Genomic DNA, 71,723 nt, shown 5'->3' on the forward strand with positions numbered 1-71,723 from the left:
ACCTTTGCTTCATATCACTTTTGAAATGTAGTTGATATGAATTAAAGAATACAAATTGAAGTGCCTCTAGGGGCCAGGAAGGTAACTAGGTAATGCGAACAAGCTTTACTTTCTTTAAAGCTGAGTAAGGAAAGTAAAACGGAAACACCTGCCTTTCTAAAGGATTGAAACCACCACTAGGCTATCTCCAGTCAACTGATGCAATGTAGGAATGCAACCCCAGGGTTTACAAAACTCCTGGTTTTTCATGAAAATCTAAAATCTCGATTTTTCCTGTGGAATTTATCGATTTTTAAATATCAGCAGTGATTCAAAAATCATATATCACTGTGTGATACAAACTATGTGCTTGTCAGATTTGATCCTCTTTAGGCCAAATTTTGACATCTGGGATCAATAAATACTTTTTAAAACCCACTAATGTTATTAACTTTGAAAGATTAGACTACCCATTTTTAGTGAATCAAAAGCATTTTTTCATTTTACTGCTTTATAACATTAATAGCTAGCATTTACTGAGAGCCTAGTATATGAAGGGCATCTTGCTAAACACTTTCTACATTTCACAGGTAAGAGAAATAAAGGTAAGGGAGGTTGACCAACTTTGTTTAAGGTCACACACGGTGCTTGTAAGTGGTGGTGCCAATATTTGAAGTAAGGTCTCCTGACTCCAAAGTCCATGCTTCTACAAACACTGCTTTAAACTGCCTAGGAGTATTCATGTCTAGGTAATCAACCAATCTATCCCTTCCCACCATTACAGCTCCCCCATTTTTCACAAACACACACACACACACACTCTCACACACTTTTCTTAGCCCTTTTGCTCATAAGAGTACTGTATACAGCTGACTTCTGTCTGTCTTGATCTCTTTTTCTTTCATCTTCCCCTCGTTTATGCTCATCCTACATCTCCTTTACAACATGTATTTCCTTTTCTCACTTTTATCTTTCATTTTCTTTGCATGGGAATGTTCCCCTTTTAATCACATTGATGAGGGAGGCCTTTAAGCAAGTGGTGTGCTCTTGACAGCAAATTGTGCACATCCCTTCTCAACTCTGCATTAAGTGACATCATGTTTGTAGCTGGAAATCAACTGTAGCAGGAGCATTTACATAGTGGAAATAGGCTAACACTACAAATAATTTAATGGAAACTCAGTTGTTAAACATTTATCAATACACAACTGCCTTTGTCCTTGTTAAGACATCCGATAGAAAGCTTATCTTTATATCTGCCCATCTACCTTTTCCTTTGGTTCTGTAAATACTATCTTTTGGAATTCAAACTCTCACTACCTCCTTCAACTGATTATATTGATTCATAGCTTGTGTGGTAAATTTTATTCCTTTAACATTCATAAGAATTTTATTTTCTAGTTCTGTTGGGACAGTTTACTATAAATTCCCCATGGAATGAAACTACTTTTTATTCTTTAAAAAAATCCATTTTAGTACCTCAAGTATCCATTAGTTAATAGCTGTTCTGATCTGTACAGAATGCATTTTCTTCACGGGCTAGTCGAATATTGCTGGCAGAACCCCCTTCAGCTCATTCTGCATTGTTTTGTGCCCTGTTTTTGCATCTTTCTTTCTTTCTTAAGCTGCCTCTTACCCTACACTTATGCCATCTATTTCATAGTTCCTTTCCTTAAAATCTTCTAAAATTTGTCCTTGGTCTTCAAGTTTTGTTCCAGCCCCAGGCTGTTTAAAGGATCTCCAAGCCTCTGCTCATGAGAGCGTATTATTATTTTTTTTTTCTTCCTGAAGCACTTCCATTGCTCCACCTCCATGGGACTACTTTCAGATGACATTGACTAGATGAACCCAATCTTTTCAGTATCATATTCACAGATATTTTCCTGCTTTATCCACAGAGATGGAAAATCATGTCTGTTGTCTATCAGATTTACTCATTTATAACTCTCACAGGACATCTTTATTTCCAAAATGTGAGGCCCTGAAGACTCACAAGTTATGTCCTCCATGTACAGTCAGTTGTCCCTCAATGTCCATGGGGGACTGGTGTCAGGAACCTCCAGGAATATAAAAATCTGCAGATGCTCAGCTTCTTTAAATAAAATGACATAGAATTTGCCCATAACCTATACACATCCTCCTGTAAACTTTACAGAACATCTAGATTACATTTAATACCTTATACAATGCCTACATATAACTTTGTTAAATGCAGATTCGATGTAGTACTTGGCATATTGCAAATTCAAATTTTTCTTGTTGAAACTTTATAGAATTTGTTTTTCCAAATATTTTTGATCCATGATTGGGTGAATCCATAGATGCGGAACCCACAAATATGAAGGGCCTACTGTATTTATATTAGTCCCCTAAATTTTGTGCGTCTTGAGAAAAAAATGGCTTCTTGGTGACATACTCCATCCCTTCTTCAATCAAACTGGATGATGAAATGGTTTCTTATGCTTGTTTGTTTATCCTGTTGTCTCAGTGCCATGTTTCCTCTAATAGCACTGTAATACAACTTGTCATTGCAGGTATTTACTCAATGGCAACAGTGAATGGTAATCTTGTAATTTATGCCTGCATCTTTCCGACTTTATCAGCCTGCAGCCACTTTTTCTTTTTTTTTCTTTTTGAGACAAAGTCTCGCTCCGTCGCCCAGGCTGGAGTGCAATGGCACAATCTCGGCTCACTGCAACCTCCGCCTCCCGGGTTCAAGCAATTCTCCTGCCTCAGCCTCCCGAGTAGCTGGGATTACAGGCGCCCGCCACCACACCCAGCTAGTTTTCGTATTTTTAGTAGAGATGGGGTTTTGCCATGTTGGCTAGGCTGGTCTCCAACTCCTGACCCATCTCAGCCTCCCAAAGTGCTGGGGTTACAGGCATGAGCCACCATGCAGATATTTTTTTTTCTTCTAGAGTTAAACAAGTTACTTTGACAAATCTGAGTACATGTAACTATTTGACAAGACTTCTGAAAAATGCAGATATCAGAGTATCAAATGACTGTTTGGGGTTACTCAATTGTGTGTCATAACCCTTCCTTATCCTCAGACTGTCTTAAATTTTCATTGCATAAACAGACCAGCTTTTCTGTTATCATTTGCTAGACTTTCAGAGTCTGTGACCCCAGACCTGTGTTGAATCTGAGGCGTTTTTTCAAACACGCATTCTTTTGTCAGCTTCTCAGTAGAAGGCTTTACATTAGGTGTTTCCTGTTATTTGTAACTTGATTAGGCCAATAGTGTTCCTCAAGTACAAATTTATTTTGTGTTAGTTTACATAGTTTGAGGTTAAAAATTATGAGACCTGGGAGGGCACAGTGGTTCACACCTGTAATCCCAACACTTTGGGAGGCCGAGGCAGGCAGATCACCTGAGGTCAGGAGTTCGAGACCAGCCTGGCCAACACGGTGAAACCCCATCTCTACTAAAAATACAAAAATTAGCCAGGCATGGTGGCGGGCACCTGTAATCCCAGCTACTTGGGAGGCTGAGACAGGAGAATCATTTGAACCCGGGAGGCAGAGGTTGTAGTGAGCTGAGACTGTCATTGCACTCCAGCCTAGGCAACAAGAGTAAAACTCCATCTCAAAAAAATATATATATATATATAAAACCACTGAGAATTTGAACACTGACTGGACATTAAGAAATTTTTGTCCATTTTTATGTTTGATAATGGTGCTGTGGTTGTTTTTAAAATATCATTATCCTTTAGAGACTGTATTAGTTATCTATTGTTGTGTAACAAATCACCCCAAAATTTAGCAGCTTACAAGAACGTTCATTTATTATCCCAGAGATTCTGTGAGTCAAAAGTCTGGGTGTGGCTTATCTGGATCCTCCACCTCAGGGTCTTTTAGAAGGCTGCAATCAAGATGTTAGCCTGAGTCACAGTTTTATCTGAAGACTAAGCTGGGCAAGAATCTGCTTCCAAACTCACCTTTGTTGTTTCGGCAGAATTCAATTCCTTGAGGGCTATTAGACTGAGGGCCTGAGTTCCTCACTGGCTGTTGGCTGGCGAGCACTCTCAATTCCTTGCTATATGTGCCTCTCCAACATGGCAGCTTGTTTCATCAAAGCCAGCAAAAGTGGGAGGAAGGAGGAAGGAAGAGAGAGAATTAATCTGCTAGCAAGATGACAATCACAATCTTCTGTAACATAATCACAGAAGTGGCATCCCGTCACTTTTGCTGTATTCTATTGATTAAAAGTAAGATAGTGATTTTACCTACACTCCATAGGAGGGATAATTACACCAAGGCATGAACACTCTATCCAAGGCTAACATGAAATTTACATATCTCAGTTCTGTCAATGGGGATTTTTATGTGCTTCAATTACATTTGTAAGCTCACTGAATAGTTCTTTGGATCTGGATCTGTTGTTAGCTTGTATTTCTTTTTAACATAATCCATGTTAAGAAAAATGCAGTTGAGTACAAAAGAAATCACCTAATATTCCACAAAAGATAATAAAATTCAAATTGTTATGTAATAAATCTAATGCTTTTTTCATGATCTCATCCTTTACATTTTAATGGTTCCCTGAACTGAATTCAGATATTCACCTTTATATTCTGCAAGTTATTACGGCTTTTAAGAATTGATATCAGCCGGGCGCAGTGGCTCATGCCTGTAATCCCAGCACTTTGGGAGGCCGAGGCGGGCAGATCACAAGGTCAGGAGATCCAGGCCATCCTGGCTAACACGGTGAAACACCATCTCTACTAAAAAATACAAAAAATTAGCCGGGCATGGTGGCGGGTGCCTGTAGTCCCAGCTACTCGGGAGGCTGAGGCAGGAGAATGGCGTGAACCCAGGAGGTGGAGGTACAACAGATCGAGATTCTGTCTCAAAAAAAAATAAAAATTGATATCATAGTAAATATTTACATACCAGTAGCCATTTAGACATTAATGTGCATCAGAATCACCAGGAAAGTTTGCTAAAACAAAAGTTCTGAAGCCCCATTCAGGGGATCTAGGTTGGGACCCAAGAACTTTGTATGAATCCACATTTTCAAGAAAGTCCCCTGGTGATTCTCACACAGGTGGCAGATTAGCATAGTTTTAGAAACACTGTGACATTACTAAATGAACCCAGTGTTCCTTTAGGAATGGCAAGTAATCTAAGTTACACATCCAAAGTTATTTACTTGTTTAGAAACTGAAGCGAGACAAAAACTCAGAGCTCCGGACTCAGTCATTATTAATTTTACTTTGGTTAAGTGCCTGCCTTGTCGGGAAGAAATCATAGCATGACCAACAGACATTTTAATCCTGAGAATAGGAGGTATGCTGGACTAGTGAGACCTACCTTTGAGCACTCTGCTAAACATCTGAAGGGAAAATCTGAGGATGGGAGTCTTGCATAATAGGTGTGGATGGGAGAAAAAACAAGTAAACACAGGTCTCACACAAATGACCTCATTCCAGCCATGTGAAGGAAATGCCACCCCCAACTTATACAAATTCCTGGGTTTATTTACCTGGCTAAGAGATCCAAATTTGATTAGCAAGTTTTTTTTTTTCCTTTTTTAAGAAAACTTTTAGGTTCCAGGGTACATGTGAAGGTTTGTTACATAGGTGAACTCGTGTCATGGGCTGGGGGTGTGTGGGGGGGGTGGTTGTTGTACAGATTATTTCATTACCCAGGTATTAAGCCCAGCACCTAATAGTTATCTTTTAGGTTCCTCTTCCTCCTCCCACTCTCCACCCCTACAGATCCCAGTGTGTGTTGTTCCCTTTTTTGTTTTCATGAGTTTTCATTTAGCTCCCACTTATAAATGAGAACATGCAGTATTTGGTTTTCTGTTCCTGCATTAGTTTGCTAAGGATAATAGCCTCCAGCTCTATCCATATTCCCACAAGACATGATTTCTTTATTTTTATGGCTGCACAATATTCCATGATGTATATGTACATTTTCTTTATCCAATCTCTCACTGATGGATATTTATGTTGATTCCATGTCTTTGCTATTGTGAGTAGTGCTGATCAGCAAGTATTTATTAAGTGATTCTACTGCCTTCAAAGGTTATTTAAAAATGTTTCCAATTTTTCTTAAATTACAGAAAATATAAAAAATACATTAACCCATCTCATAGAATGAGTCCCTCTATTAATCCTTTGGTATATTTAATTTCAGTACTTTTCTTTTCATGTCTTAAGTAGATTAATATAAATTTTTAAACAAAAAAAGAATATAGAGATTGCTTTTTAAAAGTGCTTTATTAACTTCACAATATATAATGAGCATCTTTCCATGCAATAGGTAAAATTCTTCGGCTAACAAAAATCTTACAGACTGATTCAAAAACACAATATTCAATTAGAAGCTGGTAATAGGAGACCCACGTAAACAAGTGACAGATAAGGGTTTACAACAAGGGCACATCATGAACATGTAAATTCGAAAGCAGGGGTCTGTCTCCCTAATAACTTTAGGGAAACCATCAGGATTCAGGGCATAAGGCAAAACTCATCGTGATGGTCATGGTGAGGGGGGTCAGTGCTGACTGCCCGCAGACTATGACTCAACTGCTTTTCCCTCAGCTTTTCCATCAGTTGTCTCACCTCCTCCCCAATCCTTTCCATATTCTCTTCTCTCATCCTTGCCTGTGGTTCTCCAAGCCTATGCATCATATCCCATCTATACTGCAAGATGGGCTGCCTAACGCGGAACCGCCTACGATTTCCTCTAGGCACACAGTATTCACCAGCATCCAAAGGGAGGGCCAAGGGCTCCCCTTTATTAGCAACTTGCTCCTTTTCTTCATTTTCTTGGTTGGCATTTTCCATGCTGAGACTGTTCACTGCTCGTTTCTCTTTGGACTCCATTACTCCTAGGAGACAAAAGGAGAGAGAAGGGGCTGAACAGCTGGTGAACGCTTCAGTACCGAGGACAGAGGCACGGCTACTCATTTTTCAGGATTCCGCGTCATGGCTATCAACATGTTTTGTTTTGTTTAATTTCACGTTTCCCACCAGAGACGCTTCGTGCGCCCACTAGGGGGCCCCCATTCGAGCCCCCCCACCTCTCGTGTCTTCCCCTCCCTGCCCCCAAACCCACCATTTTCCCTACAGATCCATCCCTAGATCTCGGCAGGCACCAAAATGGAGGACGGGAGATGGGGGAGCTGGGAGGGGACCTGCGACTGGACTCTGCACCCGCCCCCACCACCGTCCCTCGCACTGACCTGGGCCTATCCTTGCAGTCTCCTCCTTCTCCCGATTCTCGCCGCGAGGTGCGCCGCCGGGACACTTGGCCCCTCAGACCTACAGACGGGCTGGGGTGTGGGGGGGGGCGGGTGCTGCAGCGGAACGCTAGCTCCTTCCCCGCCCAGGGCCCTCCTCACTGCCAGCGCCTCGCGTCTCCCGCCCTCCGCTCCCACCCTTGGCCGCCCCGCCCCCCATGGTGTTCACCGTTTTCCTGCAAGGACTCGGGAATGGTTTTCCATCTCTCTTGGTTGCTCTGCTGCCCCTGGAGCCCCAGTCGCCACTGCTTCCCCACCCCAGGGGACCACTATGTTCCCAAGAATGTTGGGGTGTGGAGAAAGCTGGCGGGGACCCCCTGCGCTGTTCTGCGCGCGTCGGGGGGTTCGGTGAGCCGCTGCTGGCCAAGCCAGGGCGCTCGGGCCCCGGGGCCCTTACCTGCTCCGCTTTCCCCCGGGCCGGATGCCAGCCCGCCGAGCGCAGGGCAGCGGGGAGCTGGTAGCCAGACACGAGTGACGACTGCACAGAAGGCTGCGTAGCTCTGCAGCTCCCGGTCACGTGAGGGCCGTGCGTCACCGCCAAGCTCACCCTCCTTCTCACCAACCCCCACAGGCCGGCGGCCAGTCAACTGGTACTCCCCCCTTGGAACACACAGACACCCCCCTCCTCCCGTCTGTGCGCGGTGCCCCAGTGCGCACAGCCCCGTCACTCATCTCCGTCCTCTCCAATCTGAGGGCCCACAAGTGGCATCATCGCTTTGCGATTGGAGTGTACCCATCTTCGGTTACTCGGGAGGGTCTGTACCCTTCCTTTCCCCCACCCCAAACCCCCTTCCCCTGGCCTTGGCCTTTTCTGCTTTCTCTCCTCCTCTCCCTGGCTGTGTATATGCTTCCTAATAATTTCTCTTTATTTCCTTTTTAAAAATAAGCGTGCCTCACAAAATTGAAAATAATCAAATTTTATTTTTGAAAGAAACACTTCAACCTGGGAAAGTAATATATATATACATAGTTTATGTTCATCTGTGGCACACAGAAAACATTTTCTCTGGGCTCCACACCATCATTTTTAGAGCATTCTCACTTGTTTGAAAATTTTATGGAAAAAAAGGAGAGAAAATTTTCCTGAACACAGTTGGTGTTTTCAAAATAATCTGTGAAGTAAATCTTCAGGAAACAGTTCTGTTGTCAGATCTTGGCCATTTTATGTAAATAATCTACCTTTTTATCCTTCTGGGACAAATTTCAAGTTTTATTAATAAACATTTCTATTTTATTCTATTATAATAAACATTCATTAAATATGAAAAAACATTTGCTGACAACTAATGCCATCTGCTACAATTAGTGGCTATGACTGTTGATGGTTTGAAGACTTAAGCAAAAGGAAGAGCTGTGAGGCCAAGGCAGGTTGAGTGATGCAGAGATAGAGCATCCCTGCCCTGACAAGAGGTTGGGAAGGTGCTAGTCTTCCACTGTTATATTCCAGAGCTTCTTAATTCCTACGTTCAGACTCCTAATTCTGTTGCTTATTCCAAAAATATAGATGGACAGATGACCAAGGTGGTGACCTTAATATATCACTTTGGCTCCTTCCCTCTATTTCTTCCCCAAATTCCCACCTAATGATTCACTTCTCAGCATAGTTGGGAGGTCTCTTCCCATTCTGGAAACCAGAATAGGGCTTTTCTACAGCTCTGTGATGAGAAATTCCAAGAAAAGCCTAAAAGTAATTGAGGAGGTGGGAGGAGTGGGGAGCAGTTCTCAAACCTGCCTGCTCTCTTCTCTTTTTCACCCACCCCAGGGAAAAGCCTCTTGGGGACATTTTTGCTATCTCTCACCTGGCTTTTGTAGTGCAGAATACTGAGACCCTCACCCTGACTGTCTCACCTCCAGGTCACCCAGAAGAGCCTAGTCTTGCTGCAGGGTCACTATCTGCCAGTCCATACCCACTCTGATACCTCTTCATTTATGCTAGGGCCTGAGGAACACTCTCCACTGACTATTCTTACTACACTTGGCTTTCTCAACTCAGAAGCCTGTGGAAGCCCTTAATACTACTATTTCTTCTTTTTCTTCTTCTTTCTTCCTTCTTCCTTCTTCTCTCTTCTTCTTCTTTTCTTCCTCTGTCTCTCTCCCTCTCTCAGTCTCTCTCTCTCATCACTTCTCACCTTAGACATGTTTATTTTCCTTTGTTTTCTACCTTAGTACTCATCCATTGAGCAACCCAGAAATGTGGCTATTTTCCTTGAATCACTCTACATGGTCCCTCATATTCAAATAATAACCAAGTCTGGTTAAGTCTCAATTTATATATATGTATATATACACATATATGTGTATATACGTATATATACACATATACGTGTATATACACATATATGTGTATATATACACATACGTGTATATATACGTATATATACATATGTGTATATATGTATATATGTGTATATATGTATATATGTGTATATATGTGTATATATATGTGTATATATGTATATGTGTATATATGTATATATATGTGTATATATGTATATATATGTGTGTATATATATGTATACATATATATACACACACACACATATATATATATATTTAGATGGAGACTCGCTCTGTCAGCCAGGCTGGAGTGCAGTGGCGCGATCTTGGTTCACTACAACCTCTGCCTCCCAGGTTCAAGGGATACTCCTGCCTCAGCCTCCAGAGTAGCTGGGACTACAGGTGCACGCCACCATGCCCAGCTAATTTTTATTTTTATTTTTAGTAGAGACGGGGTTTCAGCCATGTTAGCCCCGCTGGTCTCAAACTCCTGACATTAGGTGATCCGCCAACCTCGGCCTCCTGAGTGCTGGGATTACAGGTATGAGCTACCGCACCTGGCCTCAATTTATATCTTTTAAAAACAACTTTATGGAGATACAATTTGCAATCCATAAGATTGCCCATTTAAAGTGTAAAATTCAATGGTTTTTAGTATATTCATAGATACATGCAACCATCACCACAGTCAACTTTAGGATATTTTCGTCACCTCAAAAAGCGACCTCCTATTCTTTTGCTATCACTCTCCTATTCCCCCATCCTCTTCATACCAAAGCAACTACTAATATGTTTTCTGTCTATAGATTTCCCTATTTTGACATTTCATATGAATGAAATTGTATAATATGTATTCTTTGGAAACGGGATTTTTTATTTAGCATGATGTTTTCAAGCTTTATGATTCCAATATGATTACTCATTTAAAGAATTGCCAAACTATTTTCCAAAGTGGCTGAATATTTTACATTCCTACCAGTAGTGTATGACGGTTTTGATTTCTCCACATTCTTGTCAACATTTGTTATTATTTGAAATTTTGATTCCAACCATTTTAGTGGGGGTGAAGTGGTATATCATGGTGGTTTTGATGTGCATATCCTTGATGACTAATAATGTGGTGCATCTTTTCATGTGCTTATTGGTCATTTGTATATCCTCCTTGGATCAATGTCTATTCAGATCTTTGCGCACTTTTTATTTGAGTTATTTTTCTTTTTATTATTGAGGTGCAAGAGTTTTTATATATTCTAGACAGAAATCCCTCACTACATATATGATTTGCAGATATTTTAGCCCATTCTGTGGATTTTTTAATCAGTTTCATAATGGTGCCTTTTGAAACACAATGGTGTTTGGCCAGGCACGGTGGCTCATGCCTGTAATTCCAGCAATTTGGGAGGCCAAGGCAGGCGAATCACTTGAAGTCAGGAGTTTGAGACCAGCCTGGCCAGCATGGTGAAACCCTGTCTCTACTAAAAATACAAAAAAATTAACCAGGTGTGGCAGCACCTGCCTGTAGTCCCAGCTACTCAGGAGGCTGAGGCAGGAGAATCACTTGCACCTGGGAGGTGGAGGTTGCAGTGAGCCGAGATTGCACCACTGCACTCCAGCCTGAGCCACAGAGCGAGACTCTTGTCTCAAAAGAACAAAAAAAAAAAGAAACACAATAGTTTTTAATTTTGATGAAGTCTAGATTATCTTTTTCTTTGCTGCTCCTGGTATTGTTGTCATATCTAAGAGTCTTTTGAATTCAAGAGTCATTTGAATCTAAGAATCTTTTGTAATCCAAGGTCACAAATATTTATCCCTATATTTTCCTCCAAGAGTTTTATAGTTCTAGCTCTTCCATTTAGGTCTTTGACCCAGTTTGAATTAGTTTTTTATAAAGCGGGAGGTAAGAGTGTAACTTCATTCTTTTATATGTGGCTATCCAGTTGGCCCAGCACCATTTGTTGAAAAGACTATTATTTCTCCACTGAATTGTCTTGGAACACTTGTCAAAATTCAGTTGAGATTAGCCACATAGTTTTACTTTTGGACTCTCAAAACAATTCAATTGGCCGGGCATGGTGGCTCACACCTGTAATCCCAACACTTTGGGAGGCCAAGCGGGGCAGATCACTTGAGGTCAGGAGTTTGAGACCAGCCTGGGCAACATGGCAAAACCCCGTTCCTACTAAAAAAAAATAGAAAAATTAGCCGGGAGTAGTGGCACGTGCCTGTAGTCCTAGCTACTCAGGAGGCTGAGGCAGTAGAATCACTTGAACCCAGGCGGTGGAGGTTGCAGTGAGCTGAGATCGTGCCACTGCACCCCAGCCCGGGTGACAGAATGAGACTCTGTCTCAAAAAAGTAAATAAATAAAATAAAAGCTAGAAATTATTAAATGTAGTGAGGAAGGCATGTCGAAAGCCAAAATGGGGCCAGGTGTGGTGGCTCACGCCTGTAATTCCAGCACTTTGGGAGGCCAAGGTAGGCAGATCACAAGGTCAGGAGTTTGAGACCAGCCTTGCCAACATGGTGAAACCCCGCCTCTACTAAAAATACAAACATTAGCCAGGCGTGGTGGCGTGTGCCTGTAATCCTAGCTACTCGGGAGGCTGAGGCAGGAGAATCGCTTGAACCCGGGAGGTGGAGGTTGCAGTGAGCCGGGACTGTTCCAGTGCACTCTAGCCTGGGCAAAAAAAAGGCAAAACATCCTTATTGCTAATATGGAGAAAGTTTTAGTGGTCTGAATAATAGATCAAACCAGCCACAACACTCCCTTAAGCCAAAGCCTAATGCAGAGCAAGGCGTTAACTCTCTTCAGTTGTGTGAAGGTTGAGAGAGGTGAAGAAGGTGCAGAAGAAAAGTTTGAATCTAGCAGAGGCTGGTTCATGAAGTTTGAGAAAAGATGTTATCTCCATAACATAACAGCACAAGATAAAACAGCAAGTGCTGATATAGAAGCTACAGCAAGTTACCCAGAAGCTTTAGCAAAGATAATTGGTGAAGGTGGCTACACTAAATGACAAATGTTCAATGTAGATGAAACAACCTTCCATTGGAAGAAGATGCTATCTAATGCTTTCATAGCTAGTGAGAAGTCAATGCATGACTTCAAAGCTTTAAAGAACAGACTCACTCTCCTTTGTTAGGGGCTTATGCAGCCGGTGACCTTAAGTTGAAGCCAATGCTCATTGACCATTCTGAATATCCTAGGGTCCTAAAGAATTTGCTAAATCCACTCTACTTGTGCTCTAGAAATGGAACAACCAACCAAGCCTGGATGACAGCATATATGTTTACAGCATGGTTTATTGAATATTTTAAATTAACTACTGAGACCTATTGCTCAGTAAAAAAGATTCCTTTCAAAATATTACTGCTTATTGACAATGTACCTAGTTACTGAAGAGCTCTGATGAAGATGTGCAAAGTGATCACTGTTGTTTTCATACCTGCAAATACAGCATCCATTTTTCAGCCCATGGATCAAGAAGTAATTTCGACTTTCAAGGTTTATTATTTAAGAAATACATTTCATAAGACAATAGCTGCCATAGATAGTGATTCCTCTGATGGATTAAGGCAAAGTAAATTGACAATCTTCTGGAAGGGATTCATCATTCTAAATGCTATTAAGAACATTTCTGAATCATGGGAGGAGATAAAAATATCAACATTAACAGGAGCTTGGAAGAAGTTGATTCCAATTATCATGGATTACTTTGAGGGTTTCAAGACTTCAGTAGAGGAAGTCACTGCGGATATGGTGGAAATAGCAAGAGAACTAGAATTAGAAGTAGAGCCTGGGCCGGGCACCGTGGCTCATGCCTGTAATCCCAGCACTTTGGGAGGCTGAGGTGGGCAGATCACAAGGTCAGGAGTTTGAGACCAGCCTGACCAACATGGTGAAACCATGTCTCTACTAAAAATACAAAAATTAGCCAGGTGTGGTGGCACGCGCCTGTAATCCCAGCTATTCAGGAGGCTGAGGCAGGAGAATCACTTGAACCCAGGAGGTGGAGGTTTCATTGAGCCAACATCACACCACTGCACTCCAGTTTGGGCGACAGAGCAAGACTCCATCTCAAAAAATATGTAGAGAGAGAGCCTCAAGATGTGAATAAACTGCTGCAATGTTATGATAAAACTTAAATTGATGAGGAGTTGTTTCTTATGGATGAGCAAAGAAAGTGGTTTCTCAAGATGGAATCTATTCCTGGTGAAGATGCTGTGAACAATGTTGAAATGACAACAAAGGATTTAAAATATGCCATAAACTTAGTTGATACAGCAATGGCAACGTTTGAGAAGATTGATTCCAATTTTGAAAGAAGTTCTACTGTGGGTAAATGCTATCAAACAGCATCACATGCTACAGAGAAATCTTTCATGTAAGGCAGAGTCAATCAATGGAGCAACAACTTCACTGTTGGCTGGGCGTGGTGGCTCACACCTGTAATCCCAGCACTTTGGGAGGCCAAGGTGGGCGAATCATGAGGTCAGGAGATCGAGACCACCCTGGCTAGTACGGTGAAACCCCGTCTCTCCTAAAAATACAAAAAATTAGCCAGGCGTGGTGGCGGGTGCCTGTAGTCCCAGCTACTTGGGAGGCTGAGGCAGGAGAATGGTGTGAAACCAGGAGGTGGAGCTTGAGTGAGCAGAGATCACGCCACTGCACTCCAGCCTGGGCGAGAGAGCGAGACTCCATCTCAAAAAAAAAAAAGCTTCATTGTTGTCTTTTTTTAAATGTAAGAGTCAGGGGTCTCACTAGGTTAACCAGGCTGGACTCAAACTCCTGCAGTCAAGGGATACTCTCTCCTCAGCCTCCCAGGTGTCTGGGACTACAGGCATGTGCCACTTCACCCAGCCATTGTTGCATTATTTTAGCAGATTGCCACAGCCAACCCAATCTTCAGCAGCCGTCACCCTGATCAATAAGCAGCCGTTAACATTGAGGTAAGACCATTTATCCTTTCAGCAAAAAGATTATGACTCACTGAAGGCTCGGATGATCATTAGCATTTTTTAGCAATAAAGTATTTTAAAAATTAGGCTATTTACATTTTTCTTTTTTCTTTTTCTTTTTTTTTTTTTTTCTGAGATGGTGTCTCGCTCTGTCCCCAGGCTGGAGTGCAGTGGCGTGATCTCGGCTCACTGTAAGCTCCACCTCCCAGGTTCATGCCATTCTCCTGCCTCAGCCTCCCAAGTAGCTGGGACTACAGGCACCCGCCACCACGCCCAGCTAATTTTTTGTATTTTTAGTAGAGACAGGGTTTCACCATGTTAGCCAGGATGGTCTCGATCTCTTGACCTCGTGATTCACCCGCCTCAGCAAAGTGCTGGGATTACAGGCGTGAGCCACCACGCCCAGCCTTCATTTTTCTAAACATAATGCTATTGCACACTTAATAGACTATAGTGCAGTGTAAATATAACTTTTTGAAATAATTTCAAAGGTATTACAAGAAAACTATAGAACAGTACCCCTTATGGATACTGATGCAAATATCTTCAACAAAATACTTGCAAGCTAAATTCAACAGGATATTAAAAGGTTATATATGATGACCAAGTGGGATTTATTCCTGGAATACAAGTGTGCTTCAACATATAAAAATCAAGTAATGTAATGTACCACATTAACAGAATGAAGGGGGAAAATGCACATAATTATCTCAATTAATTTAGAAAAAGCATTTGACAAAACTTATACCCTTTCACAATTGAAAACACTCAATAAACTAGGAATAGAAGGAAATTATATTAACATAATAAAGGCCATATATGAAAAACCCATAAGTAAAATCATACTCAATGGTGAGAGACTGAAAGTTTTTCCTCTAAGATTGGAATAAGAAAATAATGCCCATGCATGCCACTTCCATTCAACACAGTACTGGAAGTCCTAGCCAGAACATTAAGCAAGCAAAATAAGTAAAAGGCATTCAAGTTATACAAGAAATAACATTAGTTAGTTCTGTTTGCAGTTGAAATAATTTTATATGTGGAAAATCCTAAAGACTCCACCAAAAAACTGTGAGAAGTAATAAATGAATTCAGCAACGTTGATGGATACAAAATCAATACACAAGGCTGGGTGTAGTGACTCATTCCTGTAATCCCAGCACTTTGGGAGGCTGAGGTGAGAGGATTGCTTGAGGCCATGAGTTTCAGACCAGCCTGGGCAATATAGCAAGACTCTGATCTACAAAAAATTATTTTAAAAATTAGCCATCTGTGGTGGTGCATGCCTATAGTCCTAGCTACTCAGGAGGCTGAAACAGGAGGATTGTCTGAGTGCAGGAGTTCAAGGTTACAGTGAGCTATGATCACACCACCGCACTCCAGCCTGAGTGACAGAGTGAAACTCTGTCTCTTAAAAAAAAAATTATTTACATTTCTATACACTAACAGTGAGCAATCTGAAAGAATAATTAAAAAACAATTTCATTCAAAATACTTATGTTTAAACTTAACCAAGGAAGCAAGAGACTTGTACACTAAAAACTACAAAATGTTACTGAAAGAAATTTAAGAAGACAAATAAATGCAAAGATATCCTGTGTTCATGGATTAGAAGACATTGTATTGTTAAAATATTAATACTACCCAAAGTGATCTACGGATTCAATGCAATCCCTATCAAAATCACAATGATGTTCTTGCAGAAATCAAAATCCTAAAATTCATATGGAAACTCAAAGGACCCGATTAGCCAAAACAATTTTGAAAAAGAATAAAGTTTGAAGTCTCCCACATCCTGATTTCAAAGCTTAATACAATGCTCCAGTAATCAAAACAATGGTACTGGCAGAATGACAGACATGTAAACAGAATTGGTAGTCTAAAAACAAATCCTGGCATAAATGGTCAAATGCTTTTCAACAGGGTGCAAAGACTGTCCAATGAGGAAAATACAGTCTTTTCAACAAATGTTGTTGGGATAACTGGATATCCACACAGAAAAGAATTCAGTTATGCCCTTACATTATACCATATACAAAAATTAACTCAAAATGGATGAAAGACCAAAATATAAGAGCTAAAAGCATGAAACTCTTAGCAGAAGACACAGGGACAAGCCTCATAATATTGGATTTCACAATGATTCCTTGGATATGACACTAGAGGAACAGGAAACAAAAGAAAATAACAGATAAATTGTACTACATCAAAATGAAAGACTTTTGTGCATCAGAGGATGTAGCAATGGAATGAAAAGGGAAAATATTTTCAAATCATGTATCTGATAAGAGATTAATATCTAGAAAATATAAAGAACTCCTACAACTCAGCAAAGACAACAGAAAACAACCCAATTCAAAAATGGGCAAAGGACTTAGACATTTCTCCAAAGAAGATATACAAGTAGCAATAAACACATCAAAGATTTTAAGTGTGTTTTGGATAAAGAGCCAAGAGTGTGGCTGGATACCTTTTGCTAAAAACATTTAATGTGTGATTAATAAGTCCAACCAATCCTCTCAGCTAAATGGAGGAAAAATATACAGTATCCAGAAAGAATCTGTGGATAACCCTCTTGTCTGATGGTATGGATCCCTTTGACACACACAGGAGATCCACAAGGTTTTTTTTTAGAAGAACGTTATACCACTAAAAACAATGCCAGTTTGACCTGAAGAAAACAAAAAAAGGGAAAAATGAAAGAAAGCTGACATCTAGGATTCTACAGGCAGTAAAAAGGATGATAGAGTTACTTGAACGTTAACATCTGACATCCTTTAAGATAAAGGAGGAATGACTCAGAGGGCAGAGCCATGGATACAGAGGAGGAGGTCAGTAGAGCAGTGATGCCTTTTGGCCCAGACAATAAAGTGTCAAGCCACAGAGGGTAATTCTCAGGCCTTGAAACCCAGCCAGGTTTCTGTTTTCTGTTTTTTTGAGGCAGAATCTCACTCTGTCGCCCAGGCTGAAGTGCAGTGATGTGATTTTAGCAACCTCCACCTCCCAGGGTTCAAGCAATTCTCCTGCCTCAGCCTCCCGAGTAGCTGGGATTACAGGCGCCTGCCACCATGCCCGGCTGATTTTTGTATTTTTAGTAGAGATAGGGTTTCACCATGTTGGTCAGGCTGGTCTAAATTCCAGACCTCAAGTGATCCACCTGCTTCAGCCTCCCAAAGTGCTGGGATTATAGGTTTGAGCCACCGTGCCCAGCAAAACCCTGCTAGGCTTCGAACATGCTTGAATCAGTGACTGCTTTTATTATTTCATATTCTCCCCTTCAGAATGGGGATGTGTATTCTATACCTGTCCTGCCAATGAATTTTGGAAGCAGGTAGCTCGTTTTCCGGTTTTACAAGTCCACAGATGGAAAGGAATTTTGCCCCTACATGGTTCATAGATCAGATTTCACTCATACCCGATTTAGTTGATGAGATTTGGGACTTTTTGAGTTGATGGTATTTAGACAGGATATTTGACTTACAGTTGATACCGGAATGCATTAACTTTTGGATATGGTGGGATGGGGTGAATGTATTTTTCACATTAGATGGATAGGAATTTTCAGGGGCCAGAGGGCACAATGTAGGAGGCTGAAGAGTGGCCTCCAAAAGATATGTCCACCTGGAACTTCAGAATGGGACTTTATTTGGAATAAATGTCTTTGTGGATATTAATGTAGGGATCTAGATATGAAATTACCCTGGATTAGGGTGAACTATAAATCCAGTGAGTGACTTTGAAAGGGGAAGAAGACCCTGAAAAAAAGACAATGTGAAGATGGAGGCAGAGATACCAGCTCTGCTGCCACAAGCTAAAAATCAGCAGCAACCAGAAGCTGGAAGAGGCAAGGAAGGATTCTCCGCCAGAGCCTTTGGATGGAGCATGGCCCTACTGGCAGCTTGATTTTGGATTTCTGGCCTCCAGAACTGTGAGAAAAGAAATCTGTGCAGTTTTAACCCACCTAGTTTGTGGTACTTTATTATGGCAGCTCTAGGAAACTACTACATCAATACAGACACGATTCCCCACATGCACATGTGCGTGCACACACACAATGTTATTTTTCTGAAAATGTTTTTAGCTTTTTCTTCTAAATTGCCATCTTATCTCAACGACTGCAGTTATGTTTTTGTAGTTATTATGGTTGGATAGCTTTTCATAGATTTTGGGGGACCATTGCAATTGCTTTTTATTTTTAAATTATTATTATTATTATTTTGGAGACAGGGTTTTGCTCTGTCACCCAGCCTGGAGTGCAGTAGTGCAATCTCAGCTCAGTGCAACCTCCGTTTCCTGGGTTCAAGTGATTCTCCTGCCTCAGCCTCCCGAGTAGCTGGGACTACAGGCATGCATCACCATACCCGGCTAATTTTTGTAGTTTTAGTAGAGACAAGGTTTTACCATTTTGGTCAGGCTGGTCTCGAACACCTGACAAGTGATCTGCCTGCCTCAGCCTCCCAAAGTGCTGGGATTACAGGCTTGAGCCACCGTGCTCAGCCGCAAATGCTTTTTATAACGATTTGAGAGTGATATCACTTTCCCTTCTCTCTACTGATTTCTCTATATATGAAGGCTATTAATCTTACGTTCATCATATATGTGGGCATTTTTTTCTTCCCAGGTTTTCGTGCATTCTTTAATGCCATTTTTCCCCAAATGGGTTGTTTTTAAATTTGAATAGATTCGTATGGCTAAGAAAGTAATAATGTTCTCTGCATAAAAAATATCTTACTTGATGCACTAGGGACACAGAACATTAACCTCCAGGCTTAACAGGGTTAGAGAGCACTCCCCACCTTGGAAGCCAGATGGCCCTCTGGAGCACAGCTCTATCCTAAGGGTGGGTCCAAGATTTGAGACTTTACTCTAGGATTTCCCAGGAATTACTCATTCTCTCTGAATATCTCTTTCCTTTTCCGTAGAACAGAGATAATAATGCCTGACTCAAATGGATTTTGCAGGGATTTGACATAACAAGACATCATTCTTTATTGTGAAAAGAAACAGAGATCCTGGGGGTAACAGGGGTGGACAAGTGCACAGAACAACTGGCCCCTTTGGAAGGATGAGAGTCAGCCCTGTGAGTTGGGTTTCGGCTTCTTAGCCCCAGCCAGATCTCCTGGTTCAGTCACAGGGAAATACATCTATTGGAACAAAAATACAGGGAAGATGATGAGGCTGAAGATTATGACACTTAAGGATTTCCTCTTAGGGCTTTGTTTTCAGGATCCTAGGTCAGTCTGTGTGAGGGCCTTCTCTGGGATCTTGCCCTTGGCCAAGAGGAAGTGCAGGAGGGAGCTGGGAGATCAGCAGAACCGGAAGCCCAAGTTCCATCCCCAGGCCACCCAACCTCTGCTCACTTGGCCTGAATTGCTAGACCTCACCTTGGGCCGTGCAAGAACATGAGGAGCTCTGACGTAGTCACACTGGTTGTTATGAAGGCAGCTGTGGTGAAGGAAGGACAGGTAACATCCATTAGGACCCAAGTGGAGACACTCCGACAATACAATGCCATTTCTTAATCTATGCAACAAAAACATGTCTGTGTTTTCTGGAATTTATTGCAGCAGAAGGAACCCTGTGAAAAGCCAAATGTCTACCAACCCTGAAAAGCCAAATGTCTACCAACAAAGGAACAGGATCCACGGAACTGTGAAAGGAAAATAAATCTTGGGGTCCCAAAATCACTAAGCTAAAGGTAAAAGTCAAGCTGGGAACTGGGTCATGCAAACCTGCCTCCCATTTTGGTTCCTAAATAAGATGGCTATAAGATGAAAAACTACGCGCCTCCCCCATATTTTGTCCGCAAGGAAATTCCTCGTGAGCTGCAAGATCTTTGCTGTAAGGTGTTTCTGTTAAAATTTCACCATGACAATGTAAATTGATAGCTTATCTTTACAGGTACAGTCACCCCCCATCCACCAGACACAAATGCGTATATGATTGTTCCCCCGCCCCATTTTCTCTATGTCATCTTATATAAAAAAATGCAGATTCACTGAGCCAGACAAAGGCATGAGTAACTATCTTTCCCTACCCTCCCCCTTACATGAAAATTGTGTACTTCTCAATATCCTACCCTTTCCCCTTTAAATCTGGAGTCCTCAAAATCATCTTTGAAAGGCATAGACCTGTCTCCCAGGCACATGTCCTTAACTGTGGCAAATAAACCTCCTAAAATGATTGAGACTTGTCTCGTCATTTTTCTCGATTGACAGAATTCAGAGAAGTACTGTACACCTGTTCAAAATAACTAGGTAGCTGAATATGTATCAAGAGGGAAATGTACAGTATGATACTGAGTGAAATAAGGAAGCAAAGCCAACTATCTGCAAGTTCCCATTATTCACTCCCCTGCTCCTCCCAGCGCATACCAATCACTAATCACCATACACACCCAGCACTCACTTCTTTTTTTTTTTTTTTTTTTTGAGACGGAGTCTTGCTCTGTTGCCCAGGCTGGAGAGCAGTGGAGCAATCTCTGCTCACTGCAAGCTCCGCCTCCTGGGTTCACGCCATTCTCCTGCCTCAGCCTCCCAAGTAGCTGGGACTACAGGCGCCTGTCACCACGCCCAGCTATTTTTTTTTTCTATTTTTAGTAGAGACGGGGTTTCACCATGTTAGCCAGGATGGTCTCAATCTCCTGACCTCGTGATTCACCCGCCTCGGCCTCCCAGTGTGCTGGGATTACAGGCGTGAGCCACCACGCCCAGCCCAGCACTCACTTCTGAGGCAACTGGTAGTTCATCCCAGACTGGGCAGAGAAAACCTGCACCATTTTCTGCTGCTCCTGGGAGAAGGCAGTCACGGAGCTGGAGAAGGCTGTGGGCACTAGGGTGAACAAGGCACTCTGGGTCCCTTGGTGGCTGGTATCCCGCACAAAGAGCTTGTCATTCACGATGCACAGACTGGAGGAAAAATGGGCCATCAGGTAGCCAGAGAGAAGGACATCTCCCCACCCCCTACAAGGATCTTTTTCCTACTGTTCAGCAACCTGGTTTCTTCGATACCTCTACTGTGCCTCCCTCCTAGCTTTTTGGCTGGTACCCTCTAACCCTCCCACAGAGCCCACCTTTGGAGAGACTGCCTACATGCTTCACCAGTTTTGTAGGTTTACCTACAACCCAAGGATGGTTTTACACTCACATTTACCCTTTACAATAGCCCAAGGGAGTGGACACTGTAATCACCAGTTTCAAAAGAAGATTCTGAATTACAAAGAGGTCACAAGCCTTGACCAAAGTCACAGTGAGTATCGCATCAGGAAAGAACTCATACTCTGACTCCAGAGCCCACACATTTTTAAAAAATTTTTTCCATACAGGGTCTCACTCAGGCTGGAGTGCAGTGATGTGATCTAGGCTCACTGCAGCCTCAACCTCCTGGGCTCAAGATCCTTCCACCTCAACCTCCTGAATGGCAGGATGATAGATGCACACCACCACACCAAGCTAATTTTTAGTTTTTTGTTTTTTTGTTTTTTTTTGTAGAGACAGGGTCTCACTGTGTTGCCTAGGCTGGTCTCAAACTCTCGGGCTCAAGCAATCCTTCCACCTTCAGCTTCCTAAAATACTGGGATTACAGGCGTGAGCCACTGCTCCTGGCCCATACTCTTAATTATTAGACTAGACTGTCGGTTTTTTACAACATTGAGAACACCCTGAAGACTGCACCACCACATTCCCACACCACTGGCCCCAGGCTGGGATGGGTGCTCCCACCCACAACACGGCACTAACCTGGAACTGCTGCCAGGGGTAGCAATGAAGGTCCGGGTGAAGGCGAGAACAGAACCCTGAGACTGTCCTTCCACTTCAAAGACAACAAACAACATTGCCTTAGAGTTGCACAGGCTTTACATGCTCACACGGTGTTCCCCAGTCAGAGTCTTGCTTGACACTCACACAGAAGGGGGCCAGACCAGGACAGTTGTTCACTTGGAGTCCGGCGGATGTGGTAGGAATGGGGAGGGCAACAATAGCAATAATCTGCTCCCAGTGATAGGGCCCCTATCACGTGTGGGGCCCTGTGAAAACCACGAGTTCACTTGATTCCTATTTCACAGTAGCCCAAGAGATGGGTTATTATTGGCCCCATTCTACAAATGAGGAAACTGAAGGGTTAAGTAACTAGCACAAGTTCAGGGTAAGGACCTGGGATGAGAGCTCTCAGACTCCACAGTCTGTGTGCTTAACGCAAGCCTGAGCTGTGCAAGGCTGACGGGCATGGACCTAGGTCAGATCAGGGTGGTTTGTGGGCAGAGTTGGGGTGGGAAAACACGGAGGGAACAAAAGGAAGGAAAGGAACAAAATGAGGGAAGCTGGGGGAGTTCTGAGACGGAGCCCAGCCAGGGGGAGGGAGCAGTGGGGGATCTGGGGAAGGGACTCTACAGACACTCACCTTCCTTGAACACACCGTTGACAGAAAAGCAGAGCATCCATTCCTGAAAGGGAAGATCTCCGGCGCTCAGGATCCCCCTTAACCTCCTACCCACCTCTGGCTCTCTGGGCCTGCCCAAGGGAGGAAGCAGGTGCTCACCGTCTGGTACCACATGTCCACCAGGAAGGAGCTGAGATCATGCTGAGTTTTGGGCAACGCACTGAGGGAGTCCACAATATCACATTTTGTGTGCTTTAGCAGCTCCCCCCGCAGGTCTGTAGAGGAGAAGAGAAGCAAGGATTTGGGGGGCTGCCACACCCCAGTTGTGTGATTGTTCCTGTCACACCCCCTTACCCTGCCCAGTCTTCTCCATCACACACTTACAGGGGTCTTTGAGCGTTTTTATATTCCTGCTCTCCTTGAAGTACTTGCACAAGCTGCTCCTAGGAGAAAAAGAGGAGCAGGAGTGGGTGGTCTGGCCAGTGCAGGCATCTCCAAGAGCTGGTGTCTTTCTGCAGGGGAGTCACATGGCCCTGGACCAGGGTCCGAGCTGTGATACTCACGGGGCCGAGTCCTCAGGATTGAAGGGAATGCTCAGGGAGAAGCAGGCCTCATCGTGGTAAGCACTAAGGAGACCCTGTCGATCTCCAGAGTCATAGATCAAGTAATACCTGTTGGAGACCAGTGAGGACAGGCTATCTCTGTGGCCTGGGTGCCAAATGAGACTTGAAAGTCTCGCTGTAGGCAGACTTGTACTTGGGTAAATTGATCTGACCTAGCCCTCTCTTGCCTCAGATTCCCAGGGATACTTACTGCTGTAGGAATTGCAGGACCAGATTCTTCAACATCTCAGATCCAAAGAAGCTTCCCTGGAATAAAGAGTCCCCAGGACCACAGATAGTACCCCCCCTTCCTCATGTACCACCCTGCTGGATCCTCTCTTCTCACCTTACAGGTTGGTAACCTCTTGTGTGCTTCAGTACCACATAGAGTTGCTCTGGGTGACTGCTGGCCATCCTGGGGAAGGCAAGAGGAAATCAATAGTGCAAAGTAGGGAGGTGACACGGAAAATTACGGAAAAGGATAGACCCAGGAGAGGGTGAGATCAGAAATCAGGTGTGAAAGCGTTGTGGAAATTACATGGGCAAGACTACAGTTGGGATTGCTGCCACCTGAAGCCTGTTGTCAACTTGTGTGAAGAAGCTCCATAGCCTCTGCCAAGTTCCCACATGAGTCTGTATCCCCTTCCCCCCCTCCCTTGAGGTTTAAGGGTTAGCTCCAAAAATGTAACTGGGACAATATCTAAAGGGGTTTGGGGCAGTTGAGGGCAGCATCAGTCCCAATTAGGAAAGTCAATGATCAAGGAATACACTTACCAGGCATAATAATTTGGGGAACAATTCCAGGATGGAGCTGCCGAAAATCAAAACAAAATGGACAACGGTAAGTGAATCTGTGGAGCTGTCCTCCTCATGGAAGCAATCACACCTACGTCAGAGACACAGTGCAGTGTGTCCACCTACACTCCGAAGTTCCTGCCCCTGCAGCCCTGGGCAGCACTGGAAGCCCAGGCTTCAAGACTTTCTTCCCCTCCCTCCATCCCTCTCTCACCTTTGTCCAAGTCCCCACTGAAGGCTCCATAGGGAGTAGGAAATGGGGTGGGAGCCCAGGGCTCTGCTACCTCACTGGCTGTCCATTAATCTGCCTGGCCTGGCCCTGGCCAAGACCAGGTCAGCTCTTAGGGATGGCCCAGGATTCTGGGACAGGGAGGTAAGTGATGCAGGCTCAGGAGGCAGGAAGGGTAAGGCAGGGGGATGATGGCAGAAACGGGGTGAAGGTAGGGGAGGGAGAGACAGGTGAGACATATGAGAGGAGAGATAATGGAGAAACAAGATGCAAAGCAAAGGGAAGGGAAAGATGCTCTACTGTGGTGGTGGAGTTCAGGGGGGAATAGAGAAGAAAAGGGCTCTCCTACTGCAGCCCTTTCCCTCACTGGCCCCAGCTGGCCCTGGGGACCGAGGCAGGAAAGGAAAAAACATGCGCCTGTTGGGCTGGGGCCCACTGGATGCAGCTGGAGCCTTTCTCACCTGTGTGAGCCCAGTCTGAGCTGGGCATGGGAAACAGAGCAGCCACGGGGACAGGAGAACCTTCTCCCGGGAGGAGTGAAGGGTCAGGCCCCAGCTCAGCATGGGGTTCAGAGTCTGGCGACCCCCTCTCCAGACCACTGCATTCTCTTCTGATGGTCCCTGACTCCTGTGCCCCTCTGCTGACGCCTTGACCGAGGAATGCTACCCGTCTCAGGCTACCCAGGGCTCCTCTGAGGGCCCAGGCAGGACGATGTGAGGTGTGGAGGGAAGGAGGGGCAGTGCCCTGAGAGGCCTGTCCTTCTGTCTCCTCAACCTCCTCTGCCCTCTACCTTCCACTCCTGCCTCAGGAACGTGGCCCGCTTCTGGCCCCTTGACTCAGGAAACCCAGGTTTCTCCCCAAGGAGGGCCCAGCTCCTGGCATTGGCCAGAGGAAGAGATGGCATGACAGCAGCCAGCCAGGGCCTCAGCCCTCAGTATGGGGCAGGGAAGCCCCCATGCCAGCCCAGGACAGGAGAAGGGACCTTTTTGGAGCAAGAGAAGGAGAACCGCTCTCAGGAGAGGGGAGGGAAGCCCCATCTCAGCATAGAGGCAGGAAGGCCTGTCTCAGCATGAGGCCCTGGACTAAAGGACTTTTCTCGGTCCAGGACACCAGCACCTGAATACTGCTGGTCCTGGGGAAGTGGGGGAGCCCCGCTTCCTGGAGCACACTCACAGAGGGCGCACTGGAGGAGGCTGGGTGGAGACAGGTGGGAAACGCATCCCAGAGCAGGCGAAAAGGGGAACATGTCAGAGGAAGGAAAGGAGACCTCTAAGCACAGATGAATGAGTGACACAGAGAGAGGAGTGGGGCGAGGGGGAAGGAGAGGGTCTGTGGTCCTCCCAGAAGACCAGTGCTGCCTCCTCCTGCAGAAGGGCACTATCAAACACAGGTCAGGGTCCCAGGTGGTGACAGAGGGTACAACTGACTTTATGTTGCTGGAGTTATCTGAGAAGGTCGTGCACATTGGGCTTCTGTCCGCACACTTCTCTCCTGGCTCCATCCCTTTCCACTTGTCCATCTCCCCTGCAGACATCACCTGCAATTATGCAGAAGAACCACATAGACCCAGGAAAGAGCAGCTGGAGGGCCCTGCACCCTCAGTCTCCTCCCTTGCCAACAAATCCACTTCCTTGCCTCTTGTCACTACCCTAATGAACCCTCCTCCCCCTTTTTCTTCAAAGAACTATCTATTACGCCTCATTTTATTTTTCAAGAAATTCAGCTTGTTAATGTTGGGGGCCTTTGGCATAATGTCAAGCATCTGGTAGGCTTTTTTGCTGTTTGGGTTCAAGGGCAAAAGCTATGGTGAGGAATGAATTAAGAATTAAGAGTGAAGGCCCCCAACAGGGGATATCTTAGACCAATTAGCCTCCTAGCTAATCTCTTCCACCTTCACCCTCAATCCCAGCATAAGCCTAAGGCCTCACCGTAGGTATGTTCTCTTCATGGACTTGCAAGGAGGCAGCCATGCACTTTCTAGGATTCGATGCCATTTTAGTATCACGGCTCATCATGTCTCCAGAAAGCAGAGAGGAGAAAATCAGAAGTCTGAGAGGGACCCGCCTGGTACAGCATCAGCACTAAGCCCTCCCCAAGTTGCCAACCATAAGTCTCCATCTCACACAGACACCTCTGCCCTCATCTGCCATAGAATTACTTTCTCAGCCATACCTGGGTAAAATGGGAGTCTCTGGACATCAAGAGCTTCCTGGGAGACATCACACTGTTGGTTCATGGCCAGCTGCAGAGTTAGAGATGGGTTTCAGAAGCTCTGAAGTTGAGGTGGTGAAGGGGGCAATAGGTGGGGAAGCAGCAGTGGGTCTGGCTTTGTGTGAACAACTTGCCATGAGTCTGTATTACCTTTATCTGCTCCACCTTTTCTGACTTCAGCTCCCTCTGCACAAAGTGGGGTATACCAGCAGGGTTGACAAAGATTGATATCTGCAGAGAACCCAAGGGGGGCTGAGTAAACACTAGGAACTCTGAGCCCCAAGATCAAACAAGACCTCACCCTTGCCCTGCCCTCTTGCTCGATGCTAGCCCTGGTCATTCATTTGACACACACCTTTTCATTATCCTCATCCAAAATCTTGCCACTGACATTCTTCAGTGCATAGGCGATGCTGGCATTCTCCACAAAGAAGCTGGCATGCATGTTTTCATAGTGAAACTATAGGGAGAGTTGCAAGAGAAATGAATATGAGGCCAGAGTCTCTGCTCATCCAGCCCCCAACCTATCCTGTTTTCTCTCGTCTGCCTCATGGTCCTTTCTTACCTCAACTGGGACGAAGGGTACACTGCATTCGTTCCGAATCAAATTCAGCAGCCACTTCTCATTGTATTTTATGCCGAAGGGAACCTATGAGTGAAAGAAAGAATGAGTGAGGAAAGGAGACTGACATAGTGGAATTAAACATTAAAAGTGGACCCAAATATGTTCCTTTCAGACTTTAAAATAGTTTAAGATAGGACAACATCCATTATTGCTAATTTATGTATTTCATTATTATTTCTTTCATTATTTCTAATATCTATTATTTCTAACCAAACATGGATTTCCTAAATACCCTTTCTTACTATTCAAATTGTTTTCTTAAAATAATCAATTTAAGATGTTTAATATGAGCTTTCTTTTATAAAGTCCCACAAGAGTCTACCTAAGGCAGATCAGGCCTGCCCCTTTGACAAGGACCCCACTAATTCAACCCCTCACACACTTAGTTTGAGCTAAACTGAAGTATCTGGTGTGGAGATACTCTATCTCCTTAGCATTCATTTCCTCCTTTGATTGTAAACGACCTCTTCTGCTCTCTCTGCAGTCAGTCTGTTCCCCTTACATTGCTTCTCTGAATTTACTCTTAAGATGATCTAGGATGTTAACTCCTAGTAATAAAGGACAGATTACATACTTTCCTGCTCTTACAAAAGTATCTACTGTCTACACAAATCCAACACAATTCCCCCTGTTCTCCTTCTGAACATTAGATCCACTTTGCCAGGACACTCACTGTGATCTTGAACCAGCTCCCTAAGGTCCCATCTGGCATGTTCCCCTCCATTCTTCTCTCTGGAGGTTTTTGCTCTCTCTCCATGTTAACATGGGTTTGGTCTTGTTTACGAAAACTGCCTTTCCGATTATAGGGTGAAATAGCATAGGGAGTGCTGTGAGCAAGTGGAGAAAAGGTAGTTAACATATGCTCCGAAAGTCTTTTATACACATTTGATCCACTGATACCAGGGCTACAATGAAGTTTGCTCAACCATTAATCGAGTTCTGTCATTCCTCTCTCTGTCAAGTTGGAAAGAATGACATATTCAGCTACAGGGTTGTGTATTTCACTGGCCGGTACATTCCAGCCATGCTGACTGGTCACTTACTATCTTACTGGAGAGTCCATGTGGGCACGATGCATTGCTGCACCTCCATCTTGCTGCTGATGGGATGAAGAATGCATGCCAGGATTGACTGGTTCAGACCTACTGCTAAATCTCCTTTGGTAAATATCCCCACATCTTGCTCTTCTTTGAACAGCTTGATCAGTGTGACCTTAAATTGAGAACAGCACATCAACACTTAGAATACCAGAAAAAAATCTTGGGAAAATATAATGGATAATGAAAAAATTCACTGATATTTATTTATTTAGAGTCAGGATCTGGCTCTATTGCCCAGGCTGTAGTGCAGTGGCATGATCACCGCTCACTGCAGCCTTGTCCTCTATGGCTCAAGCGATCCTCCCACCTCAGCCTCCTAAGTAGCTGGGACCACAGGCACGTGCCACCACATCTGGTTAACTTTTTTTTTTTTAGAGATGGGGTCTCTCTGTGTTGCCCAGGCTGGTGATTTTTATAATCTAGAAAGAAATATATCACAGTGCCAAAAAAAAGACTTCACTGTGGTTTCACCTCCTGGGAGATGAGAGTTGGGGAACATTAACAGCCAAGGAGAAAACAAGCACAGCAGAAAGGGTTTGGGTTTAGGTGATACTAATCTATGATGATAGTCCTTGCTCTGCCCTTTTCAGGCTGGGTAACCTGGATCAAATTGCTTATCATCTGTAACCCTCAATTCCCACCTCTAATTGGAGAATAATAAAATCTACCCTAAAAGTTTGCTATTATGGCTCAAGGGTCAAAGGCAAGTTCCCCGCCTCAAAGAAGAATCAGATAAATGAAAACATTGCTGAAGAAAATATCCAGAATGAATCTTGGAGAGACATAATTATGGAATTAATTACCAAAAGAGTGAAAGAGAGAATTTAAAAAGATGTGGTAAGCGCGGCCGGGCGCGTTGGCTCTTGCCTGTAATCCCAGCACTTTGGGAAGCTGAGGTAGGTGGATCACGAGGTCAGGAGATGGAGACCATGCTGGCTAACATGGTGAAACACCCTCTCTACTAAAAATACAAAAAATTAGCTGGGCGTGGTGGCGGGAGCCTGTAGTCCCAGCTACTCGGGAGGCTGAAGCAGGAGAATGGTGTGAGCCCAGGAGGTGGAGCTTGCAGTGAGCCAAGATCGCACCACTGCACTCCAGCCTGGGTGACAGAGCGAGACTCTGTCTAAGAAAAAAAAAAAAAGAGAGAGAATGGCGTGAACCCGGGAGGTGGAGCCTGCAGTGAGCCGAGATCGCGCCACTGCACTCCAGCCTGGGCGACAGCGACACTCCATCTCAAAAAAAAAAAAAGATTTGGTAAGCATATCTAACACTACTTCTCCACTGTTCCCTCTCCTTATTCCTGGGACTCAAATTCCAGACCTCCAGGCCAGGCTGGTCTCAAATTCCAGACCTCAAGTGATCCGCCCACCTTGGCCTCCCAAACTGCTGGGATTACAGGCATCGGCCACCATGCCCAGCCTCTACAAAATTATTTTTTTAAAAAATTAGCCAGCCGTCGGTGGCTCACGCCTGTAATCCCAGCACTTTGGGAGACTGAGATGGGCGGATCACGAGGTCAGGAGATCGAGACCATCCTGGCTAACACCGTGAAACCCTATCTCTACTAAAAATACAAAAAAATTAGCTGGGCGTGGTGGCGGGCGCCTGTGGTCCCAGCTACTCGGCAGGCTGAGGCAGGAGAATGGCGTGGACCTGGGAGGCAGAGCTTGTAGTGAGCCGAAATCCCGCCACTGCATTGCAGTGCAGAACTAATTTACACTGGATTGTAATAGGGCAAAGATATATATTGTAATCCTAAGGATAAACACTACAACAATGGCAGAACGTTTCACTTTCTAGCCAAATGAGATAAAAATTTAATAGTTAAAACTATTAATCATTTCAAAGGAGAGAGGTGTGGAAAAAGAACTTAAAACAGGCAAAAATAAATATATAGTAATATGGTCTATTTAAACCAAATCATACCTATATTTTCATTAAAAGAAATTAGACTTAAGTATTCCAAATTAAAAAGCACAGAGTATCACACTAGATAAAAAATTCCATCAAATTATCCTGAAAAGAAACATGTAAAATTTAATAATATAGAATATTTGAAAATAAGAAAAATGGCATGATGCATACCATTTATACACTGACTGAAAGCTTATGTAACCATATTAATAAGAGAAAATATATACTTTAAGAAATACTAGAGAAAAGAACTCATAATGATAAAGGTTCACATCAACAAGAAGATAATAAGAAAGCAGGTGCGCCCACTGCCTTCACAGCACCTGGGCCTGAGGTGCGTGGCTCCCAGGCCCTTGCCAGCTCCAGGTGTGTGAGGAAGACTTCAGAAACCCGATTGAGAAGTGGAGAGACCCCCAGGGAGGGTCTGACCTGCTTCAATTCCGCTAATGTCTTTCCTTTCTTGTTCACCTGCTTTCATGAAATCCTCACATCGTTTTAATGGTACTAGTCAAGACAAGAAAATCATCAGGCTTTCAGCCTTGAGGCAACATTGGTGTACGAACACTATGGAGCTCATCAGAGTATATCACTGAAGAATATGATGGCTGAAAACAATTTAAAAATGCTAAAGATTCAACAGTGTGTGGTAGCCAACAAACTACCTAGAAACAGGCCATATATTTGCAATATTTGCTTCAAGCACTTTGAAACACCATCAAAATTAGCTAGGCACTATCTCATTCATACTCGTCAAAAGCCATTTGAATGTGATGTGTGTCATAAAACCTTTAGACAACTAGTTCATCTGGAGAGGCATCAACTAACTCATAATCTGCCTTTTAAATGTAGTGTTTGTCAGCGCCACTTAAAAAATCTGAAGACATTTGTGAAGCACCAACAACTTCACAATGAAACCTATCAGAATAATGTTAAACAGGTCAGAAGATTGCTGGAGGCCAAGCAAGAAAAGTCAATGTATGGAGCGTATAATACTTTTTTTACCAGAGGAAAGATGGACATTACACCCGTGCTCTAAGTCCGATCCCACATATAGCATGAAGAGAAGAAAGAATATTCATGCATATGCAATCTGTGGCAAGATGTTTCCATCACAGTCAAAACTTGATAGGCATGTACTTACTCATACTGGTCAGAGGCCTTTTAAATTTGTCTCATGTAGTAAATCTTTTCGACAGCCACCTCACTTAAAAATCCACCAACTTGGCCGGGCGCGGTGGCTCACGCTTGTAATCCCAGCACTTTGGGAGTCCGAGGCGGGCGGATCACGAGGTCAGGAGATCGAGACCACAGTGAAACCCCGTCTCTACTAAAAATACAAAAAAAAAAAAAAAAATTAGCCGGGCGTGGTGGCGGGCGCCTGTAGTCCCAGCTACTCGGAGAGGCTGAGGCAGGAGAATGGCGGAAACCCGGGAGGCGGAGCTTGCAGTGAGCCGAGATTGCGCCACTGCACTCCAGCCTGGGCGACAGAGCAAGACTCCGTCTCAAAAAAAAAAAAAAAAAAAAAAAAAAAAATCCACCAACTTACACATTCAGAAGAAAGACCTTTTCAATGTTGTTTTTGTCAAAAAGGATTTAAGATTCAAAGCAAACTTCTGAAGCATAAACAAATCCATACTAGGAATAAGGCTTTTGGGGCTCTTTTATTAAAGAAGAGGCGTACAGAATATCGCCCCCTGCCTAATAAGTTAAATGCAAATCAGGGTGGTTTTGAAAATGGTGATATTGGTGAATCTGAGTAGAATAATCCACTTTATGTCCACTCAATTTATATTGTCCCTTTTCAATATCCAAAGTGTGAAAATGTTTTGAATCACAGCAGAATCTCAATGAACACATGTTTTCCTGCTAGAGGTGGCAAAATTCCAAGCAGGTTAAAAAGAAGCTACAACTATAAAACCATTGTTAAAAAAATATTGGCCAAGCTTAAACGTGCTAGGAGTAAAAAATTAGATAACTTTTGATCTGGGAAAAAGTATTTAAAAACAGTTTCTTGAAAAAATGTGATCATATTTCTGGTGAGCCGTGCTCTGAACAAACCCAAAGAACATTTGTGGGTTCTCTTGGCAAACATGGAACATATAAAACAATTGGCAATAAAAAAAAAATTGACTTTGCCACTTTCTTGGCAAAAGCAGTTCCAGAACCAAAATGTGGGAAAAAAAATGAAAGGTATCCTTACGACAGCAAACTTATTAAGCATTGATAATTCAATGAATAAGAAAGACTTGTCAATCTGTGGCTCATCAGGTGAGGAATTCTTTAATAACTGTGAGGTACTTCAGTGTGGTTTTTCACACTGTTTTCAGTGTATGTTTTCCAAGGGAAAACATACGTACTAGACATAAGATATGTCCTTGTGACAAATGTGAGAAGGTATTTCCTTCTGTATCCAAACTAAAAAGACACTATTTAATTCATACTGGACAGAGGCCTTTTGGCTGTAATATTTGTAGGAAATCTTTTAGACAGTCAGCTCACTTAAAAAGACATGAACAGATTCATAATGAAAAGAGTCCTTATGCATCCCTTTGCCAAGTAGAATTTGGAAACTTGAACAATCTTTCTAATCATCCACCTAATAATGCTAACTATAATGTTTCCCAACGTCAGGCTCCTGGTGTTCAAAAATACGAGGTCTCAGAGTCAGATCAAATGTCAGGAGTTAAGGCAGACTCACAGGATTTTATTCCTGGTAGCACCAGGCAGCCCTGTCTTCCTAATGTACTTTTGGAATCAGAGCAAAGCCATCCTTTTTGCAGTTATTCAGAGCATCAGGAGAAAAATGATGTCTTCCTGTACCAATGCAGTGTTTGTGCTAGAAGTTTCCGATCTCCATCTAAACTGGAAAAACACTACCTAATTCAGGCAGGGCAGAAACTATTTGAATGCTCAGTTTGTGGCAAAACATTCGGACAGGCTCCTCACTGGAAGAGACATCAACTTACTCAATTTAAAGAACGACCACAAAAGAAAGTGGTTGCCTTGGATTCGGTTATGTAAACTGTCACAACCACTAACAATTGTGGTCTCTGGTGATCTTATTTTTAAAGCCTGTATTATTTAAAATGCATTTTTATCAAGAGGCCTGCATTAAATTGAATGGTTTCACAGGCATTTGTTTGTCCTGCGTATTAAGGAGGTAAAATACATAGAAAATTAATACAATGTTTTAGAAACAGCCAAATTAATTTTTAGAGGCAAGAACATGATTTGATGCTATAAAGTAGGCATTTTAATATTGTAAACATATACTGTGTCTGTATTGAAAAATATAAATTCATGATGCTGTACAAATAATTTAGTCACATTAATTTTCTAAAGGAATTATTCCTTAAGACATGCCATCTCTTTTTATATATACTCAAAAGACCGAGAGGCAAAAATTGGCTTTTAGCTGCAGCACATAGCCCTGCTATATTTCATTTATCTTACATTTCACATGAAAGCATAATTTTGTCCACATGTGGCTCAAATTGCATTGGAATTTTTTTGGAAATTTAAAGAACTACAGAGGCACTAAAGGTGAAAATGGATGAGAAAATTATAGTATTTTTTCATTGGTCTTTTCAAAGCAATTTATTTTTAGGACTATGTGGTAATTTCACTTCTTCAGGTGATTAAGGTTTTTTTTTCTTTTTTTTTTCCCAGCGAGTGCCATCTTTCTCAAAATAATTTAAAAGTAGGCAAGAGGCTAGAATGTATCCATATACATTTACCATGTTTACTTACCAGGAATATTTTCCAAGTGCCATAGTCTTTTTCATAATATGTATGCAGTTTTATCTTTTCAGAGGAATAATTTCAAGTCATTTATTTGCTCATTAATTATAGCAGTAGTCATAGATTTAAGACTCTATTCTAGAGATCTTCATCTCCATAAGACTTTAACATTTATTTTAGTAAACTTTTCTTTTCATGCCTCTTTAACGGAGTGGTCCTACTATTTAAGCCTGTTCTAAGTTTGATCAAATGGCAATGACTAGGTCTAGTTTTAGTTTTTATTTTTGCAAGAGTCTAATGCTAAATAATTTTATTTTGATCCTTGTTAAATTTTTATTTTAATTAGTAAGGTAGTCATTCCTGTAGAGGGTTAAGATGCTTGTAGAGTTGTGGGTATCATTCCAAATAGAACTGTTATGATTTGGGAAATATTCTAAACTACAAAGGACTTATTTCATAAAGACAAATTGTCCTTCACCTTTGCCTTTGTTTATAAAATCTTCAGGAATGACATTTTCTAGCAATAAAAGGAATTAACCATTATGTTTCTAAGCTGAAAAGAGGAACAGGTGGATAATTATCCTACCACAGTTAAATATAGTGGAAAATCCTCTATTGAGAATATGGATAAAAGAACAATTGTAAATTTTGCATCATAGTCTGAGAACTCCCTTTTGGGGCAGGGGGAGGCGGGAGGGATAGAAGGTGGGGGTGATCTTCTTGCTTCTTTTACCACAGGTCATTTTTAAGTAACTTGGGTTTAATTTACAGAGATGAAACATGACAGTCTGAGTAAAACACCCAATGATGTAGAAGTGTGCCTGTTTATTACGTAGAGACAGCCAACAAAAACAGAGGAGAATCACATGCTTTAAAGAACACTTTCTCTTAGGTTTCCTTGGGATATGTTCTTCCAGTGCAAGCAAGATAGTGGTTTACAGAATTTGCTTAATACAAAACTTTTCAAGAACTCATCTGTTACACAAAAGCAAGGAATAACTAGTTTATATTTTCCAATGATATTCAAGGTTTTTTCCTTATTATGTCTGAAATTACTGATTTTGGCATTTTTCTAAGCAATTTATGTAATTTTATTTGAAGGAAGTGTTTTATATACTTTTTCCCAACCTAAACAGGGAGAGTCCTAACAGTGTTGTGTTTGTATGATTATGAGGCTTTATTTGCCTAAGTGATACTACTATACTTTATTTTTGACCCATGCCTTTTTAAGCTGTTTCATATTGAAAGTTGGAATATTGTAAAAATTTTGTCAAAGATGTACTGAAGTGCTATTTGAAGTACCTATAACAAAACACAGTTGGTCCTCCGTATCCACGGACTCTGCCTCTGTGAATTAAACCAATTGCAGATCAAAAATATTAGGAGAAAAAAATATAAAAATAATACAAATAAAAAATACAATATAACTGTTATTTAAATAGCATTTACATTCCATTAGGTATTAGTCTAGAGATAAAGTATGCAGGAGGATGTGCACTGGTTATATGCAAATATGCCATTTTATGTAAGGGACTTGAGTATACTTGGATTTTTGGTATCTGTGGGTGGGCGGGGTGGGGGGGTCCTGGAACCAATACCCCGTGGATACCAAGGGACAACTGTACTTATTTACCTTTATTATCATTGCAAGCTTCTTAAAGAACCTTTATAGGAGTGAAAATATACATGTTAAGATTAGGCTGGGCGCGGTGGCTCATGCCTGTAATCCCAGCACTCTGGGAGGCCGAGACGGATGGATCACGAGGTCAGTAGATCCAGACCATCCTGGCTAACACCGTGAAACCCCGTCTCTACTAAAAATACAAAAAATTAGCCAGGCATGGTGGCGGGCGCCTGTAGTCCCAGCTACTCAGGAGGCTGAGGCAGGAGAATGGCGTGAACCCGGGAGGCAGAGCTTGCAGTGAGCCGAGATCGCGCCACTGCACTCCAGCCTGGGCAACACAGCAAGACTCCGTCTCAAAAAAAAAAAAAAGAAGATTAAACATTAGATATTAGATGGTCTGCTGCATGCTAGAACTGTTAGTATTGTTGAATCAATTACTTTGGTTTTATGAAAAAATAAACGATAAGTATCTTTAAAGAGAACTAGAAGAATTTTTTGATTCTAGGCTGTATCATGATTATTTACTGAAGTAGTTTGATTGGCTGGCTAACTTAGTAGAATTATTGTTTTTTGTTTTGTACTGCAATAGGGCTTATAATTGTAAGATAAAATTGTGTGTGTGCTTAAGGGAAGTAGGTGGTGGTTAAAATTATTGAAAAAACTTCAGAATACTTTAAAAATAAAGTTTCAAGTTATACAAAAAAAAGAAATTCTAAATTTGTATGCATGTCTTAACATGGACCAATCTATGTTTAGATACAAAGCAAAAACTGATCTAAGTAATAGAGAAATAGTTAAAAACCACTGTGATGTGGGAATTTAGCACACCTCTCTGAGTAACAGATAAAACTAGCAAACAAAAATTCAGCTACATAGAGAAGATTTAAATGGCATGAGTAATAAGTTTGCTTAAATGACATAGAACACTGCAGAGAAAACGTACACATGGAACATTCCAGAATAAGTCATATGCTGGGCCATAAAGCTAGCCTTGAGAAATTTCTGGGGTGGGGGTGGGGGGTAATACAATCTACCTTGAATGGTTAGTGTGAAGATTAAAGATGTATTCCCTGCCCCACTACCACCTCTAGTGTACATCCAAGGAATGTTAATTTTTACCAACCCCTGCCTCAGGTGACCCTCCTTATACCTCAAACCCTGGCCCTGAGAAGGCCACAAGACTCAGGCCTGGGCCCTTGCCACTGCCCACCCCCATCTAAAGGGAGATTGGCTGGGTGTCATGTGGGTTAGGGTAAGGTGGGGAAGGGGGCTCAGTCCCTTTTGCCCTGTGGAGACCTAAGACTCCAGCCTCATGCTGGCCGACTCACCCGTGGTGTTTCCTGAAGGCAGTGACATTTTACCAATGTCCTGACAGGGCTTTCTTGAGGAGAATCTGTGTGGCCTGAGGACGGGAGTTTGGAGAAGATTGAGGAGGGCTGCTGAGGAAGGCGAGAGCAAGCCTCAAGCCTTGCTTACAGGAAGTTCCTTCCCCAAGCATAGAGAGGAGTGTCCTAGGAGTCAAAGGAGAATTAACTTTCTGTTCTTACCACTCCCTAAAGTTTCCCGCCAGCCTAACACCCAGGAAGATGTTTCTGATGTAGCCACTCCTGCAAAGGTGGTTAGCAACAATCACAATCATGAGGCCTAGGACCCAGATACTTATTGAAACAAACACGGATAACTCAGCTTGCTGGTCGTCTCCAGTGCATTACATTGTATTCATTTACTCTGCAGACTCAGAGACTCAGAGTGCCTATGGTAGCCCAAGCTCTGTACTTGCTACATTACTTTTTTTCTCCATGTATTCCTCACAAGGGGACTCTCAACTCAGAATCACCAGCTTCCTGAAGGTGCTGAGGCTTAATGAGGTATAGGAGCTTGTCTGGAATGATTCAGATGTGACCTGGAGAAACAAAGTGGAAATGAGAACCCCTCTATGCACAGCTTTTCTAAACTCTTACAATATTTGGGGTTTACTTAAGTTAGGGCAAAGTAAGAGAATGTTCTGAAAATACTCATGTGACTGGAATTAACTGCAGCCCATCCTAGAGAGAGAATACTAAAAACAGACCAGGAAAATATAAAGTCAAAGTTTAGTGTGTCACTGTAATGAAAGTAGAAAAGAATCAAGTATTTTCTTAAAGACAAAATATAGTCAATGTAGATGGATACTCCTAATGATTAGAGCCAGAAATGTAGCTCTTAAAGTCTCAGGCCAGAGAGAGGGAATAAACTAGTGAGAGCTGACAGCCTGCTGGCAGCCCTCACAGCCCTCGCTGGCAGCCCTCACAGCCCTCGCTGGCTCTCAGCACCTCCTCTGCCTGGGCTCCCACTTCGGTGGCACTTAGAAGCCCTTCAGCCCACCGCTGCACTGTGGGAGCCCCTTCCTGGGCTGGCCGAGGCTGGAGCTGGCTCCCTCAGCTTGCAGGGAGGTGTGGAGGGAGAGGCGTGGGCGGGAACCGGGGCTGCGTGCGTGCTTGCGGGCCTGCGCGAGTTCCGGGTGGGTGTGGGCCCAGCGGTCCCGCACTCGGAGCCCCCGGCCGGCCCTGCCGGCCCCGGGCAATGAGGGGCTTAGCACCCGGGCCGGCAGCTGCGGAGGGTGTGCTGGGTCCCCCAGCAGTGCCGGTCCACTGGCCTTAGCTGCCTCCCCGCGGGGCAGGGCTCGGGACCTGCAGCCCGCCATGCCTGAGCCTCCCACCCCTCCGTGGGCTCCTGTGCGGCCAGAGCCTCCCCGACCAGCGCCGTCCCCCTGCTCCATGGCGCCCAGTCCCATCAACTACCCAAGGGCTGAGGAGTGCGGGTGCACGGTGCGGGACTGGCAGGCAGCCTTACCTGCTGCTCCAGTTCAGGAACCACTGGGTGAAGCCAGCTGGGCTCCTGAGTCTGGTGGGGAATTGGAGAACCTTTATGTCTAGCTAGGGGATTGTAAATACACCAATCGGCACTCTGTATCTAGCTCAAGGTTTGTTAACACACCAATCAGCACCCTGTGTCTAGCTGATTGTGAATGCACAATCCACACTAGGGTTTGTGAATGCACCAATCCACACTCTGTATCTAGCTACTCTGGTGGGGACATGGAGAACCTTTGTGTCTAGCTCAGGGATTGTAAACGCACCAATTAGCACCCTGTCAAAACAGACCACTCGGCTCTCTGTAAAATGGACCAATCAGCAGGATGTGGGTGGGGCCAGATAAGAGAATAAAAGCAGGCTGCCCGAGCCAGCAGGGGCAACCTGCTCGGGTCTCCTTCCACACTGTGGGAGATTTGTTCTTTCACTCTTTGCAATAAATCTTGGAGTCCACACTGCTTTTGTGAGCTGTAACACTCACCGAAAAGGTCTGCAACTTCACTCCTGAAGCCAGTGAGACCATGAACCCACCGGGAGGAATGAACAACTCCAGACGTGCCGTTTTAAGAACTGTAACACTCACCGCGAAGGTCTGCAACTTCACTCCTGATCCAGCTAGACCACGAACCCACCAGAAGGAAGAAACCCCGAACACATCCGAACATCAGAAGGAACAAACTCCAGACACGCAGCCCTTAAGAACTATAACACTCACCATGAGGGTCCACGGCTTCATTCTTGAAGTCAGTGAGACCAAGAACCCACCAATTCCGGACACGCTAGGAGCCTCTCTGTGTGCCAGGGCATCAGCCAGTACTTTCTGGAATTTTTCACCACTTTGTTACAGTAGGTAGCTGGTCAGGCATGAGTATGAGTGGGGCAGGAGAGGGCTCTCCCCACCCGCCAGGAATGTCAGGTGACCATCAGGTGATGGTTCAGCAGCTGTCACACTGCCTCTCTGAAATGATAATTGATCTCAGCCAGCACCAGGAAGAGGCAGTTTCCCAATAGACAAAAACACCTGAAATTGGTAATTGGCAGCTTCCAATCAGATCTCAGGAACTGAGCGAGTGGGCTCAAGCATTCCTTTCTCTTTTTTTCTTTCCTGCTCTAAAGCTTTTAAATAAACTTCCAGTCCTGCTCTGAAACTTCCCTCGGTCTCCTTTTCTGCCTTATGTACCTCAGTCGAATTCTTTATTCTGAGGAGGCAAGAATTGAGGTTGCTGCAGACCCATACATATTTGCCACCAGTAACTTGAATATTTACCACAACTAATATATTTTGGTGCCATGTGACTCAGATACCTTCTGCCAGTTACACGTGTTTTGAAGTTCCTTCCTAGAGCTCAGTGCCCTGAGAGAGAAAGTCAAGCCCCTGAGTAAGCTGAAGAGATATCTGCATACGACACGGTGTGAACATCTAGGGAGAAAGAAGTGTAAGACAGAAAAAGCACACACCTACACAAACTGTGAAGTCGTGAGTTTAAATCTGTATTATTTTTATTTTTGTTTTTGAGACGGAGTCTTGCTCTGTCGCCCAGGCTGGAGTGCAGTGGTGCGATCTCAGCTCACTGCAACCTTCGCCTCCTGGGTTCAAGCGATTCTCCTGCCTCAGCCTCCAAAGTAGCTGGGATTACAGGCACATTTCATGATGCCTAGATAATTTTTGTATTTTTTAGTAAAGAGGGGGTTTCACCATGTTGGCCAGGCTGGTCTCAAACTGCTGACCTCAAGTGATCCACCCACCTCAGCCTCCCGAAGTGCTGGGATTGCAGGCGTGAGCCACCATGCCCAGCCTAAATCTTTATTTTTTTATAAAACAATATTATGTGAACATTTTTATAAAATGTTAAATGCTATGGTTTGAGTGTTTGTGTTCCTCCAAAATGCACGTTGAAACTTAATCCCCAATGCAATAGTATTAAGAGGTAGGGCCTTCGGGAAGTAATTAGGCCATGCGAGCTCCACCTTCATAGATGGGATGAGTGCCCCTTATAAAAGGACTTGAGAGTGCAGGTTCATCCCTTTTTGCCCTTTCCGCTATGTGTGGACACAGCAAAGGTGCCATCAATAAAGCAAAGAGCAAGCCTTCACCCGACGCCAAATCCAATGATGCCTTAATCTTTTACTTTCCAGCCTCCAGAACTCTGAGAAATAAATTTCTACTATTTATAAATTACTTATTCTATGGCATTCTATTATAGCCACACAAACAAAGATAGTAAATATATGTGAACTTGTTTGTCAATTTGTTATTCAATACTTTCAAGTATTTCTCAGTGAATCTCCCTAATAACAAAATATTAAACACTAAAAATGTATACTTAGAAAATAAAATCATTCTGTATTTTTCATTTATAAGATCCCCTCACAATGACCTATAGATATCCAAGATATCCAAGGTAATTATACAATGCAAATAGACTGGTATTCATTTTTCAGATGTGTATCTCTTTAGGTAATATGTGTATATATAAAAAAATTTATTTACATATAATATATATTCTTTTTTTTTCTACACATTTATCCCGACATGCACAACTGCTGGGTAACGGATTTCCACACTGGATTTCCAAGGAATGAACCAGATCATGAAGTGTTTTCTTCCTGATGTATCCGGCTAGTCTCAGATCAGCTCTGATCTCTCCTCTTAGCCCTGGCTAATGCCTCCTGTCTGAACAATGGCTTTTTAAAATTTTTATTTGACAATTTCCCCTCTTTTGATAAGTGAGAGTGTGATAAAAATTTATGGTATCAGTACTACTCTCAGTTGCCATCATTTTGGGTTTCTGGTCTCAACATGCCATTTATAGGTTACAGTGTCCTCCTCATACTGAGACAGGATTTTTTTTCTTGACCTTGACCCCCTTCGTAGGGAGGAACTGGAGTGGCTCATTTCACTCAGCCTGCAGTCCGTGGATGGCTAAGTGTTACAGCTCAGTGAAGGGTCAGGGTGACAGCCTTCTGCACCTGCCCTTTTTGACACCTGAGTTCTTGTTCAGCATCCAGGAAAAATCTGGTCACATGAACGGACTGAAAAGTAGTGTATGCGGACGATTTTATTGGGCGATGGATGTGGTTCTCAGCGGAATGGGGAGTTGGAAAGGGAGTGGTGCAGGAAGGTGATCTTTCCCTGAAGCCTAGCCATCTCCAGCCAGGCTCCCCTCCGAAGCTGCACCATCTAAAGTTACCCACGTCTATCTGTAGTCTCTGACGTTCAGCCACATTGCATCCCCAATGTTCAGCAGCTTGTATCCCCAACCACTTGCATCAGCCACTTTTGCTGCTCTTTTTTCTTCTTTTTTTTCTGCCAGCCGATCTGTTTTTTATGGGCACAGAATAGGGGGCAGGGCAGGCCAGAAAGGCAATCATTTGGGCAGAAAAATTCGGTCATCTGTTTTTACTTAGGGTCGAGGTTCCAGGCTTGAGGGTTGGTTTTAGCTGGGAGCCCAGCCATTCTGTATTATTATCATGGATTTCTTTCAGTTGTTGTTCCAGCTAGATAGAGAGACACCATTTCATGTTTGACAGATAGCTGTAAGGAAACATTTAAAATTTTGTGTGGTCATGTGGTGCATATCTGCAATTCCAGCTACTCAGGAGGCTGGGGTGAGAGGATTACTTAAGTCCAAGAGTGTCAGACCAAACTGGGCAACATAGTGAGACCTCTGTCTCAGACCCCATTTCAATTAAAAAACAAACCAAAAAAACTACTGTGTGGTAAATGTGTGTAAATGCTTCAATTTTCGTTTATAAAAGTATATTTTACCGAATTGCTGCAAGCTATAGATAGCTTAAAAGAAGAAAAAAAAGATTTTCTTAAATCTGGAAAACAAAACATTATAAGAACTAGCAAGTTTCTGGTCGGGCGTGGTGGCTCACGCCTGTAATCCCAGCACTTTGGAAGGCTGAGGTGGGCGGATCACAAGGTCAGGAGTTCAAGACCAGCCTGGCCAATATGGTGAAACCCAGTCTCTACTAAAAAAAAAAAAAAAAAAAAAAAATTAGCCCGACATGGTGGCACACGCCTGTAGTCCCAACTACTCGGGAGGTTGAGGCAGAAGAATTGCTTGAACCCGGGAGGCAGAGGTTGCAGTGAGCCGAGATTGTGCCACTGCACTCCAGCTGGGGCACAGAGCAAGACTCTGTTTCACACACACACACACACACACACACACAAAAAGGCTGGCAGGGCGCGGTGGCTCACGCCTGTAATCCCAGCACTTTGGGAGGCCGAGGCGGGTAGATCACAAGGTCAGGAGTTCAAGACCAGCCTGGCCGAGATGGTGAAACCCTGTCTCCACTAAAAATACAAAAAAATTAGCTGGGTGTGGTGGCAGGTGCCTGTAATCCCAGCTACTCGGAGGCTGAGGCAGAGAATTGCTTGAACCTGGGAGGCGGATGTTGCAGTGAGCTGAGATCATGCCACTGCACTCCGGCTGGGACACAGAGCAAGACTCTGTCTCAAAAAAAAAAAAAAAACAGAACTAGCAAAGTTTCAAATAAAGAAACCTTAAAAACCCATAACTCTTTTTCATCAGTTCATTGTGTCTCATGTAATTCTTTTTTTATTTTTTATTTTTTGACGGAGTCTCACTCTGATGCCTACGCCGGAGTACAGTGGCGCAATCTCGGCTCACTGCAAGCTCCGCCTCCTGGGTTCACGCCATTCTCCTGCCTCAGCCTCCTGAGTAGCTGGGACTACAGGCGCCTGCCACCACGCCTGGCTATTTTTTTTGTATTTTTAGTAGAGACGGGGTTTCACTGTGTTAGCCAGGATGGTCTCGATCTCCTGACCTCGTGATTCGCCCACCTCGGCCTCCCAAAGTGCTGGTATTACAGGTGTGAGCCACAACGCCCGGCCGTGTCTTATGTAATTCTTGCTCTAATCTTGGTCATCAGTTTCACAAACTCAATTTTTTCATTAGAATTATGGAAATATACTCTAACTGTATGAACTCAAAGTTATTAAAAACCTGTACTTTCAGAATTCTTTTCCTTATTTCTATGAATCTCCTTGAAGCCATAACACTTTTGGATTATAATTGCTTGCAAGACACTTTCAAAAAGACATCAGAATAAAGCTATTAACTGTGGACATCAAGTCTGAAAATAGCCATTATTAAAAACCTGATGAGAGTCTATTATAATAACGATGCAATTGACAAAAATAATTTGGTTATTTCTGAACCAACATTGTGACTGATAGCATTTATACCAAGACATATCAGAGTTCCAGGAATGTTATACAATTTCAGAACACATATTAATAATATATCCATGTAAATATAACTCAAAGAAGATTAACCATCATTCCTTACTTAGACAGTGCTTCTCATATAAATGAACATATCAGATAAGCTGACTTGGTGTAATATATCTTTTACAACTACTTTCAGAAGTTCTAGGGCTTGCCATAATATCCCAAAGTTACTTCAAGGTCAAAAATACTTAATTTTGATATTTGAGAAGTTTGTCAACTATCAGTGGTCTAGAATACTTGATCAAAATAGGATCACAGGCCACTATGAAATAAAATGGAAGTGACAAAAGATTTCACAGGCACAAAGCCCAAGAAATTATATTGATTAAACACAGAATCTCTGTTAATTAGGCCAGTTACCTAAAAGGTAAAGACAAACCTCTCACAATTTCCTTTTAAAAACAGCTCAATGTTCTGAGAAAACCCAGTTATTCCAACATAGGAGCCCAAAACCTTGCCTTCACCAGTGCATTTTTTTTAATTAATCGTCAATTTTTGGCAAAACTTTGTATTATTTATAATTAGCTTCTAATTTTAGGCAACTTGATGACACATAAAATTTCTTTCATGAGATTTCTATTCCGTGAACTTTCTATAACTTGCAAAATTTACTTTCCTTTTCCCTATATCATTTTGACCACACAAAGTTCTCTTAAGCAAAAGAAAAAATTACTTTTTTCATCTTTCTTTACCAAAACTACATCGTCATACTTATAACTTTTTTTTAATCTCTCCTACTTACTGGTTCCTTCCCTGCCTTGTTTGTATTTCCTTCTGCAAATCAAAAATAAAATTCTAAGTCCCCTCAACCATCTGAATGGACTTTCTCCTCAGCCAGGGTTCTTAAAATTGAACCTGAGAGACTGTTTTAGGTCATGATGGGAAGTGGGGATTGAACAGGCCTCATTATACCTCTTCAGCATTAACATCAACATAGGCTTTAAGTCTGATAAGAAATATTTCACAACCTATTCTCTCTGAAGCCTGCTAGCTAAAAGCTTCATCTACATAGTAAAACTTTGTTCTCTACAACCTCTTATCACAACCCAGACATTCCTTTCTATTGATCACAGGTCTTTAGACAACCTCAACGAATTGTCAACCAGAAAATGTTTAAATTTACCTTAAATTTACTGATAGCCTGGAAGCCCCGCCTTGGAATTGTCCTGCCTTTCTGGACCAAACCAATGTATTTCTTAAATGTATGTGATTGATGTCTCATGCCTCCCTAACATGTATAAAACCAAGCTGCATCCCCACCTCCTTGGGCACATGTTCTCAGGACCTCCTGAGGCTGTGTCAAGGGCCATGGTTGCTCATATTTGGCTCAGAATAAATCCCTTTAAATATTTTAGAGTTTGACTCTTTTTGTCGACACTTCCTAAATCTATATTTTGAAATATCCTTTCAAAAACCTCCAAATTAGATGAAATTTGCTCTTTTAACAAAAATATATTCTCATGTCTTTTTACAATTTCTCTTGCCAAAATGAGAGACAGGACTAGCTGGATTTCCTAGGCCGACTAAGAATCCCTAAGCTTAGCTGGGAAGGTGACCACATCCACCTTTAAACACGGAGCTTACAACTTAGCTCACACCCGACCAATCAGTGCGCTCACTAAAATGCTAATTAGGCAAAAACAGGAGGTAAAGAAATAACCAATCATCTATTGCCTGAGAGCACAGCGAGAGGGATAAGGATTGGGATATAAACCCAGGCATTCGAGCTGGCAACATCAACCCCTTTGGGTCCCCTCCCCTTGTATGGGAGCTCTGTTTTCACTCTATTTCACTCTATTAAATCTTGCAACTGCACTCTTCTGGTCCATGTTTGTTACGACTGGAGCTGAGCTTTTGCTCCCTGTCCACTACTGCTGTTTTGCAGCTGTCGCAGACCCGCCACTGACTTCCATCCCTCCAGATCCAGCAGGGTGTCCACTGTGCTCCTGATCCAGTGAGGCGCCCATTGCCGCTCCCCATCTGGCTAAAGGCTTGCCATTGTTCCTGCATGGCTAAGTGCCTGGGTTCGTCCTAATCGAGCTGAACACTAGTCACTGGGTTCCATGGTTCTTTTCTGTGACCCACGACGTCTAATAGAGCTATAACACTCACCACATGGCCCAAGATTCCATTCCTTGGAATCCGTGAGGCCAAGAACCCCTGGTCGGAGAACATGAGGCTTGCCACCAACTTGGAAGTGGCCTGCCACCATTTTGGAAGTGGCCCACCACCATCTTGAGAGCTCTGGGAGCAAAGACCCCCGGTAACAAAAACACACCTTACTTTCCTTGTACACTTTACATACATAATTTTTTTTTATTTCTAGTAGTTTTAATTATATACATTAATTAAAATTTTAAATTCTTAGTAAGCTTATTTTTTTCATGAAAATGTAAAAAATAGGCAATTTGAACTGTGTCTTATGCCAATATTTTATGAATATACTGAAGAGAATCAAAATATTTCACCCCAAAATATACCTCTTTGACATATTTTGAGATGGCTGTCCAGACAGCCAACTGAGGCAGGGAAATAGGGTCTGGAGGTAGGGAATATAAGGCTGATTCACACTTCAGCCATGACAGGAAATATCCTCTCCATAGGGCATAGGCCAAGTAAATGACTTTGTAACTTCATTCTCTCCATTTACATAGGGCATACCCCAAGTAACCAATGGAATCCTCTAGAGGATATTTAAACTCCCAAAAATTCTGTAACGGGGCCTTTGAGCCCCTATGCTCAGGCCCGCTCCCACACTATGGAGTGTACTTTCATTTTCAATAAAACCCTTCATTCCTTCCTTGCTTTGTTTGTGCATTTTGTCCAATTCCTTGTTCATGGTGCCAAGAACCTGGACACCCTCCACCATTAACACAATGAGCAGAAGTAACCCCACAAAACTCTTTTCTTGTAGGAGATTTTGCATCTATAAAGAATCTGCATTGATGCAGCCAAAGTTTCTCTGAAGCCCTTCTTTGTCCAGATCTAGGAAAGATTAACTGACAGTCTGACACCTTAAAGGTCTATGCAAAATATTTACCATCTATTGTTTCTGATGGCTGCTACCTGTCATGTTTCATCTACATAACAAGACAACCTTTGCCAGCCAGGCCTCCACTTCTCTCCCTCCCACAACCCATCTTGCAGCTATAACCTGATTTACCACCACAACCTGTTTTTGGCTATGCTCCAAGTCCCCATTCTTTCTGTAAGCTCGAAATAGTATATAAGCTTCCGCACTCCAATAGGGGTCGGGGGGGAATCACTCTGTGATTCTCTCCACGCAAGCCAATAAATGTGAGTGCCATTTCTCCTATTAATCTCCCTCTTGTGAGTTGATTTTTCAGCAAACCTTCGCAGAGTGAAGGAGAGGTCTTCCTTTGGCCCCTACAGTTTATTTCATAATTTCTAGAGGCATGTACTTTCTCACAGAACAAATTTTTAAATGTTTACTAACAGACCCAAATATATTTTGCTTCTCTATACCACATAAAAACAAGATGCCAACGTATATAAATTTTAAACATGTGATTAGTAATTAATGTTTTAGTATTCTAACTTATTTAGAAATAACCTGAACATTTAATGACTATTTATTACTTAAGGATTTAAGTTACCAAAAAGATTTCTGAAACTATGAAGAGTTCATTTATAAACATTTGTGCCTAATTTACATATTTAATACCTTTTTGTGATCTATAAAGTTTGTGATCCTAAATGTCTCAAAATGGAGTCACTTATGACAAGTGACTCAGCTGATAGTGAAACTACTGAGCTCTGAGAGTGATAAGCATATGTATGGTGGAATGAGGTGATAAGATGACACTTGTTGTGGCCAGACACTGTTAGGGGTGGCGAATATTCAAGTTACTGACAGCTAATCCATACTGGTCTGCAGCAACTGCAGTTCTTGCCTACTCAGAAGAAAGAATTTGACTGAGGGGCATAAGGCAGAAGAAGAGACCGAGGCAAGTTTTAGAGCAGGAGTAGAAGTTTGTTAAAAAGCTCTAGAGCAGGAATGAAAGAAAGGAAAGGACACTTGGAAGGGGCCCCAATGGGCAACTTGAAAGACAAGTGCAGCATTTGACCTTTTGACTTGTATATGCTGGACTACTTTTGGTGTCTTGCATCCCTTTCCCTTTATTCTTCCTTTAGGGTGGGCTACCCACATGTACAGTGCCCTCATTGCACTTGGGAGGTGAGCATGTGCAGTGTGTTTACTGCACTTGTACGCATGCTCAACGGAGGCTTTCTTCCCTTTTCCAGTGGAATGCCCCCAGAAGGTCATACTCTGCCTTTTTGTCTTTAATGTGCATGCCCAGGCTCACTTGCCCAATACCTGAGATTTTATTGAAAGCTGCTGATTATCAATTTCGAGTGTTTTTATCTATTGGGAAATTACCTCTCCCTGGCACCTGTGACCAATTACATTTTAATGTGACAACTGCTGGATCATCAGGAAATTGCCTCTCCCTGGTGCCTGTGACCAATTATTATTTTTAGAGAGGCAGTGTGACAACTGCCGAACCGTCACTTGATGGTCGCCTGACATTTCTGGTGCAGGGATGGTGAGCCCTCTCCTGCCCCACTCATGCCTGACTAGCTACCTACTGTAACAAGACTTGACAAGACAGTGAAGCCAAAAGGTAGCTGAAGAAGATGGGTATGGATACTGGACACTTTTACAGAGGGCCATAAAACCCACAAAGAAATGGACCATGACAGAGACACCTGTAGAAAGAGACACCTGTAGAAACTCTGCCTGTGAGAACTCGCAGGTCTCTTTTCCATCCATTGCAGTTACCGGAGGCACTGCTGAGAGAGAGAAGCATCCCTCCCAACCCCATCCCAGTCAGTAGGCTGGTCTCCTGAACTACTTGCTGTGTTCCTTCTCTCTGTCTATAACTGTCTGTGTCTTTGAATATATTTGCGTGATTGGTGGTGTGTGAACGCCTTGGAGTAAACTATGAATTTGTAGGAATTTGATTAGTCACTGAGTCATTTTGAAACATTCCCCCCACCACCCTCATAAGAATTTGCACAACCAGGCTGATTTGACGTGACACAAGATCATGAAAATTCTATGAGACATTGAATAAAACTAACCACCATCTCCAGTTATTCTGTTAACCATTTTTACAGCACAAAAATGTTAGGCATTGACCACTTAATCAAAAATCCGAAAGCTAAATAATGGGTATTTTTGCTGATCAGAAGACACAATTGTTTCCAAACAGTCTTATTTACCAAAAATTTACTCAAGTCACATAAGCCAAAAGGCATTTGAGTTAGGTTATATTTTTTGATAAAATATTTGATTTAAGCACGTTCTCTTTAAGTCAATCAGTCAGAGTCTCTTACACATTTTGGTTGAGAAATATTACATAAGCATAACACAAATAGGCGTGGAAAAAGAAGCAGATTTTATAGCTTTATTAAGATTCTTCATTTGCCAATTTTGAAATACTTTTCCCCCTTTAGCCCATCAGTCTTTCAATCACCCATTCCGTTGCCTGAAGCAATTGTTAGCCAGGCAACTCTACAATTTGCACTTCCAAAAAAAAAAGATAACTTTCAGATAAAACAAGACAATTTACAGTACTTAGAACAATATAGAAACTTCATTAATAGAAACCCTATTATTTGTCAAAACAAAAAAAGGCATAGGTAAACCTCCAATTAAGACAAGATGGCTAGAAAAAGCACCTTAAACATAGATAAGACTGTTACATAAACTAAGCCACTACCTTTCCCATTGTTAAAGTTTCTAGTGGTTTAGGTGCAGAAAGGGAGACAACCTTACTAATGGGGATTTCCTTTACAGATGTAAATTTCTTTTACAAGGAGTTTCAAAATAGCCAACTAAATGTCATAAAGTTGTATTTTATTTTATGTCTATTTTTAGAGACATCTCTCTCTGTCACCCAGGCTGTAGCGTACTATCACCAGCAAAGCTCACTGCAGCCTAAAACTCATGGGCTCAAGCAATCCTCCCACTTCAGCCTCCCAAGCAACTGGGACTACAGGTGCAGGCCACCAAGTGTGGCTAATTTTTTTTTGTAGGGAGGGGCTCTCCCTATGCTGCCCAGGCTGGCCTTGAACTCCTGGCCTCAAGTGATCCTCCCACCTTAGCCTCCCAAAGCTCTGGGATTATGGGTATGAGCCACTGAGCATGACCAGTTGTAAAGATTTCATTTCATAGTTAGTCTTTTCAATTTAGATTTTTTGTTAATTTGATTACTGACTTCAGGGAAGAGCCCTTTAATGAACAGGACAAAAAATAACCGGTAGAAACTTAACTTGAGTATTCCTTGAGGACCTATAAATCCTGGTGTTAACATGAAGATTATTATCAGAGGGAGTGGGCAGCCTGTTTTCAAGGGCTTTCTTGAAAATCTTTGGGGGCACTCCCTTTTTCAATGTCCTAGTTGTTTGCACAAATGGCAACAATACTTCGGAAACTGCTGTTTTAGGGGTCCCTTATTGGAGAAGTGCTCTGGGACAAGTCTAGAAGTCATTCTAGGTTGTTGGTTGCCATGGAGCTGAAAGACTTCGGGAATGGCTTTCAAAAGGTCATCTGAGTCTTTCTGGCTTTGCCTGGCCCATAAGTAGACCAGATGGGGCTTGTCAGGTCCTTGATATTGACAGAGCAGGAGCACCATCATCTCGGACAAACACGGCCACTTTAAGTTCCGGCTCCCTTTCCAGCCTCATGCATTTCAAGGAAATCAGTTCTCTTCTAACTACAAGCAGCCAGAAAGAGCAGACAGTAAAATACAGATAAGACAGCTCGGGCACAGGGGGAGGTAGGAAGAAAGTCTCTTGGGTAACTGCCAAACTTCATCCTCATACAATGGGCCCCAGTAAAACAGTGGGCCTTAATAAGCACATTCCTTTCCCTTTGGGTACACCAAGATAGGGAAGCTAAAAGCAGACTCAGGGAGGCGGCAGGGGGCAGGGGGCGGGGGGCGGGGGGTATGCCTGCAGCTGCAGAAAGATATATGGGAACAGACACACAATTGTCCCTCCCAGATAAGCACAACAAAGAGACACAGAAGCAGTCCAAGCCTCTGATAAACTTTCCCACCCTGAATCCTTGAAAACTCTTAGTCTGTAAGAGAGTGTGCCTCTGACCTAACTTGGCCAGACGCCCTTCTCAGATTTGTTTTCTCTAAAATAAACTTTTTGTATTGATTTCCTCTTTCTTTAATTCTTACAGATACCATTCTCAAGAGAAGATTATTCTGCCTCTTTTACCCTTTTGGGTCTCCCCAGTTCCCACCAAATGTATTAGGTGGTAGAGGTCAAGTATCATAAGGGATCATAAATTACAATTAAGGGCCGGGTGCAGTGGCTTACGCCTGTAAACCTAGCACTTTGGGAGGCCAAGGCGGGTTGATCACTTGAGGTCAGGAGTTGGAGACCAGCCTGCCCAATATGGTGAAACCCCTTCTCTACTAAAAATATAAACGTTAGCTGGGTGTGGTGGCACATGCCTATAATCCCAGCTACTCTGGGGGCTGAGGCACGAGAATCCCCTGAACCTGGGAGGCAGAGGCTGCAGTGAGCTGAGATAGTGCCACTACACTCCAGCCTGGGCACAGAGTGAGACTCCGTTTAAAAAAAAAAAATAAAAGTTACAATTAAGACTTTGAATTTTGTTTTGTCAGGCACAGTGACTCATGCCTGTAATCCCAACCACCTCTGGAGGATTGCTTGAGCCCAAGAGTTTGAGGCTGCAGTGAGCTATGATCAGGCCATTGTACTCCAGCCTGCTGAGTGACTGAGCAAGACTGTCTCTAAGACTCTGGCCTGAATTCTTCAGAAAACTTTTGAAGATCTCAGGAATTTTTTTTTTTTTGAGATGGAGTCTTGCTCTGTCGCCCAGGCTGGAGTGCAGTGGTGTGATCTTGGCTCACTGCAAGTTCCGCCTCCCAGGTTCACACCATTCTCCTGCCTCAGCCTCCCAAGTAGCTGGGACTTCAGGCACCCACCACCACACCTGGTTAATTTTTTTGTATTTTTAGTAGAGACGGGGTTTCACCGTGTTAGCCAGGATGGTCTCGATCTCCTGACCTGGTGATTCACCCGCCTCAGCCTCCCAAAGTGCTGGGATTACAGGCTTGAGCCACCGTGGCTGGCCGATTTCGGAAATTTTTAAACTATGGCCCTGGCCTCCATTTTTTGTCCAGAAAGTATAATCAAATAGTGGACTATCTCCAGAATTTTGGAGTGTTTCTACCTTATGAGGAAACTGTTTAACTTTCCTTTTTTTTTTTTTTTGACAGAGTTTTGCTTTTGTAGCTGAGGCTGGAATGCAATAGCACGATCTCAGCTCACTGCAATCTCTGCCTTCCAGGTTCAAGCGATTCTTCTGCCTCGGCCTCCAAAGTAGCTAGGATTACAGGCTTACAACACTATGCACTGCTAATTTTCGTATTTTTAGTAGAGACGGGGTTTCACCATGTTGGCCAGGCTAGTCTCGAACTCCTGACCTCAGATGATCCACCCGCCTCAGCCTCCCAAAGTGCTGAGATTACAGGCATGAGGCACCGTGCCCAGCCTAACTTTCCTTTTTTTTTTTCAGAAAGGAAATGCAATTCAGATACTGAATTGTTTAGTACACCGGTAATATTCCAGGCAACATAAGTTAAAGGAAAGCACTAAGAGGTAAGTTTTACAGTCCTTTATATGGGGGATATCTTCCGTTTTTAGTTTTTTACTAGCTTTTTGCAATTAGTCTTTTAGAAAAGCTATTTTAGAGTCCTGTTGTCTACATGCCTTCTACATGCCAATAGGAATTCCATTTTCTCTGCCTTCAAGAGGCTGAGAATTCAAGTATACTTTCTTAGATGACATTCCACATAATGGCCATCATAATACTAGATTATCAATTATCTTTAGTAAAATGTTGTCACTTTTGTAAAAATTTGTTGCTTCTGGGGCCAGAAATTTTTTTTTTTTTAATATTGGCTCACTCTGTTGCCTAGACTGAAAGGCAGTGGTGCAATCATAGCTTACTGAAGCCTCGAACTCCTGTGCTCAAGGATCCTCCAGCCTCAGCCTCCCTAGTAACTAGGACTACGGGCATGTGCCACCAGGCTCATCTAATATTTTTATTTTTATTTTTTTGTCTTAGAGACAGCTGGTCTCAAACTCCTGACCCAAAACAATCCTCCCTCCTCAGCCTCACAAAATGCTGAGATTATGAGTGTGAACCACCAAGCCCTGCCTGGGGCTAGAAACTTTATGCATAACAAAGGCAGGTCTACTGAAATGTGAAGTACTCAGATCTTTAGAAATTAGGGATCCCAGCAGGACGCGGTGGCTCATGCCTGTAATTGCAGCACTTCGGGAGGCTGAGAGGGGCGGATCATGAGGTCAGGAAATCAAGACCATTCTGGCTAACACAGTGAAACCCTGTCTCTACTAAAAATACAAAAAAAAATTAGCAGAGTGCAGTGGTGGGCGCCTGTAGTCCCAGCTACTTGGGAGGCTGAGGCAGGAGAATGGCATGAACCTAGGAGGCAGATCTTGTAGTGAGCCGAGACTGTGCTACTGCACTCCAGCCTGGGCAACAGAGTGAGACACCATCTCAAAAAAAAAAGAAAAAAAAAGAAAGTTAAAAAAAAGAAAGAAAGAAATTAGGGTTCCCATTTTCATGTTGGATCTTGGGTTTCCCAGAGCCAAGATAGCTTTGGCTGTAAGATCTTCTTGATCAACTTAGCCAATGATTTTACAGTTTCTGCCTGACCCAGTCAGACACCTGAGGCTTCCCTTACCTGAGTGCAGAAGAAAAAACCCCCATACCCATGAATTCCGAAAGCCAGAGATCACTGCCCTGCATTAATAACCACTCACTGCCACTACTGTCAGTTACCTTAAAACTGCAGCCCTTTATGCTAGCTGCAAATGTGGTGAAACCCACATTTCTGTATAGCCATAATCTTGAGAAAACACATGAGACATCTCCAAAAAGAGCAAAAAAATGCAGCCCTTGCCGGTCACTTGTCAGCTATTGCAAACCCTGCCCTGCCACAGAACAAACTAACCCTATATACTCCATAGTCAAATGCTTTCTCATAGCACAAACTAACCTTGGTACCCACAAAGCCAAAAATATCAGGGAGCTCAAATGCCAAAGAGAGCTGAGCTCAGACCTGAGAGGGACTTACTCAAGACTTTCAGGGCTTCATGGGAAGACTGTTCACTTCATGGTTGCCAGATATGTCAAAAGATAAAACTACAACAAATTTATTTTAAAGACCTCAATTGGCTTTATTCGTAATTCTAGAATCTGGTCACACATCATACCATAAAATACAGTAAATGCTCCAATAAGCTGAACAGAAGAGGTTAACTTTATAGACAGAGACAGGCTGAAGAATGCAGAAAGAAAGAACGAAAATCATGTTAGTCATTTTGAAGATACTTTTCTTATAAGAAAGGGACAGAGAGGCAGAACAATAGAAAAACAACTGATTAGTTAACCTCAGGTAACTTCAGGGTACCTTTTTTCTGTGAGAATTAAAGCAGAAGGAACTTCTTTATCATGCCAATTGAAGATTTTAAATGGGCTAGTATGTAGTAAAATAGACTATTATCTCTTTCCCTGGAAGGTCATACAGCAACTTAGTTTGGGTTTGATTACTTAGAACTTTAGCATGAGTGGGCTGGGCACAGTGGCTCACACCTGTAATCCCAGCACTTTGGGAGGCTGAGGCGGGTGGATCACCTGAGGTCAGGAGTTTGAGATCAGCCTGGCTAAATGGTGAAACCCGTCTCTACTAAAAATACAAAAATTAGCTGGGTGTGGTGGTGAGCCCCTGTAATCCCAGCTACTCGGGAGGCTGAGGCAGGATAATCACTTGAACCTAGGGGGCAGAGGTTGTAGTGACCTGAGATTGTGCCATTGCACTCCAGCCTGGGCGACAGAGTGAGACTCTGTCTCAAAAAAAAAAAAAAAAAAGGAACTTTAGCATGGGTGACTCCATTTTGATTTTTAGTTTATGCTGTTGAGGCCTAGTGCAATAGGCTAGTCCAAAACAATGGCCTCCTATAATTTTTATTTGGCATTCCTCAGCCTCAGGTCTTTGTTTAAACATCACTTCCCGTGAGAAGTCTTCTCAAATATACTCTAATGCTTTAATTATCATTAGCCACCTAACTCTACTGTTGGGGGAACCAGCCCCCAATATTTCAACATAGGTTCTTTCGCTTTTCCCTAAGTGTTGGCCAGTCTGAGAAATAAAGAGAAAGAGTACCAAGAGAGGAATTTTACAGCTGGGCCTCTGGGGGTGACATCACATATCAGTAAGTCCGTGATGTCCACCTCAGCCACAAAACCAGCAGGTTTTTATTAAGGACTTTAAAAGGGGAGGGGGTGTACAAACAGGGAGTAGGTCACAAAGATCACATGCTTTAAAGGGCAATAAAGATCACAAGGCAAAGGGCAAAGCAAAGATCACAAGGCAAAGGGTAAAATTAGAATTACTGATGAGGGTCTATGTTCAGCTGTGCACAAATTGTCTTGATAAACATCTTAAACAACAGAAAACAGGGTTCGAGAGCAGAGAACCAGTCTGACCTCAAATTTACCAGGGCGGGATCTTTTCCCCACCCTAGTAAGCCTCAGGGTACCGTATTTCAGTCCTCATCTCAACCGCATAAGACAGACACTCCCAGAGCGGCCATTTATAGATCTCCCCCAAGGAATGCATTCCTTCCCCAGGGTATTAATTATTAATATTCCTTGCTGGGAAAGTAATTCAGTGATATCTCTCCTACTTGCATGTCCATTTATAGGCTGTCTGCAAGAAGAAAAATATGGCTTTATTCTGCACAACCACGCAGGAAGTCAGACCTTTGGTTGTCTTCCCTTGTTCCCTAAAATCGCTGTTATTCTGTTCATTTTCAAGGTGCACTGATATCATATTGTTCAAATACCCACGTTTTACAATCAGATTTCATATTGTTCAAACACACATGTTCTACAATGAATTTGTACAATAGTGGTCCTGAAGTGACATACATTCTCAGCTTATAAAGATAATAGGATGAAGAGATTAAAGTAAAGACAGGCATAAGAAATTATAAGAATATTATTTGGGAACTGATAAATGTCCATGAAATCTTCACAGTTTATGTTCAGAGACTGCAGTAAAGACAGGCGTAAGAAATTATAAAAGTATTAATTTGGGGAACTGATAAATGTCCATATTAAAATTAAATCTTCACAATTTATGTTCCTCTGCCACAGCTCCAGCTGGTCCCTCCATTTGGGGTCCCTGACTTCCCACAACATTCCACCAGCTTCATCATTTCAAAATATTACAGGTAGTTAGATAGGCATGAGCAGGGCAGGAGAGGACTCTCCCCCCACCCACTAGGAATGTCAGGTGACAGTTTGACAATTATCACACTGCCTCTCTAAAAATGATAATTCAGCAGCCTGTGCCAGGGCACCAGGGAGGGACAATCTCTTTTTTTTTTTTTTTTTTGAGACAGAGTCTCACTCTGTTGCCCAGGCTAGAGTGCAGTGGCACAATCTCGGCTCACTGCAAGCTCCACCTCCTGGGTTCACGCCATTTTCCTGCCTCAGCCTCCCAAGTAGCTGGTACTACAGGCACCCACTACCACACCTGGCTAATTTTTTGTATTTTTAGTAGAGACGGGGTTTCACCATGTTAGCCGGGATGGTCTCAATATCCTGACCCCGTGATCCGCCTGCCTCGGCCTCTCAAAGTGCTGGGATTACAGGTGTGAGCCACCGTGCCTGGCCTGGAGGGACAATCTCTTGATGATACACAGCTATTAACATTAAAGTGTTCATTGAAACCAGATTCTAGGGAGAAGAAAATTCCTGGGTATGTGCACTAAGAAACAAAATGGTGATGCATGACCTCTCAGGGACCTTCCATCAGAAAAGGGAAAAAGGCCTCAAATGGGCTTGCGTACAGCTTCCTAAGCACACTGAGAGTGCTCAATTCCCAAGGATTAGAAAGGCACTGCACATGCTTCCCTCAGGGAAGCCCACCCTAAGGGAAGAATCATAGGAAAGAGGAGCACCTGTAAAGTCCTAGGATCAAGGTTAGATGCTGTTTTTGTCCTTTAACACCCTCTTTGATCTCTTCCAAATGAACTTTCCTTTCTTTCTTGTTCTAAAGACTTTTTAAATAAACTTCCCACTCCTGTTCTGAAACTTCCCTCAGTCTGTTTTCCTGCCTTATGCCCCTCAGTTGAATTATTTTCTGAGGAGGCAAGAACTGAAGTTGCTGTAGACCCATACAGATATGCCACTGGTAATTCAGGATAACTCGGATCTCTGTGACCGGTAATACAGTTACAATTTTTCATTTGAAAGGGGTCCAATGACTGTGAGTTCATAATTTCTCATGGTTGTGACTTTACACAATGGACTGAAGGCTCTACAGCTTTCAAATGTCTTATCTAAAGATTGGCCCTAGGATTTGCCTCTTCCACTCTTGAGGGGGGTGCCTGGGACATAAGTCAGGTGAGCAATAGAAACACAGAGTTGTTCCATAGAGGACAAGTGAGCATGTATTTCTGAGAAGCTGTTGAAACTGAAACTGAGGAAGATCGTGGATCAACGCTTCCTTCTCTAAAAGATCTCATGAGAGAAATAAAATGACAATACCTTCTTTTTAGCAGACATGGTTTTGCATGATAAAGTCCATATAAACCTTCTAGAGGTAGAATTGCAGGTTTGAAGGTTTGAGACGATTTACTTTGTGAAATATTCTTTTAAATATATTTCTAAAATATGTAAATATATCTGAAAAAGAGGACAAACTGAAGAAGCAAGTAAAAATACCATTAACCATTGGTTAGATATAATCATGGTTTATATTCTCATTAAGCAAATGCTTCTGGGGATAAAAATCACTATTGTAAAATCTAAGACCAGCGCTTGAGATATTTTGCAGACCCTGCACTTGATGGATCAACTGGCACTACCCAGATGGAAAACTGGTTCATCTGATCTTGTGGCCCCCACCCAGGAACTGACTCAGTGCAAGAAGACAGCTTCGACTCCCTATAATTTCATCTCTGACCTGACCAATCAGCAAATCCCGGCTCACCAGTTTCCCCCGACCCACCAAGTTCTCCTTAAAAACTCTGATCCCCAAGCTGTTCCTGGGGATAAAATAACTATTGTAAAACCTAAGATCATTGCTTGAGATATTTTGCAGACCCTGCACTGAATGGATCAGCTGGCACCACGCAGATTGAGAAAACTGGCTTATCTGATCTTGTGGCCCCCACCCAGGGGTTCCTGACTTAGTGAAAGAGAACAGCTTTGACTCCCTATGGTTTCATCTCCCATCCAACCAATCAGCACTCCTGACTCACTGCCCATCCTCCCCCGAGTCAAATTATCCTTAAAAACTCTGATCCCCAAATGCTCAGGGAGACTGTTTTGAGTAATAATAAAACTCTGGTTCCCACACAGCCGGATCTGCTTAAATTTCTCTTTCTCTATTGCAATTTTCCTGTCTTGTTACTTGGCTCTGTCTGGGTAGTGGGCAAGGTGAATCCACTGGGCTGTTACAAAACTGGCAGGAGAGATAGAAGGCCCTGAAAGAAATCAAAGTATTTTACTCCCAACATATTCCTTTAACATATGGCCATTTTGAAATGGCCCTGCACAGCTGTCTCTTGGGAAAATCTACATTTTGTAGAGAATCCCCTTCTCTTTCCAGATCTTTTTCATGATCCAGGAGAGAATTAACTAAGAGTCTGGCACCTTTTTTTTTTTTTTTTTTTGAGACAGAGTTTCGCTCTGTCACCCAGGCTGGAGTGCAGTGGCATGATCTCTGCTCACTGCAACCTCCACGTCCTGGGTTCAAGCAATTCTGCCTCAGCCTCCCGAGTAGCTGGGGCTGCAGGCGTGCACTACCATGCCCAGCTAATTTTTATATTTTTAATACAGAAGGGGTTTCACCATGTTGGCCAGGATGGTCTCGATCTCTTGACCTTGTGATCCGCCCACCTCGGCCTCCCAAAGTGCCCCTTTATAAGACTGATAAGAAGCATTTACAATCTATTCCCTCTGAAGCCTGCTACCTGGAGGCTTCATCTGCATAATAAGAACCTTGCTCTCCACAACCCCTAATCTAACCTAAACACTTCCTTCTATTGATCCTAAGTCTTCAGATAAACTCTTTTAACCAATTGCCAATCAGAAAATCTATGAATCCACCAATAACCTGGAAGCCCCACTCCCTGGACACACACCCCCGTGCCCTCAACTTCTGGTTATTCTACCTTTCTGGACTGAACCAATGTACATCTTACATGTATTGATTGGTGTTTTATGTCTCCCTAAAATATATAAAACCAAGCTGTAGCCTGACCACCTTGGGCACATGTTCTTAGGACCTCCTGAGATTGTGTCACAGGCATGTCCCTAACCGTGGCAAAATACACTTCTAAATTTATTGAGGCCTATCTCAGATACTTTTTGGTTTACAAGTAAAAAGCCCAAGTATGCTACTGGTGATCTTTCAGCTAGAGAACACTGACAGTGGCAAGGTTCTAAGTTGGCTGACCACCTTAAGATGGTAATGCAAGTTTCCATAAGCCTCATCATTCCTTGTTTCCACAGTATCTGGGCTCCACATTGGTTAAAAATCCGTGAGGGACAGCATCCACCGTAGATGCCTATACCAAAGTGCAGATAGATTATCTGTGGTATGGTGAGGAGTGTGGAATGGGAGGGCTGACTGGGACAGAAGACAGCAAATAGCAGCCACAGCCAGAGGGTCCAGTTACAGCTGCTGTGTTCATTTCCCTGGCCTTGGCACACTCTGCTTAGGGATACAGTGGCAGGGAGGCTGGGGCTATGGAATTCACGAGGGCTTAGCTCCGAGAAGAGGCATTATTTCCTGTATGTGGCTTTCCTTCTTTCCCATCATGTACGAGGACATCAAGTTCATAAACACCTCCAACAAGGAATGCTTCTCACAAGGAGCCCCTGTGGAGGATAAGCCCAGAAGCAGCTGTAGGAACTCGTGAGGAGAGTAGCCTTCAGGCTCTTTTCCATCCCTCATCTCCAACTAACTTGTGTGCCTTCCCTCAGAATACCTCTGGCTCCTGTCATTACTCTGCACTCCTAACAGTTTATCCCAGAACAGTCTGTCCTCTGAACTGATGCCCTTACCCTGGGGTCCCTGCCTATAACTCCTGCCCTCAGCCCTAGTACATAACTGCTTCTGATCTTTGCAGATATGGATTCCATTCATCCTAGTTGTCTGCTCATGAGGCTTTAATGGCATCATTCCCTTAATGATCTCAGAATTCCCCTCCATGCAGCACTCCTTATGATCCCGCCCTCCTGTAGCCTCCATGCTAAAGAAAGCCAGTGGTTGGATGTAAATCCTTCACCCCTTCAATGGCCATATCCAAGAGCAGGAACCTCAAACCTAGATCATGTAAGGTTAGACACTGTTCCTCATCTCCACCAAAATAAAATAAAGCGAGGAGAAGTGGTATCTGAGTGTTCTTAGCACCCTAACCCACAACAAAGAACGGTGGCTATGTAATGGTGGGAGGCCACACTTCTGAGCAAGTATCTCCTAGGGTCAGGCAAGGCCTTGATCCCTCCCAGACTTCCTGGAAATGCTCACAATATCACAAATAAGCAAGTAAATGATAATCTTATATTCAATCCCAGATTTGGATGGCTTCAGACCTAGAGTATCCAGTCAGTTATCTCAGAGCCCTGACTGTTCCCATGGGAGGCCCCCACTCTTCACTTCATAGTGGACTCCCTGTCTCCTCCTTCCCATCCAGCACCCACAAGTCCTGCCCATTGTACCAGGCCCAGCTCCTCTTTAAGGACTCTCTGGAGGCTCCAAGGAGGTCCTCCTCCTCTTATATAGCAAGGTGGTTCTACAGAGGTCACCATAACTTCCACAAGGACCTGGACCTTGTGCAATGGTTACCGAAACCTCTGCATCCCCTGGGCTACTGGAGGTGTGAAGATGTTACTAGGGGTCCTTGTTCTTAGAGCTCCCAAGATGGCGGTGGGCCGCTTCCAAGATGGCGGCAAGCCTCTTGTTCTCTGACCTAGGGTTCTTGGCCTCATTGATTCCAAGGAATGGAATCTTGGGCCATGCAGTTAGTGTTATAGCTCTATTCACCTTGATTAGGCACTTAGCCCACAGAGGAACAATGGCAAGCCTCTAGCCAGATTGCGAGTGGCAATGGGCGCCGCCTCGCTGGATCAGGAGTGCAGCAGACACCCTGCCAGATCTGGAGGAGTGGAAGTCAGCAGCCGGTCTGCGATGGCAGCAAACAGCAGTGGTGGATGGAGAGTGAAAGCTCAGCTCCAGCAGTAAACACAGACCAGAAGAATGTGCAGTTGCAAGACTTAATAGAGTGAAAACAGAGCTCCAAAACAAAGGGAGGGGACCCAAAGGGGGTTGCCTCTCCCTGCTCGAATGCCTGGGTGCATATCCCGATCATTGTCCCTCCCCCTGTGCTCTCAGGCGATAGATGATTGGCTATTTCTTTACCTCCTGTTTTAGCCTAATTAGCATTTTAGTGAGCTCTCTTTACTACCTGATTGGTCTGGTATGAGCTAAGTTGCAAGCCCTGTGTTTAAAGGTGGATGTGGTCACCTTCCCAGCTAGGCTTAGGAATTCTTAGTCGGCCTAGGAAATCCAGCTAGTCCTGTCTCTCAAAGAGGGATGGATGCTTAGTGAATACCAGTGAGATGGTGCAGGTCAAGGTAGGAGAAGGAACTCCACCTGGATGGTTCAGGCACTGGGGTCTAGGAAGAGCTCCTGACTCTCCTTCCAATGTTCTTCCCTGCAGACTCACAGTCACCTCTTTCTGGAGCTCCAAAAAGGTTCCAGAACCCCATATCATGGCACACCTGATGAGGGCCCCATCAAACAGGAAAAGCACAACTATTCAGTGGAACAGGATGCTGATTTTTCCTAGCCCAACTCCATAACACTGCATAACAGAGACGGTACTGAATTTTCTACACAATATAGATGAGTGTGTGTGGTTCCCTTCTTCTTACAATCCTAAATACTCACTAAAATGTAATGATGTTGTGTCTGGAATTGGTGGGTTCTTGGTCTCACTGACTTCAAGAATGAAGCCGTGGACCCTCGCAGTGAGTGTTACAGTTCTTAAAGGCAGCGTGTTCCTTCTAATGTTTGGAGGTGTTCAGAGTTTCTTCCTTCTGGTGGGTTCGTGGTCTCGTGGCTTTAGGAGTGAAGCTGCAGACCTTCGCGGTGAGTGTTACAGCTCATAAAGGCAGTGTGGACCCAAAGAGTGAGCAGCAGCAAGATTTACTGCAAAGAGCAAAAGAACAAAGCTTCCACAGTGTGGAAGGGGACCCGAGGGGGTTGCCACTGCTGGCTTGGGCAGCCTGTTTTTATTCTCTTATCTGGCCCCACCCACATCCTGCTGATTGGTCCATTTTACAGAGAGCCGAGTGGTCTGTTTTGACAGGGTGCTGATTGGTGCATTTACAATCCCTGAGCTAGACACAAAGGTTCTCCATGTCCCCACCAGAGTAGCTAGATACAGAGTGTGGATTGGTGCATTCACAAACCCTGAGCTAGACACAGGGTGCTGACTGGTGTGTTAACAAACCTTGAGCTAGATACAGAGTGCCGATTGGTGTATTTACAATCCCCTAGCTAGACATAAAGGTTCTCCAAGTCCCCACCAGAGTAGCTAGATACAGAGTGTTGATTGGTGTATTCACAAATCCTGAACTAGACACAGGATGCTGATTGGTGTGTTTACAAACCTTGAGCTAGATACAGAGTGCCAATTGGTATATTTACAATCCCTAGACATAAAGGTTCTCCAAGTCCCCACCAGACTCAGGAGCCCAGCTGGCTTCACTCAGTGGATCCCACACCGGGGCGCAGGTGGAGCTGCCTGCCAGTCCCGTGCCATGCACCTGCACTCCTCAGCCCTTGGGTGGTCAATGGGACTGGGTGCCATGGAGCAAGGGGCGGTGCTCATCGGGGAGGCTCGGGCTGCACAGGAGCCCACGGTGGGGGGGTGATGCTCAGGCATGGCAGGCTGCAGGTCCCAAGCCCTGCCCCATGGGAAGGCAGCTAAGGCCTGGCGAGAAATTGAGCACAGCAGCTGCTGGCCCAGGTGCTAAGCCCCTCACTGCCTGGGGCCAGCAGGGCCAGCCAGCCGCTCTGAGTGTGGGGCCCACTGAGCCCACGCCCACCCGGAACACCAGCCAGCCGGCAAGCGCCACACTCAGCCCTGGTTCCCACTCACGCCTCTCCCTCCACACCTCCCTGCAAGCTGAGGGAGCCAGCTCCAGCCTCGGCCAGCCCAGGAAGGGGCTCCCACAGTGCAGCGGCGGGCCGAAGGGCTCCTCAAGTGCCGCCAAAGTGGGAGCCCAGGCAGAAGAGGAGCCGAGAGTGAGTGAGGGCTGTGAGGGCTGCCAGCACTCTGTCACCTCTCAATGTCATTGAGGTTAAGAAAAAACTTCTCTCTGTTAAAGACCAGAGCAGTTAGCCAAGCATGGTGGTGTGCACCTGTAGTCCCAGCTGCTCAGGAAGCTGAGGCAGGAGGATCACTTGAGTGAGGACTTCAATGTCAGCCTGGGCAATATAGCTAAACTCTGTCTTAAAAAAAGAAAGAAAGATTAGAGCAGTTGGGATGGCCAGGAAGCAAACATTGGTGTTATAGATGATATGACAAATACCATGTTGGGATCTTTACAATGGTTTCCATCTGAACTCCTCAGAATGCAGGTAAAAATTGTTGCTTTGACATAGTATCTGTGTGTGTGCTTGTGTGTTATTGTGTGTGTATGTGTTTCTATGGCTGAAAAACAACAATGTTGTATGCGTCTTTGTTTTTAGGGCTCAAACTATTTCACCCCATATACACACTCACAGGGGCAACTTTCTCTCCATCTCAGACAGGGCCTGGGCTTCTTTTCCTGGGGCTTAAAAATGCCAAAAGTGGCCAGGCGTGGTGGCTTTCGCCTGTAATCCCAGCACTTTGGGAGGCCCAGGCGGGTGGATCACAAGGTCAGGAAATCGAGACCCTGTCTTTACTAAAAATACAAAAAATTGGCCTGGCATGGTGGCAGGCGCCTGCAGTCCCAGCTACTCGGGAGGCTGAGGCAGGAGAATGGCGTGAACCTGGGAGGCAGAGCTTGCAGTGAGCCGAGATCGGGCCACTGCACTCCATCCTGGGTGACGGAACGACACTGCATCTCAAAAAAACAACAACAAAAAAGCCAAAAAGTGATGGATACAGAGGAATTGCTGACATTGTGTGGAAAATTCCAGAAGGCCATGGCTGATGCCATCCAGCCTGGGTCCCTTTCTCCCTTCTTTCACTTTTGGCAATTCCTCATCTGAGGTTTCTAAAGCTGTAATTCTGGATGCGATGAGCAAAGAGGCATCGGTCTCCATTTCACTTTTGGTTTTTCTTTCCTAAAAGTTAAAGCCCCTAATTTTTGTTTTTGTTTTGGTTCTTTATTAATTTTTGTTTCAATAGCTTTTGGGGTACAAGTATTTTTTTGTTACATGACTGAATTAAATAGTGGTGAATTCTGAGATTTTCATGACCCTGTCACCCAAGTAGTGTACATGGTACCTAATGTATGGCTTTGTATCCCTAGCCCCTTGCCACTATCCCCCTTCTGAGTCCCCAAAGTCCACTATATCACTCAGCATGCCTTTATGTCCTCATAGCTTAGCTCCCACTTATAAGTAAGAATATATGATATTTGATTTTCCATTCCTGAGTTATGTCACTTAGAATAATGGTAGCCAGTTCCATCCAAGTTGCTGCAAAAGACATTATTTCATTCTTTTTATGGCTGAGTAGTATTACATGGTATATATATACCACATTTTATTTCTCCACTCATTAATTGATGAGCACTTAGGTTGGTTCCACATCTTTGCAATTGTGAATGGTGCTGCTACAAACATATGTATGTAATGACTTTTTTATATAATGACGTATTTTCCTTTGAGTAGGTACCCAGTAGCAGGATTGCTGGATCAAATGGTAGATTTACTTTTTTCTCTTTAAGGAATCTCCATACTGTTTTCCACAGAGGCTGTATTAATTTGCATTCCCACCAGCAGCATATAAGCGTTCCCTTTGCCACACATCAATGCCAACATCTATCGTTTTTTGACTTTTTAATTATGGCCATTCTTGTAGGAGTAAGTTGGTATCACTGTGGTTTTCATTTGCATTTCCCTGATAATTAGTGATGTTGATAATTTTTTCATATGTTTATTAGCCATTTGTATATCTTCTTTTGAGAAATATACACTTGCCATTGCAAGTGTGGAGGCTGTGCAGGCCCTGAGCTCTGGGAGCCCACGCTGTTTATTGGTGCTCAAACAAACAAACAAACAAACAGGTGGTGAGGATGTGGGGGTTGAAAGGAAACAGTGTATCAAGTGAATGAGAAACCTATGGTGGTTTGAGATCATGGGAATGCTAGAAGCAAGGAGCGAGCAAGTCTAGCAGACATGCAAGCCCTGCCTCAGCTTCTCTCCCAGCACTCAGCTTTTCCCCCAACACAGAAGCTTTTTGGTTTAATTAGGTTCCATTTATTTATTTTTGGTTTTGTTGTATTTGCTTTTGGAGTCTTAGTCATAGATTCTTTGCCTAGGCCGATGTCTATAATAGAGTTTTTCCAGTGTTGTCTTCTAGAATTTTCATAGTTTCAGGTCTTATATTTTAGTCTTTGATCCATCCTGAGTCGATTTTTCTACAAGGTGAGAGATAGAGATCTAGTTTCATTCTTCTACATGCGGCTTGCCAGTTTTTCCAGCACCATCTATTAAATAGGTTGTCCATTCTTCAATTTATGTTTTTAAAAAATTTCTCCTATTGCACACCATTTAAGTAGAACAATTTATGTTTTTGTATGCTTTTTGAAGATCAGTTGGCTGTAAGTATTCAGCTTTATTTCTGGGTTCTCTATTCTGTTCCATTGGCCATTGTGCCTACTTTTATACCAGTACCATACTGTTTTGGTAACTATAGGCTTGTAGCATACTTTGAAGTCTAATAATGTGATGCCTCCAGATTTGTTCTTTTTGCCTAGGATTGCTTTAAAGCCCCTAATTATCGAAATGACAAAACATGTTATTCTTCAGAGTAATTTATGAAACATTTTGGAGAGTCTTTTGCCAGTTGTGTTTGGAAAATTCCTATGTATATTAAAAGACTAAACATAAATTTCATTTTATGTTAACTCCATATATTTTGTTCGTTAATCCATCTCCTTTGCTTGCTCTGTCCCTCACCAGTGTTGACTGAAATGTCTACACTGTAGAGATGGCCCCTCCCAGAGAGTAGGCCATTCCAGACCCCAGGATCTTACTCCTGTACAGGCTTCCCAGACCTTCTCCCACCCCCTCTTTGTCATCCCCTCTCCAGGACTCTGAATGCAGCTGTCCAGATCAGTATCCTTGAATCAAGCTGTGAGCTCAAAGGAGCCTGTTGCATAGCAACAGAGCCTCAGAGCCAAATATAGCCCTTGAAAGAAAGAATGGTTTCAGATAATGTTGGTGCTACTAGGAAAGCGGATAAAGATAATCATGCCTTCAAAACATCCTCAAAAGCAGCCCACCTTCTCTCCCTGCCAAAGACACCTCCCTCCCCATGGACCCAGCCTACATTTCTAGCCCTGTGTGCCAAGCACTCTGTGCTCTGAGCAAACTGCACCATTGGCTGATCCCTCCATTTTCCAATCACCCCTGAGTCTCATTAACATGAATGGGATTATATTTGCACTCGGCTTATTTTCTGCATACACAAGATGGCAGTTTACCTTCAGGACCACTCTTTAAGGGAGCGGTGTCTATCTCCTTTTTTGAGATGAGGAAACTCTGTCTTCAAGATGGCAAGAAACAAGTCTGCCTTTCCTTTGAAAAGGCAGCTTGCAGTAATTCATGAGGAGAGTGCAGAGTTGGGAATCAGCAGGCCTATGTTCTAGCTCCAGCTCATGAAATCATGTAAAAGTGCTCTAACATCTCAGGCCAGCATCTCACTTAGCCACAGTTGATGGTCCAGGTCCTCATGTGCCACTGTATGGTTCCTGCTTTAAGAGGCACCCGCTGCTCTCCTAGCTGTCGCTCCTGCCTCCTCTCAGGCAGAGGAGGCTGTTCTGTTTCCCATCAGTGGGGTCTTGAAAGTTGCTCTGACTACCTGTGTCCTCCAAAGGATTCAATCCTCTCCCACAACTCCCATTCTCATGTCACCACCTGGCCTCCTGAGAACAACACTAATGCTGTCCTTACTCACAGTGTCAGAAACCAGTTTCCAAGGCACACAAACAGGGTTATAGCCTGACAGGAAATTCAGATGCCTCTGAGGAGGAGAAATGTAAGATTATTATTAGACGTCACATGTGGCTGGGCGTGGTGGCTTATGCCTGTAATCCCAGCACTTTGGGAGGCAGAGACAAGATGATCGGTTGAGCCCAGGAATTCGAGACCAGCCTGGCCAACATAGTAAGACCTCATTTCTTTTTTGAAAAAAATAATTTCTCTAAAAAAGAATTTAAGGCTGGGCACCAGTGGCTCACGCCTGTAATCCCAGCACTTTGGGAGGCCAAGGCAGGTGGATCACCTGAGTTCAGCAGTTCAAGACCAGCCTGGCCAATATGGTGAAACCCCATCTCTACCAAAAATAAAAAAATTAGCTGGGTGTGGTGACGGATGCCTGTAATCCCTGCTACTCGGGAGGCTAAGGCAGGAGAATCACTTGAACCCAAGAAGTGGAGGTTGCAGTGAGCCGAGATCGCACCACTGCACTCCAGCCTGGGCAACAAAGCAAGACTCCGTCCCAAAAATAAATAAATAAATAAACATCCTATTTCCAGATAATAAGCTATTTTGTGTCCTCTCATTTTACCTTCAGGCTTAACATCATAGAAGCATGCCATGTTTTCACGTTGAGCTCTTGTAACAGGAGACACCACAGAGGAACAAGAGCTGTGAATCTCTAAGTTAATGATCATCTGAGAGAACTCTTCCAACGGGCAGGTGTAAGGAAATGAACGATCAAAGTGTCAGTAAAGGCAAAAGCTGCTCATACCTGGCACTGGTGGAATGAAGGGGAAATGAGCTTTCACATAATACTTCAGGTGTCAAATGGAACATCTACTTTCTGAGGCCCATATTACTACGGCTTAATCACTTGAATGGACTTTGATATATAAATCCTATTTCCAACAACAAGAGAATTTCTGCTAAAAGTTTTTAAAAGGCTCTCCAAGCTAATTCTGATGTGCATGCAAGTGAAGGGGTCCTACCTGAGGGGTCTGGTTAGAAGCCACATTAGTTCCCTGATCCAGAGAGGAAAGGCAACTAATAATATTGATGGAGCACATTGTTTAGAAGGTCCAGCTCCACGTTCTTCACTTTAGTGGTTGAATTTAGTCCTCATGACAACCCTACTAGTGAGGTATGATTATGCTCTTTTCATGGATGTATATGACTACAATGCACTTGCTGCTAAGCACAGAGCTGGATGGCAGAGTTTGCCCACCATACAAACTGAGGGAGCCCGGGATAGAAGCGAGCAGTTTGGGCAATGGTACAAAAAATGATCAGGGTTCATAATATCTAAATATCTCCGAAGTCACCTTATTAGATAAATCTCAGAAACACTATTTTCAGGGGGAAAAAGGTGCAAAGGGGCACTTATTCTAAGATAGCACAAATATTTACAGCCAAAAATGTGCAATTACATATTTTGCATCATTTTCTCACAAGAAGTCTGTGAGGCAGGCATCTTTATTTCCAGTTTACAGATGACCAATTCAGACTCACTGATGGAAAATCAACTTTGCAGAGGCCTCTAGCAATGATGAGGAATGGGGATGTAACTCTTACTCTCCTCAAAGGACAAAACATGGTCTCCTTTTATAGAGGATGACCTTCTAGGACTTAAACACCTGTAGATTTTTATGTTGCTAGGATTGTGCCCTTATGTGTACTCACTCAACAACCTGTTTCTCTTTGAAGAAGCTGATGATGCAGATGAAATCCCAGCACAAGGTCCTGTAAGCAGTAATGTGTCTGGTATGAGGGTCAAGGACTTGTGACTCCTGCCTCTTCTTAATCTGCACTCTGTCTTCATTTGAGACTCAATGGGAAACTGCTTTTCCAATATCAATCTAGAAGATCAAAGAAGGGGGCAGAAAATGACAAATCTTCTCACCTCACCCCAATACCTCAACAAACCATCCTGCAACACAGAAGTGGCCCCAAAGCTTCATGTATAATGTAAGTGTGAGCACATGCTCCATCTTCCTGCTCCACTTCCAGATGGTTTCTGTGATAGTTATGCTGCTTAGTTTAGACAACAGTCATCACTTCTCTGGGAGGGAGAAGAAAGGTGGGCCTGGATGACCATTTGTTGAAATCCTACTAGGTGCCATATACTCTGTGTGGGATTTCTCATTTATCCCCACAGAACAGTTTTCTAAGAAAGGCATCATGAGTTCCCTTTTACAGATAAGCAAGGGCAGGCTGACAGAGGCTGAAAAAGGATTCCAGCGTCACACATCAAATAAGGGACAGGAATGGGGTTCCAGCTTTTGCTTTCATAACATTATTTTATGCATTCCCAAGAGGGGTGATATTACGAGTAAGGGGCTGAAAATAGATTTTTGAAGATAGAGGGATGATAGACTTTGGAATGATTTTTGGTACTACAAAGGTCCATATTACATAACGAGTTAACATTTCATCTGTGGTATTAAAATTTCATTATCTGGGCAGAAGGTAGTTGATAAGGAAAATATATCTAAAAATCCTCCTAAGGGAGGTGGTATTAAGAGAAGATTGAGAAATATTTTATATACCCAGTGACCTCTCCTACAGATGATTAACCACCAAGACTTAGGGACTAGACATTTTATGCTCCCGCATAGACGCTCACCACATAATCCTGTTGTTGATGATGATAATAGCGGGGGAAGTGAAATCATCCCCCTAGGACCAGGAGACCTTGGTTTGAGGACTATGTGAATTGACCGTTTTGTTGTTGTTGTTGTTGTTGTTTTCAGAGTCTCACTCTGTCATCTAGGCTGGAGTTCAGTGGTATGATCTTGGCTCACTGCAACCTCTGCCTCCCAGGTTCAAGAGATCCTCCTGCCTCAGCCTCCCAAGTAGCTGGGATTACAGGCGCCTGCCACCACACCCAGCTAATTTTTGTACTTTTAGTAGAGACAGGGTTTCACTATGTTGGCTAGGCTGGTCTTGAACTCCTGTCCTCAAGTGATCCACCCACCTGGGCCTCCCAAAGTGCTGGGATTACAGGTGTGAGCCACCGTGCCTGGCCAAATTGACTGGTTTTTAAGGTGGCAGACAGACAGGGGTTCAGTCAGAGTAAGAGGTGTTTTCTCTGGGATAGATGATCTGAAGGATGGAAAATTAATGTTAACAAAACTAATGTAAGCAAGTGGTACTCAAAATTGTAACCCCTTTAATCTTAATCTTTATTGCAGCAATCTTATATTAAATTCATATTTTTTTCTTTGTTTGTTTGAGACGGAGTCTCACTCTGTCACCCAGGCTTGGTTGCAGTAGTGTGATCTCGGCTCACTGCAACCACTGCCTCCCAGGTTCAAGCAATTCTCCTGCCTCAGCCTCCCAAGTAGCTGGGACTACATGCATGCACCGCCACACCTGACTAATTTTTTTTTTTTTTTTTGTATTTTTAGTAGAGACAGGGTTTCACCAAGTTGGCCAGGCTGGTCTCAAACTCCTGACCTCAAGTGATCCTCCCATCTCAGCCTCCCCAAGTGCTGGGATTACAGGAGTGAGCCACTGTGCCTGTCCTATAGTTTATTTCAGAGTATAGAAATTAGGAGAGGTTAAATAAATCAGGGAAACAACTTTGAACGGCTGATCAGTAGCGAAACCCCGAATTACTCTCAAGCTTTTACTACTGCATCCTGAAGCCACCAGGGCCCTGGTTGCCCTAATCTTTTTTGGCACTGATATTTGAGGCTTCCCAGGCCACTGCTTTTTGTTTGTTTTTAATAGTGAGCTGTAGTAGTTTTAAATTATAATGTTAAAAATTTAAAAACATTATGAGTGGCATATTTCTTATTCTCGTTGCTCCCATTCGAGACTCTGGGGACCACAGGGAAACAGTGGCTGTCAGGATAGGATTCAACAGGTTTCCACAGGCTGGAAAATGTTGGAAACGCACAGCCCTGTATGTACTACAATTCCAGTAGACCAACCTTCTACAGTTCTGAAATATTGCAGGTCCTGAAATACTGTCATTTTGTTAAATGTTGTTTTATTTTAACACTGAACAGGGGAAAAAAAATGAATTTCTGGCCGGGGCTGATATCTGTGTGAAGTTTGCACATTCTCCCCATGTCTGCCTAGGTTTTCTCTGGGTACTCCAGTTTCCTCTCACATCACGACGATCTGCACGTTAAGTGAACTGGCGCGTCTAAATGGTCCCAGTGTGAGTGAACGTGGGTGTGTGTATGTGCACCCGGTGATGCAATGATATCATGTCCAGGACTGGTTCCTGTCTTGCACCCTGAGCTTTGAAGATAGGCTCCAGCAACTGGTGACCCTGAACTGGAATAATTGGGTAGATAATTATCTTACTTGTTCTTATTAGTCTTTCTTAAATGCAGGTGTATTAGTCAGTTCTCACACTGCTATAAAGAAATACTTGAGACTGGGTAATTTATAAAGCAAAGAGGTTTCATTGGCTCACAGTTCTGCAGGCTATACAGGAAGCACGATGGCGTCTGCTTCTGGGGAGGCTTAAGGAAGCTTTTACTCGTGGTGGAAGGTAAAGCAGGAGCAGGCGTCTTACATTGCAGGAGCAGGACCAATGGGAATGGAGGAGGTACCGCACACTTAAATGACCAGATCTTA

The 71,723-nt window shown here is 43.4% G+C and overlaps 2 protein-coding genes and 1 pseudogene across 6 annotated transcripts; 1 reads left to right on the forward strand and 2 right to left on the reverse strand.

The window, feature by feature from the left end:
- Positions 1 to 6,193: 6,193 nt before the first annotated feature.
- Positions 6,194 to 7,773, reverse strand: BEX1 (brain expressed X-linked 1). Of its 2 annotated transcripts, XM_055268475.2 has the most exons (3): positions 7,635 to 7,769; positions 7,181 to 7,270; positions 6,194 to 6,826 (listed from the first exon to the last, which is right to left on the reverse strand). In XM_055268475.2, exon 3 carries the CDS (start codon positions 6,819 to 6,821, stop codon positions 6,444 to 6,446), a length of 378 nt encoding a protein of 125 aa, XP_055124450.1. In that variant the 5' UTR covers positions 6,822 to 6,826; positions 7,181 to 7,270; positions 7,635 to 7,769; the 3' UTR covers positions 6,194 to 6,443. The 2 variants fall into 2 exon arrangements, with proteins under 2 accessions (XP_055124450.1, XP_055124451.1); XM_055268476.2 differs by lacking the exon at positions 7,181 to 7,270 and having other exon boundaries at positions 7,635 to 7,773.
- Positions 7,774 to 19,432: 11,659 nt separating this feature from the next.
- Positions 19,433 to 37,240, reverse strand: NXF3 (nuclear RNA export factor 3). Of its 4 annotated transcripts, XM_055268464.2 has the most exons (21): positions 37,017 to 37,240; positions 31,465 to 31,650; positions 28,353 to 28,521; positions 27,983 to 28,136; positions 27,250 to 27,333; positions 27,040 to 27,144; positions 26,835 to 26,915; positions 26,646 to 26,715; positions 26,402 to 26,490; positions 25,901 to 26,010; positions 24,224 to 24,260; positions 23,796 to 23,864; positions 23,661 to 23,716; positions 23,411 to 23,518; positions 23,232 to 23,290; positions 23,007 to 23,122; positions 22,869 to 22,911; positions 22,208 to 22,280; positions 21,194 to 21,376; positions 19,853 to 19,913; positions 19,433 to 19,612 (listed from the first exon to the last, which is right to left on the reverse strand). In XM_055268464.2, exons 2-21 carry the CDS (start codon positions 31,466 to 31,468, stop codon positions 19,541 to 19,543), a joined length of 1,743 nt encoding a protein of 580 aa, XP_055124439.1. In that variant the 5' UTR covers positions 31,469 to 31,650; positions 37,017 to 37,240; the 3' UTR covers positions 19,433 to 19,540. The 4 variants fall into 4 exon arrangements, with proteins under 4 accessions (XP_055124439.1, XP_055124440.1, XP_055124438.1 ...); XM_055268465.2 differs by lacking the exon at positions 31,465 to 31,650 and having other exon boundaries at positions 21,244 to 21,376; XM_055268463.2 differs by lacking the exon at positions 31,465 to 31,650.
- On the forward strand, positions 30,886 to 33,584 carry LOC129475959 (zinc finger protein 770-like; annotated as a pseudogene).
- Positions 37,241 to 71,723: the final 34,483 nt, after the last annotated feature.

The sequence above is a fragment of the Symphalangus syndactylus genome, chromosome X, assembly GCF_028878055.3.
Source record: "Symphalangus syndactylus isolate Jambi chromosome X, NHGRI_mSymSyn1-v2.1_pri, whole genome shotgun sequence".
Lineage (NCBI taxonomy): Eukaryota > Metazoa > Chordata > Mammalia > Primates > Hylobatidae > Symphalangus > Symphalangus syndactylus.

Coding starts and splice junctions, on each gene's coding strand:
- NXF3 (XM_055268463.2), bottom strand. CDS start 37,044: ATGTCACTGCCTTCAGGAAACACCACGG. Junction 23,865..24,223: donor TCCCCAAATTATTATGCCTG/GTAAGTGTATTC, acceptor TGCCTTCCCCAG/GATGGCCAGCAGTCACCCAG. Junction 22,912..23,006: donor TGGACATGTGGTACCAGACG/GTGAGCACCTGC, acceptor CTTCCCTTTCAG/GAATGGATGCTCTGCTTTTC.
- BEX1 (XM_055268476.2), bottom strand. CDS start 6,821: ATGGAGTCCAAAGAGAAACGAGCAGTGAACAGTCTCAGCATGGAAAAT.